Genomic DNA, 72,089 nt, shown 5'->3' with positions numbered 1-72,089 from the left:
CTGCCAGAGGAAGTGATAGAGGTGGGTCCAATGTTGAAATGTCATTTAACCAGGTACTGAGATATGAAAGACTTCAAGGGATATGGGGCCAAATGCATGTATATTGGAATAGTTCAGGTGGGAACTTGGTTGGCATGGACAAGATTGGCTAACACAATTAGTCAACTTTGTCAGCATGGACAAATTTAGTAAATTGATAATTAGTTTATTTTTGTCACCTTTACTGAAGAACTGTGTAACAGGGTGAAAATACACCTTTACCAAAAGAGGTATAAGGTGCTCTTCCCGTTGCTAGCTTACAGGTCACCCTTGGGTGAGGTATAGCTCCTGCTTAGCCCCCGCCCCCAGTCACGGTCACATGAATCCATGAGAGAAGTGGTAGATAGTCGTATGAGCAATTGGTGCATATTACAAGTCCTGGTTATGTGACCACTGCCACCAGACAATTTCTGAAGAGTATTGATAATGGCTGGGGTCACCATATCTTGTAAAGGTACTGCCCAGATGAAGACAATGGCAAACCACTTCTGTTGAAAAATTTGCCAAGAACAATCATGGTCGTGGAAAATCTATGACTGAGTACGTCATAGAACATGATACCTAAATAACAAACATACTGCGGATTGGTGAAAAACTTGTCTTACATACTGTTCACACAGATCAATTCATTACCTAGTGCTTTGAGGTAGTACAAGAGGAACTCATGCACCTGTTTCTCTGCTGAATAAATCTATAGCTCTAATCACTCTCCCCTCCTGCACCTTATGCTGTAATTTAAAATTGTTTCATTTCTAACTTTTTATTAAAAGCTTACAATTTGAAAAATAAGAGGGGAGGAGAAGATGGTGGCGCGATGCAGCGCACGCAGCCACTCCATTGATGAGTATCTGTTATTTGTCAAGTAGGGTGCCGTGCAAAATTCTGATTTGATGGAGGCAGATGTGAGAGCATGGAGGAGCATCTGGTGAAACTTCTGAAATGCCTGTTTCGCTGCCGCTGCTACTGTGTGATCCAAAATCTCCGGAGGGGAAGGCCCCGAATCGGCTTTGCTGGTTGCTCGGTGGCCGGGGCGGGGTCGAAGCGCTCGGCAGAGATGGTGCTCAGTGCTCAGTGTCGGAGGGCTGGTTGGAGGCTCGAAGTTTTCTGACAGACTCAGAGTCAGCTGTAGTCGGGTGTTTCTGGGATGCTGCATCAGCAAGTTTGCGGCGCTGGAAGCTCATGGCAGGGAGAGTTTCTCCTTCTACCATCTGCGTGAGATGTTGGGGCTATCAGGACTTTGAGACTTTTCTTTTACCATGCCCATGGTCTGCTCTTATTAAATTACGGTATTGCTTGCACAGTTGTAATTATATGTTATAATTATGTGTCTTTTGTCAGTTTACGTCTTGGTCTGTCCTGTGTTTCTGTGATATCATACTGGAGGAACATTGTATCATTTTTTAATGCATGCATTTCTAAATGACTATAAACGAGGACTGAACGTCCTCATAATCTAATCTAATAAATCATTCTGTTTGTCTCTCCACATGTGCTACCTGACCTGCTGAGTATTGTCAGAATCATCTATTTTTATTTCGAAAATTCCTGAATCTGCATGATTTTTACCTTTCAGTTGCCCACGCTAGTGTTGATATTGAAATCAAAGAGAAGATTGCCACGATCTCACTGAATGAAGGAGCAAACACAAGGAGAGGCATGAATAATTCCATAATATTCCAGATGCTGACGACGCTTCGTAGCCAATAATATCTTGCTATTTGTTTGTTGGATTGGAACGTCGCTGACAAGGCAAGTTTTATGCTCCATCTGTACTTACCATCTGAAAGTAGATGATGATTACTGGATTTTAGAGGTTAGTTCAAAGTAAATCACGTTGCCATTGTTAGGGATTATGTGGGCCTATCTTTCCTGTCTAAAGAAAGAATTAAACTTTAAAACCTGGGCCTCTCTACTTAACTGTGCAAGTGGATACTCTACTTTCTCATCAGCAAGCATTAGTGACAACATGTCCTCATTGCTGATCATCAACCTGGGTGAACCTCAAGGCAGCCAGCTTAGACTCTCCTCTAGTCTCTAAATAGACATGCCTGTGTGGCTAAGCACAACTCCAATGCTATGTTCAAACTCGCTAATGTCATTACTGGTCTTGGACAGACCACAGAAAGTGACGTCAGCTTACTGGTGTGAGATGGGATACTTGGTTATGTGGTGGGGCAATAACAATTTCTCACTCAGTGTCAGCAAAACTAAAGAGCTGATTGCTGACTTCAGGAATGGGAAAGAGGGCAAACATGTGCCAATCTACACTGGAGGATCAGTAGTGGTGAGACTGCTTTAACTTCCTGGGTACTCCTGTCCTGACTGGCACAGAGACGCAATCAAGGGTATATTTACTTTCTTAGGAGGATAAGGAGGTTCAGCTTATCATCAAGTGATCTAACAAACTCCTACAGTTGTACCGTTAAATGTATTCTGACTAGTTGCATCATGGTCTGGTATGACAATTTGAATGTACGAGAGTGTGAAAAGTCACAGAGAGTAGTAGATTCTGCCTAGTACATCACAGATGCAGTCCTTTCCACCATTGGCAGTGTCTATAGGGGGGACTGCCCTCATCATCAAAAATGACCATCATCCGGGCCATGTCATTGTGACCCGTCAGGTTCTGACGGCTGAGTAAGTCTTGGGAAGACAATCTCTGGCCCCACCAAGTGTGTGAGATTGAGGTGCAAAACCTTCTGTTTGTGTGGATGCTGTGTGATTTGTTACCAAGTGTCTGGCGGTATAACTAGATGGGTAGGCTGGGCTCGTTAGCTCGTTAGAAGGACAATTCTGAATCCAAACCTGGCCAGGTAGAGCTCGTTGGCCTTGTCAGGCCATCCACCTCAGAGAAGGACACTCTGACGTAAATCCTACGACCCAAGGACCTCACTGTCACCGTCCCAGCTAGCTAGGCTATGGCAGATGAACCCTGGGTATAAAGAGTGGGGCCAGTACCGCGCACACTGCACTCCACCTAAAAAACCATTGCGCAGGCTGAAGGACATGCCCACATCTACAACAATCCTCCTGCTGTGGCCGGGCCTGCCTGTCCTGTATTGGCCTTGTCAGCCACCAGTGAGCCTGCAGAAGACGTGGCAGCCCCTTCCTAAATCTTTGTTCACGAAGCAAAGCCATGACAAATCAGTACCACGAAATAACAGATAGTACACCATATGCAATCAAACTATTTAGCTTTATAATTCTTAATTTGACTAAAGGGTTAGTAAAGTAAAGCAAAAAGGAAAGGGCCCATTTTAATGAAACAGTCTAATGTGCACAAGTTGGAGCTCACGGTTTTCCTTTCTCCGATCCTCGTCGATTTCCTCAGGCTTCGTCCAAGACCACTCCTTTCTGGTGTCTACGACCTCCCCTTTCTGACATCTCTGTCCATTTTCCACCAAACAGAAGACGCAGATTACCTCGGTGTCAGGCACACAGCACAAAAACACACTCCCCTCATTGGACGGCTCACATTCCAATGCACCCATTATCTCTAACCACAACCCAAACACTGCTTCTACAGAGAAACCTTTCCCAGGGTGTTACACCACCAACGGGCAGAGGATACAAAAGCTTGAAGTCCGACACCACTAAGTTCAAGAACAGCCACATCCTTTCAACCATTAGGTTCTTGACCCAAACTGTACATCCTTAATCACGACCTCAGTATAGCAACAATTTGACCATTTTGCACTACAATGCACTTTATCTGTTTTATTCTGATCATTTTCCTTCTGATATAAATTTGCATAATGTATGTTTATGTTTTTCCAGCAAGTGCTGTGCTTCAGATGCCATGTGTCATCTACTGCTGCAAATAAGTTTTTAATCGCACCTGTGCATACATGTACTCGTGCATATGGCAGTAAATGACTAGAAGACTTATAGAGTGGGGAAGCAGCTAGTTAATTAGAACGAGAATCAGCCTTCAAAGCAACCTGTGCAAATGTAGATCACAAGCAGAAATCAGTTTGGAAATTAAATTAACAGCTTTAGATGTACACAGAAACGTCTACAAAGAACAGTCTATTGACTGACAGCAGGGGGCTACTCAGGAGATATTTTCTGCAAACGGACTTGACAGTAAGACATCCTGTTATATGTCAACTAAACATTAGATAACGGAGCATGTTAATTGGCCTGTATCAAACACATTCAGCTTCATTATTTTGTATTACTTTGATAGAGATCAAGGAAGATTCCAGATTTATTTTGTCACTTAGAACATAGAAACATAGAAAATAGGTGCAGGAGTAGGCCATTCGGCCCTTCGAGCCTGCACCGCCATTTATTATGATCATGGCTGATCATCCAACTCAGAACACCGCCCCAGCCTTCCCTCCATACCCCCTGACCCCCGTAGCCACAAGGGCCATATCTAACTCCCTCTTAAATATAGCCAATGAACTGGCCTCAACTGTTTCCTGTGGCAGAGAATTCCACAGATTCACCACTCTCTGTGTGAAGAAGTTTTTCCTCATCTCGGTCCTAAAAGGCTTCCCCTCTATCCTCAAACTGTGACCCCTCGTTCTGGACTTCCCCAACATCGGGAACAATCTTCCTGCATCTAGCCTGTCCAATCCCTTTAGGATCTTATACGTTTCAATCAGATCCCCCCTCGATCTTCTAAATTCCAACGAGTACAAGCCCAGTTCATCCAGTCTTTCTTCATATGAAAGTCCTGCCATCCCAGGAATCAATCTGGTGAACCTTCTCTGTACTCCCTCTATGGCAAGGATGTCTTTCCTCAGATTAGGGGACCAAAACTGCACACAATACTCCAGGTGTGGTCTCACCAAGGCCTTGTACAACTGCAGTAGTACCTCCCTGCTCCTGTACTCAAATCCTCACTATAAATGCCAGCATACCATTCGCCTTTTTCACCGCCTGCTGTACCTGCACGCCCACTTTCAATGACTGGTGTATAATGACACCCAGGTCTCGTTGCACCTCCCCTTTTCCTAATCGGCCACCATTCAGATAATAATCTGTTTTCCTATTTTTGCCACCAAAGTGGATAACTTCACATTTATCCACATTAAATTGCATCTGCCATGAATTTGCCCACTCACCCAACCTATCCAAGTCACCCTGCATCCTCTTAGCATCCTCCTCACAGCTAACACTGCCACCCAGCTTCGTGTCATCTGCAAACTTGGAGATGCTGCATTTAATTCCCTCATCCAAGTCATTAATATATATTGTAAACAACTGGGGTCCCAGCACTGAGCCTTGCGGTACCCCACTATTCACCGCCTGCCATTCTGAAAAGGTCCCGTTTATTCCCACTCTTTGCTTCCTATCTGCTAACCAATTCTCCACCCACACCAATACCTTACCCCCAATACCGTGTGCTTTAAGTTTGCACACTAATCTCCTGTGTGGGACCTTGTCAAAAGCCTTCTGAAAATCCAAATATACCACATCCACTGGTTCTCCCCTATCCACTCTGCTAGTTACATCCTCAAAAAATTCTATGAGATTCGTCAGACATGATTTTCCTTTCACAAATCCATGCTGACTTTGTCCGATCATTTCACCGCTTTCCAAATGTGCTGTTATCACATCCTTGATAACTGACTCCAGCAGTTTCCCCACCACCGACGTTAGGCTAACCGGTCTATAATTCCCTGGTTTCTCTCTCCCTCCTTTTTTAAAAAGTGGAGTTACATTAGCCACCCTCCAATCCTCAGGAACTAGTCCAGAATCTAACGAGTTTTGAAAAATTATCACTAATCATCAAATATTGTCAAAGGCATATTTGTTCTGTCTATAAATAATAGGGATATTTCTGTACACAGTGAGTCAGCCCTCACCACAACAATCTTGTGTGTCAACATTTTCTGCTGTCTAAACTTTTAGAGCAAAGGTGTTTGAAAATTTAGAGGTGCCTTGGCAGTTACAGTGTCCAGCCATTGTAAATACTATATGGAATTCATTGCAACAATTCGAATCACATGCTGTTATCTAAGTTCTAAAAATTGGATCTTTAGAACATAGAACACTACAGCACAGGTGCAAGCCCTTTGGCCCACAATATTGTGCTGAACCAATTAAATTAGTGATCAAGTGGCCAACTAAATTAATCCCCTCTGCCTACAAAATATCTATATCTTCACATTCATGTGCTGATCTAAACGTCTTTTGAAAGTCCCTAAAGAAATGTATTCTGCCTCTACCAGCATCATGGTCGGCAAGTTCCAGTCACTCACTACTCGTGTGTAAAAAACTTGCTCCTCATATCTGTCTTGAAATTACCTCTTCTCACCTTAAATTCATGCCCTCTGGTATTAGGTATTTCAACCCTGGGAAACAGATACTCCCTATCTACTTTACCTATGCCTCTAATGATGTTATAAACCTCTATCAGATCTCCCCTCAGCCTCCACTGCTCCAAAGAAAACAGCTCAACCTCTTGATAAATGGTGCCTATAAAAAGTAGTCACCCTCTTGGAAGTGGAGTGGATTTAATCTACTTTTTTTTGAACACTGATCAACAGAAGAAAAAACCTTTCATGTCAAAGTGAAAACAGATCTCTACAAAGTGAACTAAACTAATTACAAATAGAAAACACAAAATAATTTGCAAGTATTCACCTTCCTTTGATATGACACACCAAAGAATCACTGGTGCAGCAAATTGGATTTAGAAGTCATATAATTAGTTAAATGGAAATGTTGTTGGAGACCTGTGTAGTCAAGGTGTTTCAATTGATTTTAGTAAAAATACACCTGTATCTGGAAGGTCCAACTGCTGGTGAGTCAGTATCCTGATAAAAACTACACCGTCAAGGCAAAAGGACACTCTAAACAACTCTGCAAAAATATTATTGGAAAGCGCAAGTCAGGAGATAGATACAAGGAAATTTCCAAGTCACTGAATATCCCTTGGAGTACAGTTGAATCATTCATCAAGAAATGTAAAGAATAAGGTACAGCTGTAAATCTGCCTAGAGCTGGCCGTCCTCAGAAACTGTGAGACTGTGCAAGAAGGGGACTAGTGAGGGAGGCCACCAAGAGACCTATGACTATTCTAGAGGAGTTACAAGCTTCAGTGGCTGAGATTTGAGAGACTGCGCATACTACAACTGTTCCCTGGGTGCTTCACCAGTCACAGCTTTATGGGAGAGTGGCAAAGAGAAAGCCACTGTTGAAAAAACCTCACATGAAGTCTCAGCTAGAGTTTGCCAGAGGCACGTGGGAGACTACAAAGTCAGCTGAAAGAAAGCCCGATGGTCTGATGAAACCAAAATTGAGCTTTTTGGTCATCGACTAAACGCTATGCTTGGTGTAAGACAAATACCGCACATCATCAAAAAAACATCATCCCTACCGGGGGGCATGGAGGTAGCTGCATCATGCTGCGGGGATGCTTCACTGCAGCAGGCCCTGGAAGGCTTGTGAAGGTAGAGGGCAAAATGCTACTACTACTACATCGTCTCAGGCCTAAGGGGCCAGTATCGGGCATGATGACGGACTCTCCACTTCTCCTTCTTCCTTATCAGTGTGTTCAATTCATCTACATTAGCTGCACCACTATCTTCCAGGAGCATGTTGACCATAGTCTTGGGAGGGCACCCAGGGTTCATCCTCCCGTGCTTGGGCTCCCATATGATGACTAGGCTGGCAGGTAGCTCGGGGTGGCATAGACAGTGCTCCACTATTTGCAGTCTTCTCGCCTCGATTTTAGTGGTGAGCATCAGTAGGTTGTTATAGAGCTCAACGCTTGTCATGTGCTGTTGCCAACTCTCGTCAAGAGCCATCCAGAGCATTCGTGTATAGCAAACATCTAGAGACTTTTGCATAGTCTTGGAGAGTGTTCACATTTCGCATCTGTACGTGAAAATGGACTCTATGACTGCTATGAAAGTCCTCTTTTTAAGCCCACTGGTTAGGATCGACTTCCAGATTTCCTTCATGTCGTTCATAGCCCTCCACACCAGTGCCTTCCGTATCTTTATGTCCTTCTCCAAACTCATCATTCTCGACCCTAGGTTCTTGTAGTCAAAATCTTTCTTAATGGTATCATTCTTTATGGTCTTGAGAGTACCTTCGTCGCAGTTAAACACCATGTCTTTTTAGCGTTTAGGTAAAGTTCAACTTTATTGCACTCAATTTCCACTTTTGTCAGTAGCTACTGTGCTTCCTCCATCTGGTCAGAGAGCAGGACTATGTCACCTGCAAAATCGAGATCTGTGAGTGTAACTGGTCTGACCCTTTTGGTTCGCCCTGGTTTTATGGTAAAACCAAGCTTGTCATGATCTTTGGTAGCTTGACGCAGAGCGTAATCAAGGACGATTATAAAGATGTAGGGTGCCAGAGTGTCTCCTTGCCGCACACCAGCTAGGAGCTCGAACACTGCTGTTTCTCCGTCTGGTGATACAACTTTCGCCATGGTTTTGGTATAGCTGGACTCTACCACTCTCAGTAGATAGTCTGGCACTCCATAAGCTTTCAGGATCTTCAGCATTTTACCTTGGTGAATGGAGTCAAAAGCTTTGCAAAAATCGATGTAAGTAAGCACGACTGGTAGGTGGTTCTTCTTGACTCCCTCGATGATTCTACGGACAGCACGTATTTGCATTACTGTTGTGCGCTTCTGCCGAAAACCATTCTGATTGAATCTTAGCTTAGGGTCAATGGCGGTGCGAATCCTGTTCAAGATCATCCGATTGTACAGCTTTGCTAAGATGCAGGTCAAGCTGATACCGCGGTAGTTATCTGTCTTTGTGAGGGATCCAGACTTGGAGACTGGGATTGAGAGTGACCACCGTTCTGGTTTTTCGCCTTTCATCAGTTCCGTATTACGTATGTCCAGCAAGATGTTGTCCAGGTCGCAGTTCTTCAGGACATCTGGTGGTATCCTATCTGGTCCAGCGCTCCTGCCCTGTTTGAGTGCATATTTGGCCTTCTTCAGTTCCTCAATGGTGAATGGGCCATCATCCATGTCGACTTGCATTAGTATCGTGGGTATGTCCTCTTCTTCTTCTGTGATCATGGTAGGGCTTCTCAGCTGGTTCTTAAAATGGGTAAACCATGTCTGGACATGGTCCTCTGCTGTTTTACCACTTATTTGACCTGATGGGGACTTCTTCCTTCTACTGATCTCATTGACTAGGCGCCATGCTTCTCCATGCTGCTTGTCTTCATTAGTAGCCTCTACCTCTCTAATCCTCTCAGCTAGTTCATCTTCCTTCAGTGGGTCGTAGGTGGCAAAGAGATTCTTCTTTGTTGCCTTGAACTTGTCTCTTAGCTCATCTGTTTCACTCCTTCTAAGTTCAGCATGACAAGCATAACTGCAGCGAGGAGAAGGAGGTGGAGGGCTTCTACAGTAAACTTCACGAAGTTGTCATTTCAATACTGGCACCTAATTTCCTGGCTGTGCTCGGCGATTTTAATGCCCAGGTCATACTGGAAGATGTTCCATACTCATACCGAGACTTTACCAACATAAATGGACAATATCTAGCTGATTTCATCCAGGAACACAATCTCATTGTCGCCAACATACAATTCAAGAAGCGAGCTGGTAAACTGTGGACATACAAAAACAGAGCCTCCACCTACAGGAAACAGCTCGATTACATTCTCGCAAGAACAAAATGGCGTAAATCTGTGATCAACACAGAAGCCTACAGCACTTTCAACTCGGTCAGTTCTGATCACAGAGTAGTGTCAATGCAAGTGAGACTGAGCCTGCGGCAACCCAAAGCCACAGGTCCCAAGGAGAAGCTAGACTGGAAGGCATTCTCCTCACAACCTATTCTTCAAGCCCAGTACACAGTGGAGGTGTGATACCGCTTCGGGCCACTGGAAAGGGAGGAGGAAAAGACTGCCACCAACCACCATCAACGGCTTATAGACACACACACAGAAGCAGCAAAGAGTTTGCCGACTGTGAAGCGAATCAAGAAGAGCCGGATCTCAAAATATCCTGACGTTGTCACAGCAAGAAGTGTGGTCAGTGCTTGTCATGCCAAACTTAGAAGGAGTGAAACAGAGGGCAAAATGAATGCACAAAATACAGGGAAATCCCAGAGGAAAACCTGATGTAGTCTGCAAGAGAACTGAGACTAGCGAGAAGATTTGTTTTCCAGCAATACCATGACCACAAGCATAAAGCCAAAGCTACACAGGAATGGCATAAAAAGAACCAAGTTAATGTCCTGGAGTGACCAAGTAACAGCCCAGACCTCAATCCAATCGAAGATTTGTGATTGGACTTGGGAAGGACTGTTCTCTCATGATCCCCATGCAAGCTGACAGAGCTTGAGTAGTTTTGTAAAGAAGAATGGGGAAAAATTGGGGAGTCCAAATGTGTAAAACTGATAGAGACTTATCCCCACAGACTCAAAGGTGCATCTACTAAATACTGACTTGAAGGCGGTGAATACTTCTGCAATCAATTATTTTGTGTTTTATATTTGCAATTAATTTATTTCACTTTGCAGAGATCTGTTTTCATTTTGACACACGTGTCTTTTTCTGTTGATCGTTATCAAAAAGCCAAATTAAATCCATTGTGACTCAATGTTGTAAAACAATAAAAGATGAAAATTTTGAAGTGGGGGGATCCTTTTTGTCGGCACTATATGAGATGTGTTTGAGTAGGGGGAGGTCCTACTGAGAGTGACTCCAATAGAATCACTGAGTAAAGGCTCCTGCACCATCTACTAGTTTCTTTCTCCAGTGGCTTAACCAGAATCAATGCCATGAATTTGGAGTCACACACTGGTCAAAATGTTAAACAATGGTGGGTTTCCTTCACTGAAAGGAAATAGGAGAGCAGATTTTTTTTTTACAAAATGATCATTGCAGGTGTTAGGTTTTAATTCTAGATTTACTTTATAAATTGAATTTTAATGCCATATCAGGTCAGCTGAGATTTAAATGCATAGTCCAGTTATCTGTTCAATCATCTAGTAATGGGACTGCCACATTACACTGCTCACATTTCTGAGAATAATTAACATTTATTGAGCACTTTTAACAGTAAGGTTTCCAAAAGTGCTTCCAGGCAGCAATATAGAACAAAATTTGATAGATGAACAGTGATGTGGGTATTAGGAATTTTTTTTTTGGAAGAGGAAGTGTTGGACAATTCTACTGGCGAATTCCAGATCATGAGGTTGAATAGGTTAGGATTTTATTCGGTGCCATGCAGGAGAATGAGGGGATAGCTTATAGAGGTATGCAAAATGATGAGGGGTACAGATAGGGTGAATGCATGTAGGGTTTTTCCCCTTGGGCTAGCTGAGAGCAGAAGTCATAGGTTTGGTATGAAAAGGGAAATATTTAAACGCCACCATGAATGATCCCAAGCCCAGCTACGAAAGCACGAAGGTTGGGCATGGGGCTAGCCTGCCATCCTGTAAAAATCTCGAACTACAGACAAGGCATCAGAAGCTCCAAAGACATCATCCCTGGAAGAGGAAGGATACAACAAGAAGAAGTGCCAACTTAAAAGTCTGGCTCTGCACTGAGGAATCTTGTGAGCCGCTGTCAGCAGCTTATGCCCCAGTAGGGGTGATGGGCTTAAGAAGAAGAAGTGAAATATTTAAGAGGAATCAAAGGAAAAACTTTTTCACTCAAATGGTGATGTAAGTGTGGAATGAGTTCCCTGTGCAAGTGAGAACGCAAATTCAATTTATGAGAAGTTTGGATAGTAACATTGATTGGGGTAATTTGAAGGGGTGTGGTATGGGTTCAGGTACGTAGGACTAGGCAGAAGATCTGATCAGCTTGGACTAGATAGGCCAAAGAGCCTGTTTCTTTGTTGTAGTATTCTATGACTCTATATAAAGATATCAGCACATTCTGTTACAGTCTTGAACTGAGTGGTTTCAGAACTACATCTTGCACTGTACCAGCAGGCAAGGACATGAGTTATATGATAAGATGTGGTCAATATGCAAAGATATCCATGTGAACATTTGACCTGTGGAAATGATCTGAAAGGGAATCAGTGAGGTTGCACTTATCCAGAGAGGTCAAGGGCTGCTTGATGGTTAAAATTAAAGAGGCAGGGAAATGACAAGGGTAACCTTATCACCTTATCAAAATCAGTGCAGCTGTGCAGATAATGAGACGATGGCTGAAATTATTAAACCTACACTCAAAAGTCTTTTTCCTGAATTATTGAATATGATTCTTGAATTCTGTGTTTCAAGTACAGTCTTTAGGCCGTTGGCATTGCTATTAAGAAAACCTGTGATTTTCTAAACAAATCCATTATTAAAGAGTCAATTATAAATGAACAGTGGAGACTGCTTTGGCAGTGTATTGTGTCACGTGACCGGCAACAATGAATATAGAATCGAGTCAGGTTTTATAAAAACAAACAAACATTTATTAAACTCTGCTCAAAAATAGAGAAATGTATTTAAACGACTAAAGTAACTGGAAGTTAACTGTTATACGGCAACTCTGGAACAGTTCTTAAAAGGGTAAATGCGAAAACAGTTCTTAAAGTGGTAAATTCGAACACAGTTCTTAGAATGGTAAATTCGAAAGTCCAAAGGGTTTATACAGTCAATTAGAGGAGACTTTCCTGAAGTAAAGAATTCATTGAGAACATTACGTTACAGCTGACCCCAGCCGGAACCTGCCTTGTCCGCAGGATTCACAACAACGGAAATAAAACAGTTTAAAGGAACTGACCTTTTCCTCTGGAGAATAGACACTGCACTATCCTTCCTACTTTAGCAGGGGATATCTCAGTTGCAGGTCACTTCTTCTTGAATGAAGATTCAATAAAGGTCAATCCTCTCCAAAACCGCCAAACGATATCAGCTTTACTCAACTCGGCGAATTCCTGTACTTTGGTAAGGTCTTCACTCTCCAATACTACTTACAATAGAAAGTCGAACTCCACTTTAAAACAAAACTGGCCCATAAGCCGAATGCGCAGCAAAACACATTAACTGACTGACGATCTGAACTGAAACTAACTGCGTCACCAGGGGTCTCCCTTTTATACCCATGGTGAACATGCCATCACGTGATCTCACATTGGCAGGAAAATTACATCATGTGACCTCTGCAAGACCACTACATCATGCTTATAAGACACACAATTACATCATGGTCATAAGACAGTCACAAGACATCCATAAGGTATGTAACAATTGAAACCAATGCCACTTGTTATACAAATGCATAAACAGTACAGTATTAATCAAGCTTAAATCAGAATCAGTATTAACAAAGAGATGGTAGAAGCATTGTAAAAGTCCCTGGTTTTTCCTTTTTTAAAGTTCAAAGTAAATTTATTATCAAAGTATGTATATATCATCATATGCTACCCTGAGATTCATTTTCTTGCAGGTATTCACAGTAAGTACAAAGAAACACAATAAAATCAATGAAGAACTGTACACAAAAAAGATGTATGAATAACCAATGTGCAAAAGACAATAAATTGTGCAAGTATGTGCAAAAAAAAAGAAAAACAAAGGAAACAAAATAATAATAAACAAATCAGAAGTGACTAATGGGAATGAGTTGTAGAATCCTTGAAAGTGCGTCCATAGGTTATGGTATCATTGCAGTGTTGGGGTGCAATCACAAACAAGAGAAACTCTGCAGATGCTGGAAATCCAGGCAACACACACAAAATGCTGAAGGAACTCAGCACGCACGGCAGCATCTATGGAAAATAGTACAGTTGACGTTTTGGGCCGAGACCTTTCAGTAGGACTGCAATCGATGTTTCAGACCAAGACATTTCAGCAGGACCTGTTGAAGGGTCTCGGCCTGAAACATCAGCTGTACTATCTTCAATAGCTGCTGCCTGCCCTGCCAAGTTCCTTCACTATTTTGTGTGTGTTGCAGTGCCGGAGTGAGTGAAGTTAACCATTCTGGTTCAAGAGCCTGACAGTTGTGGGATAATAACTGTTCCTGAACCTGGTAGCATGGGAACTAAGGCTCCTGTACCTCTTTCCTGATGGTACAAGTGAGAAGAGAGCATGATCTAGATGGAGGGGGTTGTTGATGATGAATGCTGCTTTCCTATGATAGCACACCTCGTAGTTGTGCTCAGTGGTGGTGCGACGAGATCTGAAGGATTATTCATTATGGACTGTGCTTTTAAAAAGAGAGAGAGCTGTACAGCATAAACACCTTGTTATTAAGAGAGATGGAGGCGAAGACTGCTCACAGTTTGTTTAGAATTTCTGCAAGGACACTGCCAGCTTCTAAACCTGTTTGATTTATCTGATTTTTTATTACTGTATTGCGTAGTTATTAATAAATGAGCATTAGTTAACTGCAATACCAGACTCCAAGGCGTTTTCCATTTCTTTAACCCATCGCGGGGTACGTGACAAAATTGGGACCTGCGTCCAGGATTTGAACAAATTGTTTGGGGGCTCATTTGAAATGATTGGGGAAAATCCCTTCTGCTTTGCATGAGTGGAATATCAGCAGAAATGGAGTTTGAGGTTAATAGGTTTGTGGCAGAATCCACCCCTGAGGCATTAGATGATGGTAAAAGGGATGTGTTGGTGGGAATTACTCATAAGTTAAAAGTTAAGGTGACTACTAGAATGAAGAGGGCTCAGATGCAGACATTAATAGCACAGCATTATGTATCCAAAGGAACATTTGAGGAGGAAGCGTTGCAAGTCTTTGCTGAAGGTAAAGTACGTTCTGAGGCTGAGGTTCAGCTTCAGTTGGCAAAATTAATGATGGAGTATGAATTGCAATTAGAACAGCTCGAGGATGATGAAGCAGAAAAGCAGAGGGTCCATGAGGCTAGAGAGGCGGAAAAACAGAGACAGTTCAAGAGGGAGAGGTGGTAGCTGGATTGTCCAGTGTTGGACCCTGCTGATTTTTACAGCTCGAAAGAGCTTGTGTTGATTGAAGAATTTGGAAAGCGTGTTCCCAAAATACCTAGATGAAAAGCATGCTGCTACCTTGTGGGAGTCTGCTAAGATAGCAGACAAGGTTGTTTTAAACCATGAGGTTGAGTTTACTCTGGATTGAGAGTTTCCCAGAGAGTAGCTGGGAAGATCAGGGTAACCTCGAATTTGAAACTGGGACTAGTAATGAAAGCCTAGAAGAGGCAGCTGTCCTGATTGCCTGTGTTCAGGTTGTTGAAGTATCTGTGAATTCACAGGGTACTGAACCTTGTGTTGAAGCTCAGTTAAGGTCTGAGGTGTCTGACTCGGCTGAAAAGGAATGTAGTCCTTTTATGTCAGATGGTCTTGGTTCAGTGAATATGGGGTTAACCTTGGTGCCAGTGGAAATTGAGGATTCTCAGTCACTTGTATTAGGCAGTGTTCTAAAAGTTAGTGATGAGATAAAAATTGGTGAAGTGAATGTTACTAAAGATATTGAGAAGAGTGCTGTTTCAGGAATTTTGAATAAAGTACTTGTGAAGGTTGGATTGGTTTTGACCCTTTGACCCTGCTTTCAGGACAATGGCCTGCTAAAGAAGTATATACCACTCTGTTGAATTTTGTTTTAATATTTGGATGTAAACACCTTCAAGGTTATGGAGTTGCTTTTCACGATTGTGATGTGGAGAAAAAGGATTGTTTTGGTTTTGAGAGGCCATTTGCAGAGGTGACTATGGAGACAGATCAAGTTGAAGGTTGTAGGAATGGAATAAATGGATTGTTTGGGATTTTTTACAATGTACACATGGTTCTCGTAAGTCTGGTGAAAGTGCTGAGTTTAGTTAACATTAGTTGACGCCTATCCAAGGTGATGTTTATCCAGCAGTTCAGCTAACGAGCAAAGCTGCTGCTAATGACCCACACATGGAGACAGATGTTTACCCTGCCTGCGTAGTCACTCGAAGCATGTCTAAAAAGTCTGCTGATGCTCATGATGATTTATCAGAGACATCCTTGCCGTCCCTATTCCAGTAAGACTTAGAGGGTAGTAAAGCTGATGAGAGATAGGTGAATGAGAGAGGCTTGTCCTTATCTAAGAAAGAATTTATAGAGGAACAGAAGTGAGATACTGAAATTGTGGCCTTAAAGGAGACAGCTCTCACAGAAGTGGAGGTTCAGAGAGAGTCAGTAGGATATTATCTTATGGATGGGGTGTTAATGAGGAAGTGGAGACCATCCATTGTGCCTGCAAGTGAGGATTGGGCTATTGTGCACCAGGTAGTGGTTTCGAAAGTTTACAGGGCTGAGATTTTAAACATGGCTCATAGTATGCCTTTAGGTGGACATTTTGGAGGGAGAAAGACATCGAACAGGATTATGAAGGAATTCTACTGGCCTAGTTTAAGAAAGGATGTTGTGAATTTTTGCAAGATTTGCCATACCTGCCAGGTTGTGGGGAAACCTAATCAGGTTATTCAAGTAGCACCACTTAAACCGATACCTGCTTTTGGTGAACCTTTTTCTGGGGTCATAGTGGATTGTGTTGACCCATTGCCAAAGACTGCAGCGGGTCATCAGTACTTGTTAACAATTATGCGTGCTGCATCTAGGTTCCACGAAGCAGTGCCTTTCAGAAATATCCAGGCCAAGACTGTGGTAAAAGCACTCATCAAGTTTTTCACACAGGTAGGTCTTCCCAAAGAAATTAAATCTGACCAGGGTAGTAACTTTACTTCCAGAGCATTCCAGGGGATAGTTAGAGGACTGGGAGCTAAGCACATTGTGTCATCTGCATATCACCCAGAGTCCCAGGGAGCCTGTGAATGGTTCCACTCCACTTTTAAGACCATGATTAAAACATATTGTGTGGAAAATGGAAAAAACTTGGATGAGGGGGCTCCCCTACTCTTGTTTGCTGTTAAGGATTCGATTCAAGAATCATTGGGGTTAAGTCCGTTTGAACTGGTTTTCGGTCACAGGCCCAGAGGACCTTTTACCTTCCTCAGAGAACAGTGGTCTGATCCAAAGGTATGTATCAGTGTGGTGGATAATGTTTTGGAGTTTCGAGATAGGTTTAGCAAGGCTTGTGACATTGCAAAGCAGAATTTGCAGAACACTCAAATTAAAATGAAACACTGGTATGATAGGATAGCACCTGTGAGTACTGTTATGAAAAAAAGTGGAGTCATTGAGGCTTGTAGCGAGGATAGTCTCAACAAGGCTCGGGAATTCCATTGTTTTGAAAAACGTTAATAACAAAGTCCATCATTTGGAGCCTGCACAGCAAAAGCAATTGAAAGAATTAATTAGGAAGTACAGGTATAAAGATTTATTCCCTGACATTCCAATACAGTGCACGGCTGCAGTGCATGACGTCATTGTAGGCTCAGCTGAGCCGATCAAACAGCATCCCTACAGAATGAATTTAGAGAGAAGTAGAATGGTTGAACAAGAAATTGGAAGTAAGAAAGAACAAGAAAAGAGAGTGGATGACTGTATTGATAAAGTGTGAAAGGCTAAATGCCTCACAAAAAATGACTTGCTAAAAGGATACTGCTGTGGTCCTTTGACAAAAAGGGCTAAAGAAATATCTGTGTTTGTAACACCATCTGGACTGTATAAGTACAATGTTTCACCCTTTGGGATGAAAAATGCTCCAGGGTATTCCAAAGGATGATCAATTCTGTGATTCGAGGTTTAGGAAATACAGAGGCTTATATTGTTGATCTGGTTGTATGGAATGACACATGGGAAGAGCATATCTCAGCAGTAGAGAAACTGTTTGAAAGGCTGCCCAAGACGAATCTTACTGTAAACCTCGCTAAGAGTGAATTTGGCCATGCCACCGTCGCCTAGCTTGACTATGTAGTAGGCCAGGGCCAACTGGCTCCTGTGCAGGCCAGGGTTAAGGCTATTGCTGAGGTTCCCATTTCGATGGGCAAGAAAGTGTTAGGAAGGTTTTTAGGAATGGTTGGGTATTACTGTAAGTTTTGTAAGAACCTCACAGACATCGCTCTCCCCCTAACAAAACTCCTAGGGTAGAGTGAAAGATTTGTATGGAGAGACCTTTGCTAGGAGGTATTTGAATGACTAAAAACTATTCTGTGTTACCAACCTGTGCTCAAAGCACCTGATTTTTCAAAACCATTCTCTATAGTGACAGGTGCTAGTGATGAAGCTGCCGGAGCAGTATTGTTGCAAAAGGATGATGATGAAATTGAACATCCAGTAGCTTATTTCTCAAAGAAATTTAATGTACACTCCAAAAATTATTCCAAAGTGGAAAAGGAGTTGCTATCATTTATTCTGGCTTTACAACATTTTGAAGTCTCTGTTTGTTCTGCCCAGTAACCACTTGTGGTTTACATGGACCATAATCCGTTAGAATTTTTGGGGAAAATGATGGATAAGAATAGAAGGTTATTAAACTGGAGTCTTATTTTGCAAGAATATGACCTAAAAATAAAACACGTGAAGGGTACTGACAACATTATAGCAGACTGTTTGTCTGGATGTTAAGTTCAAGTTTGTATACACTTTACTATGTTACCTGATACTTACACATGTCTTGCTTCAAGCTGTATAATCGATAGTTAAGACAAAAACTTTGCTCCTTGATCAAAATTTTTCCTAAAAGGAGGGAGGTGTGATGAGATCTGAAGGATTATTCATTATGGACTGTGCTTTTAAAAAGAGAGAGAGCTGTACAGCACAAACACCTTGTAATTAAGGGAAAGAGAGGCAAAGACTGATCACAGTTTGTTTGGAAGTTCTGCAAGGACACTGCCAGCTTCTGAGTTCCTACAGAGAGAGAAGGGAGGAGCTACTTGATGGACAGCTGGTGTTCAGCACAACAGTATTTAAACCAGTGTAATTGCTTGTTTCACAAGACACGCAGACTCACTAAGGTGTGGTGAATTTACCACTATCCTGTTCAGGTGTCCAGGAGTGTGGGACTGAGGATCGATTGTGAGGGATCGATCTGTGATTATTAGTGTGTGAAAGAGTGACCCTGTGGATTCTACTAGTGTGTCTAATCTTCTTCTGGGTTGGTAGACTATCACTTGACGATGGTGCTCTTAAGTTGGTCAAGTTCGGCTAACTTGGAAGTTTTGGAGGACGATGGGAAGAATCGACGGCATCGGCTTACTTGGACAACCACAACACCTCTCTCTCTCCATTACTACTCAACTCAATACCATGAAATTAACTGATTCCCTTTACCCATCATCATAAGACTGTATCCATTTATCCCCTAGGCTTGAAGAAGCTTGGTTTTTATATTTCCACACATATATGCATGAACATTGCTAACCTGTTTGATTTATCTGATTTTATATTACTGTATTGTGTAGTTACTAATAAACGAGCGTAATTTAACCACAATACCAGACTCCAAGGTGTTTTCTATTTCTGCTGTTTCTTTAACCTGTCACGGCGTATGTGACAGTGGGGATGGTTTAACTTCACTTCTTATGAGTAAAGCTGCTATTATCTGAACAAATACGAACATAATAACATTTATGGAGCCATTAACACAGAAGAATTGTGTCTTTTCCTTTGCTTTAGATCTTGAACTATACAGGGGCTCAGCTTCCTCAGCACTTGACAGCAGAGGGCATGGTATCAGGTATTTTTAGTGATGGGCATCTTTGACAACAAAGATCAGTTCCTTGCAACACACACAAAATACTGGGGTGTTTCAGCAGGCCAGGCAGCAACTACAGAAAAGAGTACAGTTAACGTTTTGGGCCAAGACCCTTCGGCAGAACTGGAGAAAAAAAAAGATGAGGAGTAGATTTCGAAGGTGGTGGGGGGGAGGAAAGAGAGAAACACAAGGTGATAGGTAAAATCAGGAAGGGGAGGGATGAAGTAAGGAGCTGGGAAGTTGATTAGTGAAAGAGATACAGGGCTGGAGAAGGGGAGTCTGATAGAAGAAGAAAGAAAAGGGGGAGAATCACCAGATGGAGGTGATAGGCTGGCAAGAAGATAAGGTGAGGGACGGAAAAGGGGATGGGAAATGGTGAAGGGGGGGCTTTACTGGAAATCAATGTTCATGCCATCAGGTTGGAGGCTTCCCAGATGGAATTTAAGGTGTTATTCCTCCAACCTGAGTGTGGCCTTATCACGACAGTGGAGGAGGACATGGATACATATATCGGAATGGGAAGTGGAATTGAAATGGGTGGCCACTAGGAGATCCTGCTTTTGTGTGGATTCCACTTCACTGTTGATTGTACTCTTTTCCATAGATGCTGCCTGGCCTGCTGAGTTCCTCCAGCATTTTGTGTGTGTTGCTCGGATTTCCAGCTCAGAAGATTTTCCCTTGTTGGTGAGGCATCAGTTCCTTAGTGGTGAATCTATGGAATTTGTTGCCAAGGGCGGCAGTGGAGGCCAAGTTATTGGGTGTATTTAAGGCAGAGATTGATACGTACCTGAGTAGCCAGAGCATCAAAGGTTATGGTGAGAAGGCGGGTGAATGGGACTAAATGGGAGAATGGTTCAGCTCATGATAAAATGGCGGAGCAGACTCAATGGGCTGAATGGCCGACTTCTGCTCCTTTGTCTTATGGTCTTACGGTCTTATTGTGCAACACACATAAAACACTGGAGGAACTCAGCAGGTCAGGCAACATCTATGGAGAGTAAAAACAGCACATATTTTCGGCTGAGCTCTTTTATGAAGAATCTTGGCCCAAAACGTTAACTGTATATTCTCCTCCATAGGTGCTGCCTGATCTGCTGAGTTTTTCCAACACTTTGTGTTTCTCTTAAATGTTGAATAACAACATCATCAATGCTTGAAGCTAATATTATTTTTTAATGCAATAAGGGGCATGCATTTAAGGTGAAATGGGAAAGTTCAAGGCAGATATTCAGGCCACCCAGCACACTTGTACACGTTCTCTGAATGTCCCCTGCCCCTCTCCTCCTTCCTCCCCAACTCACAGACATATCCTCATCTTGCACTTGTCACTTTTCAACTTTTATTGCTGCTGTTCCACATACTTATATGACTGTTTTAATATGATAGTGCCAGTAACATCATACTGTCTTACGTAAACGTGCTTCTCGCACTTTATGTCAACCTGTCAATCTTCAGGCCATGTCAATCAGAGGCTTGTGCTAATATTATTTTGTGACGTTATGTGCCGTGTGTGTGTGTGTGTGTGTGTATGTGTGTGTATGTGTGACCATATGTACGGTGTTTTTCACCTTGGCTCTGGAGGAACAATGTTTCATTGGCTGTAGCCAGATGTATGGTTGAATGGCAATAAACTTTAACTTGAAGTGGTTTATGCAGAGAATGTGTTAACCTGGACTATAAAGACCCAGATAGGCACTGTCAGAATCCCTGAAATTTGCCATAGAGCATTGAACTTCTCAGGTTTTGGACCACTTGTATTTACTAATCGTTATCTGAATTAGAGTTGTGAAGCACTTCGTCAGTCCTGATGAAGGGTCTCAGCCTGAAATGTCGACTGTGCTTCTTCCTATGGATGCTGTCTGGCCTGCTGCGTTCCACCAGCATTTTGTGTGTGTTGCAAGCACTTGTGTTTTCAGTTTAATCTTGTCAAGTTAATTGTGGCTGGCACATGTTTCCTGTATCCTATGATTATTTAAAGAGAGCTCCCATGCAGTGCCTTATTGGGAACACATTTGTTTACAATGGGAAGCAGGGTGGGAGAGCACAAGTCCGGGTACTTTTAGCGTTTTTAAGGGGTACAGGAGTTTTTTATAGAATATGACGAATAAACAGGAATAGGATACTAGGATGGTCAAAGATGGGAGGGTGAAGTGTAGGTTTGTGTGTGTGTGTACGCGCGATTGGTTGAACGGATTTAGAATGTATGTCTAGTGCACATTCTGAAGCAGAGGATGGCGGTAATGCACCATTAAGCTGGATGCCAACCGCTGTAATTCATTTAGAAACTTTACTAAGTTATGGAAGTGACTTTAACTTAATTCACAATATTGTCTTTCATTATTTAAAATCTGTAGGATATTTGGGGATAATTTAGTTTTCATTTGATAAAGAACTAGCAGGGGTTTTATTTTGCAACTCTCTACACCACACTCCAGTCCACTTGGTGATTGTAATGCACCTTTACTTTGGACTGCCAATCACCATTAAAAATAAGAAGTAGTACCTTAGTGAGGTAATTGTGGTAGGGAGAATGAAATGTCTTGTGGTTTTGCTCAGTTGCTCTGAGACTCTGTTGCTATTCCAATGACTACCTTCTCGTTTCTGACTCTTTCTGGGGCTCCTGCTGATCCTCTGCTCCTAGTTTGTCATGAGCCTGCTGTCCGCCGCTCCTGGGATGCGTAAGTTTGTGTCAGTGAGGATGAGTTACCTCGTGCTGTTGCTTAGTCTCTCCTCCAAGGCTTTGACTCTGACATTTAAACACTTAATTCTGTCTCCTCCTGGGGATCCTGCTGTTCCTTTCCACATGGGGTCCAGTCCTTCATGAGTGCACGTGGATATGAAGTGACCATGTGCAGACAGAAGGGATGAGTGACATTAGTTTAAATAGTTTCCACTGCATCATGGGTTGAGGGGCCTGTCCCTCTGCTGTACTGTTCTCGGTTCTTTGTTCATTTAATGGCATCATTTCAATCAAAAGGTTAAAATTTGCAATCTTGCATAAGAACTCAATAAAGCAAGGAGTACATCATGTTCAAAGTAATAAACTCTAAGCTAATTAAAGTGACCCCCAAGGTATATGGAACATTGTGTACTACCTCACCTTTCTACCTAAGCAAAGCTATTGTTGCAAATGAGGAAGTGAAGTTAAGATTTATTGCTGGGAAGCTAAGTTTGTTGTATGACGAAAGCTTAAAAAGAATGGGTTTAGAGAACACTTCAGCATAGAAAAAGGCCCTTTGCCCATTATAGTCTTTACAGAACTATAATGCTGCCTAGTCCCATTGACCCTGCTCTGGACCATAGCCCTTCATATCCTTCCCATCATCGTACCTCTCCAGATTTCACTTAACTGTTGAAATCGAGTCTGAATTCATCACTTCCGCTGGCAGTACATTCCACACTTCACTCCCTCAGAGTGCAATAGTTCACCCTCACGTTTTCCTTAAACATCTCACCTTTCACACTTAACCCAAGACCTCTAGTTCTAGTCTCACCCAACCTCAGTGGAAAAAGTCTGCTTGTATTTATCCTATCTATACCGCTCATAATTGTGATTACCTCTATCAAATCTCCCCTCATTCTTCAATGCTCCACGGATTAAAGACCTAACCTATTCAATCTTTCCCTATAACTCATCTCCTGAAGTTCTTGCAACATCCTTGTGAATGCTTGCTGCACTCTATCAATCTTATTGACATCTTTCCTGCACACAGTTTGGAAGAGAGGCGATTGCAGGTAAATGCACAGAATTATTACAGGGCTTGATAGGTTTGATATCCCTGGATGGCTGTTTGAACTAAGATCTGAGTCTCAAAATGAGAGGTGCTCCATTCAGGACACAAATACAGAGATGAGAAGAAAGGGCTTCATCCAGAGGGTATAAAGTTCTCTGTTGTGTAAAATACAGATGAAGGTATGCAGTTGTATAATTTAAAAACTTGGAGTGCTACTGATGCTCAGTTCTTTAATTTGTTCCCGAAAAGGTTATGAAAGGAATCAAAGGTTAGTAAAGAAAGTCGTGCATTGGTAGAAGATCAGCCTTTTTACTGAATGCTAGAGCAGGCACAAGGGACTGAATGGCTCAGTACTGCATTATTTCTTCAGGTTGCATATATGATGAAAAAACAGTAATTTTTATTCTAACATAGCAACCCTCTTTGAAGATCCAGTGAGGGGCTTTGAGTCAGTTACTGCAGCTCACACCTGCTCTGCAAATGGAAAAGATTATGACTGATCTTTTACCTCAGTGCCACTGTCTTGCACTAATCCAAATCCTTTGATCTGTTCATCTGTGGCTCAGTAAGTTGCTGATCAAGGAAGCTCAGGTCCACGAGACACCTGCTCAACAGTTAAAAGTTGGGGATACCTGTGTGCAGCTAACTCCTCCCATCCCTTCCCCATTTCCCTCCCCTCTCCCAACCCCTTCACAAGGGGACCTTCCTATCTCCTTTCCTTCTCACTGTCACCATAAAAGTGTTGACCCACTGTCTGTAAGTGGATTAACTTACAAGCGGAGGAGAGCACACGCTGGTTGCATCACTGTCTACTATGGAGGGGCCACTGCATAGGGATCAGAAAAAGCTGCAGACCGTTGTAAACTCAGCCAGCTCCATCATGGACCTTTAGCTTCCCACCATCAACCAGGTCATGCTGTCTTCTCATTGCTACCATTAAGGAGGAGGTACAGGAGCTTGAAGACACACATCCAACATTTTAGGAACAACTTCTTCCCCAACTCCATCGGATTCCTGAATGGACAATGAACCCACGTACACTACCTTAGTATTTTTCCCTCTCTTTTTGCACTACATATTTAGTTTAACTAATTGTTTCTATATATACTTTTGTAATTTATGGTTTTTTTATTACTATGTATTGCAATGTACTGCTGCCGCAAGTCAAGAAGTTTCCCGACAAGTGCCAGTGACGCTGAGCTTGATCCTGAATTCCGTGGCAGCAAATAGCAGTGTCTCTGAAAAAGGTTTAATACTCTAAATGAGCAACATACCTCCATAAAGATCAGACTTTCTTAATAGAATTAGCACATGCACTGCATGCTTCAGCCTATTAAAATGGCTGAAGTCTGACTTCCAGTCATTAATATTAAACCACAATCTAACAGTACCTTGATAGTGAGAAACACTGAAAGGGAATTCAGTTTTAGAGCAGACCTCTGTGATGATCTGTGCGGATGCTTCACCTTTCATCCCAGCTATTTTGTATTTACCCTGCAATAACTACTTTCTTGTTTAAAATAGACATCGTCCACTTGTTGTTTGTTCACTTACAGTGCTTTAATTCCTCTAAGGCAAAATAGTAATTACAGTCAAAAGCTTTATCTTAAAACCTCATTCCTCTATCAGCTTGTTAAATTCCCTCAGCCCAGCGCTGAGGGAGAAAAGTGCTACCTGTTCACTTTGTCTTCATTCTTATCCTTCTTCACTGAGCCCACTACATCATTTACTTTGTTCACCAAATTGTTCAAACATACTTCCAAGTAATACATCCTGGTATAGAAAAGCTTTCAGTGGCCTCTTCATTCAGTACCTCCTGTACCTAATGAAGTGGCCACTGTATGCATGTTCATGGTCTTTTGTTTTGTAGCCCATCCAATTTATCATATTGGTCATTCAAGAAAGCTCTTCTGCACACAATTAAGTTAATATCGTCTTTCTGTCAGCTTGAGCCAGTTTCCCCTGAACTCTTTCATTTACATGGCATTTTTGCCAAAGAACTGCCACTCACTGGATGTTTTTTGTTTTTCATGCCATTCTCTGTACAATCTAGAGACAGTGTGTGCATGAAGATCCCAGGAGATCAGGAGATTCTGAGATACTTCAACCATCCATCTGGCACCAAAAGTCAAACTCACTTAGATCACATTTCCTCTCCATTCTGATGTTTGGTCTGAACAACAACTGACCCTCCTGACCATGTCTGTATGCTTTAATGCATAGAATCACTGCCATATGACTGGCTGATTATATTTACTTTAACAAACAGGTATACACATTCACCCAATAAAGTTATCACTAAGTATAGATATAATTTGCGATCACGAACCTCATGATTTTTCTAGTGCTCCATTTTAAACATAGAAATCTTGTGGATAATCTCCGTGGTATTTTTCTCTTGATATTTAATTGTCTTGATTACTTTTGCATGTCCCTCTTAATGTAATCCCTCTAACAAGTATTGATTTGTTTAATTCAAACCGAATCGACTCAAAGTCAATCTCACTATGGGCTATGTGCTGTGCATTTCTGTTTTACAATGTTTTCTCACCTTCCTGAGGCACCTCAACGATTTCCAAATCATGTTGATGACTATACTTGTCTGAAGATTTTCTCTTTAACGCAATTCGCCTGGCAATCAGGATTTTCCATATTGCATTTGAATCTCAAATATATATATTTGTGTATATCTACATATATATTACTGTAATTTATAGTTGTTAATATTACCTATTGTAACTACTGCTGCCAGAAATCAACAAATCTCCTAACATATGCCAGTGGTATAAAACCTGAATCTGATACTGATTATGAAATTGCATTGTACAACTACAGGCAGATGTACGCACACACACACACACACACACACACACACACACACACGCACACACACACAGACCCTCTCTCTCTCTCTCTCTCTCTCTCTCACACACACACACACACACACACACACACATACATTGCTATCTTGCTCATGCTATTAAGCTGTGTATCAGTTTTCAATAGATCAGACATGCCTGCTTTGCTCCCATTCAATCCCAATGATATCAATGTCTTGACGATCATGCCATTGAAGTCACTTTTCTTATTGCTCAATTTAGACGAGGCAAGGACATTGACATCTCCAGAGAAAGCAATCAAGTAACTATCTGTATCTACTTCTTGTGGATTTCTACTAGCATAAATACTAAACCTAGATAAATATCTTTTGATGAGTTGCACCCAGGCGATTTATTCCAATTCAGCTTCAAAAATGTTTTTAGAAAAAAAATCCCTTTTGGTGGTATAATTTTCCATCTTATCTTACATCCTCAATTGCTTCCCCTCATTCAGTTTCATGCAGTAATCACTATTTTATCTTATTCAGAAATCCAAACAGATTTCATTGTCCAATATACTATTCTCATGATATCTTAAAATAAAAATCAAATGTTTGCACTAAGTCCCTGCTATTGATGTATTTTATTTGTTTATGTTGTAGTTGAAAGAATAGTTGCTTTTCTCCATATTCATGCAGTAATCACTATTTTATCTTATTCAGAAATCCAAACAGATTTCATTGTCCAATATACTATTCTCATGATATCTTAAAATAAAAATCAAATGTTTGCACTAAGTCCCTGCTATTGATGTATTTTATTTGTTTATGTTGTAGTTGAAAGAATAGTTGCTTTTCTCCTATCGTGTCTGAATCCACTTTAGCATTTCCAAATGATTTCAAATTGAATCATTAGCATTATTTTGTTTGAGGCTCTGCAATGAAAATTATTTTAAAATTCATTTTGTGTTCTTTTCTGATTCAGCTCAGAGTACTCGCATATGCATTTGCATACAAGCACTTGTTCAAGGCCACGGGAAAACACTTTATTAGAACTAGCACAAATGTAATACAGAAAGAAAAACAAGAAAGTTTACAGTAGTAAGAAACATAGAAACATAGAAAATAGGTTCAGGAGTAGGCCATTCGGCCCTTTGAGCCTGCACCGCCATTCAGTACGATCATGGCTGATCATCCAACTCAGGACCCTGTACCTGCCTTCTCTCCATGCCCCCTGATCCCTTTAGCCACAAGGGCCATATCTAACTCCCTCTTAAATATAGCCAATGAACTGGCCTCAACTGTTTCCTGTGGCAGAGAATTCCATAGATTCACCACTCTCTGTGTGAAGAAGTTTTTCCTAATCTCGGTCCTAAAAGGCTTCCCCTTTATCCTCAAACTGTGACCCCTCATTTTTTTCTTCCCCAACATCGAGAATGATCTTCCTGCATCTAGCCTGTCCAATCCCTTTAGAATTTTATATGTTTCAATCAGATCCCCCCCTCAATCTTCTAAATTCCAGAGAGTATAAGCCTAGTCAATCCAGTCTTTCATCATATGAAAGTCCTGCCCTCCCAGGAATCAATCCAGTGAACCTTCTTTGTACCCCCTCTATGGCAAGAATGTCTTTCCTCAGATTAGGGTACCAAAACTGCACACAATACTCCAGGTGTGGTCTCACCAAGGCCTTGTACAACTGTAGTAGTACCTCCCTGCTCCTGTACTCGAATCCTCTTGCTATGAATGCTATAGTAGCGATATAGAAATCAAAATAATACCTATCATCATCTAAACAGCTGATCTCTGTAATGTTGGAGGTGAGCCACACATCTGACAAACTTCATGCAGCCTTTTCTCTCTTGTTGAGAGAGGGACAGAAATGGTTGTTCAATGTTCCAGGGTTTCTAGAAAAGATAGGGAAATAGCTAAAAGAGGGGATGGAGTTGCGCTATTACTCAGAGATGATATCACAACTGCATTCAGTGGGATAAAGTGAAGGGCTCATCCTCTGAATCTGTATGGGTAAACTCAAAAATTTTAAAAAAGCATGAGATGATACTACAGATCTCACCCCCCATAGCCTCTGGACATTGAGGAACAGATAAGAAGGCAGACTAAGGAAAGGTGTATAAACATCAGCGTTGCTGTAGTAGGTAACTTCAACTTCCGTAGTATAGAGTGGCATCACTTCGGTGCAATAAGTTTAGGCAGGGCAGAATTTGTTCAATGCATACAAGAGGGTTTCTTAAATCATTATGTTGATACTTCAGTGAATGTAGGTGTTAGATAAGTTGAGGCCAGTTCATTGGCTATATTTAAGAGGGAGTTAGATATGGCTCTTGTGGCTACGGGGGTCGGGGGTATGGAGGGAAGGCTGGGGCCGGGTTCTGAGTTGGATGATCAGCCATGATCATTATAAATGGCGGTGCAGGCTCGAAGGGCCGAATGGCCTACTCCTGCACCTATTTTCTATGTTTCTATATAACGAGCCAGGCCAGGCGTCTGACTTTTCAGTGGGAGAACAGTTCGGAGCAGAGATCACAACTCCTTAAGTTTGAAGAAAGCAACAGGTAAGGATAAGTATGGACCTTGTGGAAGAGTACTACATTAGAGCAGGACAAATTATAAGTGTATTTAGGCAGGAACCCACCATCAAGGACATCTTTAAAAAGTGATGCCTCAGAAAAGTAGCTTAAACTCGCTCCATCTGGACCATGCATTCTTCTCATTACTATAATGGGGGAGGACATTCAATCCCCTGAAGACCCATGTTCAGTGATTTGGGAGCAGCTATTTCCGCTCCACCAACAGATTTCTGAATGATCCATGAACCTGTGAACGCTATCTTGTAATTCCTTTTTTGCTCTAGTTATTTATTGTAGTAATTTTTATGTGTTGTGCTCTACAGCTGCCACAAAACAACACATTTCATGACATATGTCAGTGATGATAAACATGATTCTGGTTCTGATTTGGAGCCAATGTTTTTGGACAAGTCCACATCTAACATGTGGAAAGTATTTAAAGACAAGGAAGTATATTGAAGCTTTGGAGGAGGTGCAGAAGTGGTTTACCAGGATGCTGCCTGAATATGAAGAGTTTGTACAGACCCATGGGTTGCTTTCTCTGGAGTGGTGGAGGCTGAGGAGAGATATGATAGCTGAGCGGCCTGGATAGACTAAATAATTGATATCTTTTTCCTAGGGTTGAAATGTCTAACTACCAGAAGGCATGATTTTAAGGCGAGTGGAGCTAACTAAATTCAAAGGGAATCTGCGGAGCAAGTTTTTTTCACAGAGAGTGGTGGGTGCCTGCAATTTGCTGCCAGGGATGGTGATGGAAGTAAATATGAAAACGGCTTCTCAAGGGGCTCATGAATAGATATCTGAATATTCAGGAAATGGATGAATATGGACCTCGGGTAGGCAGAAGCAATTAGTTTAGTTAAGCAATTGGCAACTGATTTAATTAGTTCAGCACAATATTGTGGACTGAAAGGCCTTTTTTTGTTGTACTATTCTATATTATACTTTTTAAATTATTTACATGTATTTTAACTACTTCCTTCAAATTTCTGATTACCATTGAAAAACAGATAAAAAGGTTTGTCAAACAGCCAAAGGGCAAAGTGAGGGAGTCTGCATGGATCTGCCTCCTGAGCAATATAGCTGCCAGTTATATTGTTGCTCAATTTTGTGGATGCCATGGCAACACAATTCAGGGGTTGATTTGTTCTGCAAGGGACCTTTTGAAGTGAAGGATACAGGGATAACAAGATTTTGTTGTGTTTGTTTGGTATTCAGCACAGACTGCAGGGGGTGAATGACCTGCTGTTGTGCCTTTCTGTACCTATGTTTAAGGAAGAAAATGGTTGGGGGTAGACATGTGGCACAAGCCAATGAAGAATGGTCTGTTTCATTGTTGTCCGAAATCCATTCAACATAAAGCGGCCAAATCTCTTCCCATTCCATCAAGAACCACGACAAACACTTGATTGAGAAGGATGGGAGCAATGAAGTACAGAAATCCCATGGTCACGTATTTAGAAGAAAAGATAAACAGGATAAACAGAAAAACACTTTTACCTGCTTTACAGGCTAAATGGTCACTTTTAATTTCATTGTTTCCTTCTATCACTTGTGCATGGGTTTGGAATTGGAAAAAAGGTTGTTGTGAGAGGAGACTGGAAAAATATGCTCGTATGAATTTTAATAATTTCAAATACTCATATATAAATATAAAATACTCATATATAAATATATAAATGCAGACTTTTGACCTGAATCATCAACAATTCCTTTCTCCACACAAATACTGTTCGATGCACTGACTTCCTCCAGCAGACTTTTTGTTGCGATAGATTCCACCATTTGCTGACTTCTGTGTTTCTCTGAGATAGATTTTGTACAGGATTAGTAATATCAAATAGGATGCACATCTTCTTTGCTGATTTATATGAAAAAAGTGCTAATTTTTCTCGATACCATTACATTCTTTAGCATAAATGTATACCAATCAACAAGCAAATAATTGTCATCTTAGAGCATTGAATAGTGGTTCCCAAACTCTTTTTTGTGTTACCACCCCGTTAGCTCGCAGACCACAACCCCAGCACCCACCCCCCACCCTTTGCAGCCATTACATAAAAAAGATAGAGAATTTTGATTTATGATGCACAGTGAAAGAAAACAGGAACTGCAAGTTGAAAGCAGTGTCAAATAATTTAAAAATTGAGACAATTTAAAGCTGCAAATAAAATTATTTTGTTATTTAATTTCAGCAAAACAATTTTCAACAACAAATTTTAGAGCATACTTTAGTATAGCAAATATTCACTATTTGCTTTTACACCTTTCAAGGAGATGGATGGGCTTGGTGCAGGGATAACAACTTCTCGACAGTAAACTGAATGTCAATCAGAAGGAGTTTCAGATGCCCACATTCAGCATTTTGCAGTTTGTTTCAGTGCTTTGAAAGATGTCGGGTACTGCACTGAAACTACACTCCATTTAACATGATGCTGCCAAGCAAGGAAGAACATCTTGACTACTTTCCACAGCGCAGGAAGGATAGCATTCAGAGATTTCTTTTTGCAGCCAAAATTCTTGATATATTATTATCAAGCTATGTATACTATATATAACCTTGAGATTTGTCTCCTTACAGACAGCCACAAAACAAAGAAGCCCAATAGAAACCATTAAAAAAGACTGTCAAACACCCAAAAAGAGAAATAAGTCATCTAATAATAAAGATAAGCAAATAACATTCAGAACTGAATTTCACAAAAGTGAATCCACAGCCATAAAGCCAGTCATCGCTGTAGCTCGTTAGTTGCAGGTCACAGCCCCAGTTCAGTGCAGGGACGAGTGAACCTCACACTGCAGTGAACTGAACAGTGGATCATCCCTCAGCACCAACCCCAACACCCTGACTTTTCAATCTGGCCCGGTGTTTAGATTGGCCAAACAGTGGATGGTTCCTCACTTTTGTACCTGGACTTGCCCCTTCAATACACTCTTGGGCCCTGAATCCACCGCCTTAGTTCAGCCCATAGCCGACCTTTGCAGTTCTGCCTGGCCCTTCGACTTTGCCTCGTCTTGGTTCCACCTTCAAGTTTAGTCCAGCAGTCAAACATTGGCTCATTCCTGCTGCCTTCATTCAGCATGTACATGCAACCATCCTGCACCTTCATTACCCAATTTGCAATCTGGATCGAGAGGAAGTCTTGAAATCTTTCTGACATGTCTTTATACAGCTCAACCAGGTGGGCACAGTATATCTGAAGATCAACATCTGGTATTTTCCTTCCACTTCCAACTCAGAAAGATTCGGAAATTGGAAAAGTTCGCAATGGCTAAAGTTGCACTTAAATAGGGTTAATTTACACAGAAATGTGTAGACAACTGATTTGATTTTGAGAAGATTTATATCATTTCCTTGTAACTGATGATTGATTTCATTAAACTTTACAAATAATTGTGAGAAATAAGCAAAAACATACCTAATATTCTTGAGATGATTATTGAATAAAACATTCGAGTCTTCAAAAATGTTTTTATAGTTTCAAAAAAAGGCATAAAAGGCTGTCATGCAGTTTCCTTTTGAGAACCATATGATTTCTGAGTGCAACAGCAAGCATTCAAACTGTTCATCATTCTCAACAGAAAGCTTGAAAAATATTTGAGAATTGAGAGTGTGGACTGACTTTATTTACCACTGTAATAACAGTATTTTGTGGCGGCCTGCACACGCGGGACTCGAACCTCCATCGGGAGCCACGGGCAGACACGCGGTGGCATGTTTGGAACTACCCGCTCGGGGCGGACCTTCTGGGGACAGTCTGACGTCACGTCTGCCCCGTGGGTCACAGGGGCCCATGGGAGGGGAGATTTAATAGTCATAGTCATACTTTGTTGATCCCGAGGGAAATTGGTTTTCATTACAGTTTCACCATAAATAATTAAATAGTAATAAAACCATAAATAATTGAATATTAATATGTAAATTATGCTAGGAAATAAGTCCAGGACCAGCCTATTGGCTCAGGGTGTCAGACCTTCCAAGGGAGGAGTTGTAAAGTTTGATGGCCACAGGCAGGAATGACTTCCTATGATGCTCAGTGTTGCATCTCAGTGGAATGAGTCTCTGACTGAATGTACTCCTGTGCCCAACCAGTCCATTTTGTAATGGATGAGAGACATTGTCCAAGATGACATGCAACTTGGACAGCATCCTCTTTTCAGACATCACCGTCAGCGAGTCCAGTTCCATCCCCATAACATCACTGGCCTTACAAATGAGTTTGTTGATTCTATTGGTGTCTGCTACCCTCAGCCTGCTGCCCCAGCACACAACAGCAAACATGATAGCACTGGCCACCACAGACTCGTAGAACATTCTCAGCATGCGATTTTGAATCAGTAAAGGCATTTTGGGTTCAGCTCTCTCTGCCTCGGTGCATTTCTTTAGTAGCGTGTTTGCACACGACTATATTGGTGACCCCAACTTTCCAGATGGCATCTGGAGCCGGCTACTCAGCGACCAGCCATGAGCTCGAGCAACTTGCACAGCGCCGTCTCTCTGAAGCTCCCGACTTTCTGGGCCACTCAGCCCCACGTTTGGTTCGAGCAGGCTGCGGCGCAGTTTAATATCAGAGTCATTACAGCTGACGCCACGCGGTACTACTACGGGATCAGCATGCTCGACCAGGAGGTGGCAGGCCAGATCATTGTCTTCCTACGCCAGCCACCAGCGGAGGACAGGTACACTACGCTTAAGGCGCTCCTGATCCCTACCTTGGGACTCTCCTGCCACGAACGGGCCACGCGGCTCCCACACATGGACGGCCTGGGCGACCGCACACCGTCCGAGCTCATGAGTAATATGCTGGCGCTCATGGATGGCCGTAAGCTGTGCCTTTTATTTCAACAGTTTTTCCTCGAGCAAATGCCAGAGGACATTCACCTCCTCCTTGCGAGTGAGGATTTCAGCGACCCACGCAGGGTCACGGCTAAAGCAGACGTCCTTTGGCAGAGCAAGCAACGTGGAGCAGCCTCCATTGGCCTAGCCATGATCGTGCGCCCTAAAGCCCAGGCCTCGCAACTGAAGCCCTCGAGACCCACGGGGGAAAAAGACGAAAGTTCGGAACAATGGTGTTTCACCAAAGATGGGGCTCAGGCGCTTGCTGCTGCTGTCCACTATGTGCTTTTCTGGGAAAAACCGTGGCCAGCCGTTGCTAATGGCTATGACGGCTGGCAACTGAGACAGCCTCCTGTACCTCTAAGACCGACACACCGGGCGGCGCTTCCTGGTAGACACCGGGGCCAAAATCTGTGTACTCCGCCCCCCCCGGAACATAGACACTCGTAACCAGAACGAGGGGTCACAGTTTGAGGATAGAGGGGAAGCCTTTTCGGACCCAGATTAGGAAAAACTTCTTCACACAGAGAGTGGTGAATCTGTGGAATTCTCTGCCACAGGAAACAGTTGAGGCCAGTTCATTGGCTATACTTAAGAGGGAGTTAGATAAGGCCCTTGTGGCTAAAGGGATCAGGGGGTATGGAGGGAAGGCTGGTACAGGATTCTGAGTTGGATGATCAGTCATGATCATACTGAATGGCGGTGCAGGCTCGAAGGGCAGAATGGCCTACTCCTGCACCTATTTTCTATGTTTCTATGTAACGGGGTCCCAGGCCCTGAACTCACCGCTGCAAATGACACCAGTATTCCGACGTACGGCCAGCGAACTATCTCAATGCGTTTCGGGTCCAGTTGTTTCACTTGGACCTTCACGTTGGCAGTGGTGTCACAGCCACTGCTAGGGGCAGATTTCCTACAAGCCAATTGCCTCCTAAAAGGCCGGCGTTTGGCGAACGCCGAGACGTTCCAGACTTTCCAGCTCGGAGAAGCCAAGCTACCAGCCCTCCACCTGGATTCAGTGACCCTGTCGGGTAACAAATTCGCCGAGGTGTTGGTGGAATCCCCTTCCGTAGGCATCCCTCAGTTCTCCACGGCCGATCCCAAGCACAGCGTGCAGCACCACATCCCCACGCAAGGACCACCGCTGCACGCCCGAGCTCGCAGGCTCCCACCCGACAAGCTCCACCTCGCCAAGGAGGAGTTCCGTAAGATGGAAGAGATGGGAATTGTACACTGCTCAGATAGCCCAGGGGCATCCCCGCTGCACATGGTGCCCAAGTCCGCAGGAGGATGGAAGCCCTGAGGAGACTACAGAAGGCTCAATGACACCACAACCGCTGACAGATACCTGGTACTCAACATCCAGGACTTCACAGCGAACCTACACGGAGCGACCATCTTCTCGTAAATCGACCTGGTCAGGGAATACCATCAGATCCCAGTGCACCCCGACGACGTGCACAAGACAGCACTCATCACCCAGGTTGGCTTGTTCGAATTCCTGAGGATACCTTTCGGTCTCAAGAATGCAGTCCAAGCTTTCCAAAAGCTCATGGACTTGGTGGGACGTGGCCTGGATTTCGTTTTCATTTACTTGGACGATATCCTGGTGGCCAGCAGTTCGCACCAAGAGCACATGGCACATTTGTGCCAGCTCTGCCAATGCCTGAGCGACCACAGACTGGCAATCAATCAGGCGAAGTGCCAGTTCAGGCTGACGGAGATCAACTCCTTGGGCCACAGAGTCAATCGACATGGCGCAGTTCCCCTACCAGACAAGGTCCAGGCCATCCGCCAGTTCCCCAAGCCCAGCATTTGTGTAGACTGGCAGACCGCCAAAGTACAGCGGCACATGAAGGCTCCCCTCCAGCAGTTCCAGCCGACGCACAGGAGGTTCCAACACATCCACGTGGACATCGTCGGCCCCCTGCCAGTCTCCCAGGGCACCAAGTATATCTTTACCATGGCAGACAGGTTCACCAGATGGCCGGAAGCCGTTCCGCTTGCAGACATGTCCACTGAGTCCTGCGCCAGGAGGCTCATTGCAAACTGGATCGCCAGGTTCGGCCTCCCAACGAACATCACCTCCGACAGAGGGGCACAGTTCACGTCTGGTTTGTGGACAGCACTGGCGCAGCTCCTGGGCACCCAGCTACATCACACCACAGCGTACCATCCCCAGTCCAACAGTTTGGTAGAGCGATTCCACCGGCATCTCAAGTCGGCCCTGATGGCGTGCCTCAGGGGCCCCAGCTGGACAGATGAGCTTCCCTGGGTCCTACTGGGCATCCGTACAGCCCCCAAGGAGGACTTGGACACCTCCTTGTCGGAACTGGTCTACGGCGCCCCCCTGACGGTCCCAGGCGAGTTCGTACCAAAGGCCCGAGGTTTGGAAGACACTCCAGCAGCGGTGCTAATGAGACTGCGGGACAAGGAAGGGACCCTGGCACCGATCCCGACCTCCAGGCATGGTCCCAAGCCATCCTTCACCCCTGAAGACCTCTGAGACTGTGAGTGTGTTTCTATTTGCAGGGGCATGCACAGGTCACCTCTACAGCGGCCGTTCAAGGGACCCTTCAAGGTGATCTGGCACAATGGAACCACGTGTGTCGTGGGGGTGGGTGGCTGGGAAGAGACTTTTACAGTGGACCGCCTCAAACCAGCACACTTGGACACTGAGCAACCAGTGAGGGTACCCGCACCGCGCCGTGAGGCCGGCCACCCAGGCAAGCCACACAAACCAAGGGCTCCACTCTCCCGATCGATGTTTCTAGCGGGGGGTTGGTGGCAGCCCACACATGCTGGACTCGAACTGACATCGGGAGCTGGGAGCAGACATGCGGTAGCACGTTTGGAACTACCCGCTCGGGGTGGACCTTCCGGGGACAGTCTGATGTCACGTTCGCCCCGCGGGTCACAGGGGCCCATGGGAGGGGAGATTTAAGAGTGCGATTTTGAATCAGTAAAGGCATTCAGAGTTCAGCTCTCTCTGCCTCTTTCTTTAGTAGTGTGTTTGCGCGCAACTACAATTTAATGATTTGTTAAGCCAATCGCTTAGATTTTTTGTGATAGGATGTTGTCTGTAAATTACACAATGAATGATAAATCTGTTAGATACAGCATTTTTCAAAAAACTAATATCTCCATGGTAGATTCCTGACATTGATGGTGCCCCATCTGTTGCACAAGCAAATATGTTGGTGAGTCAAACGTCCTTCTCTTTGAAAAATTGGTCAAGAACTTGAAATATTGACTCCCCTTTTGTATCTGTTTCTAGTTCCCTTGCAAATAACAACTCTTAAGTCATGATTTTGTCTTTTATGAAGGGAAAATAATCAAGAAGCAAAGACTTGCTGCCCGGCAAAGTTGACTCATCCAACTACAGAGCAAATTCTTTTGTCCTAAGTATGTTGCACAATGTGTCTTCGACATTCTCATATATTTCATCTATACATCTTTGAACAGAGCTGTCACTGAGTGGAATTGCTTTAATTATTTGTTCTGGTGACTTATACAAAACTGTAGTCAGACCCTCCATTACTGCTGGCAGAATCAGTTCTTCTCTATTGTATGGGGCCTTTCAGATTTAGCAATGAACAATGAAACGTCTTATGAAACTTACAAAGCATTACTGTTTTGTTGTCAAGTGCTGGCAAACGTGTTTTAAAGTGTTTTCCATTTCTGAAAGTTTTCGCAAATTGACTGAAAATAAGCTAAGCTTCATTAAATAGTTTCATTACCTTATTTGAAAAAAAACGTTTTCAAATAATAGACACATTGGCTTCTGTTGTTTACGTGTTGCTATTATATTATAAATCAATATTTCACATACTCCACACTGCACTGTTTCTCTTCTTTTTTTGTTGGTCTGCTTCTGCCATTTCTGTTCTGGAAAAACATCCATAGTCAATCAGCTATTGTTTAAGTCCAACTTCAGATGCTGCGATCAATAAAAGGGGAAAATTATGAAGTCATCATAACTCTGACAAAAACTGACTCACAGCCTAAAAGTACATAAAGTGAGGCAGCGATATCTCAGTTAGGCTGTGGGTGAGGGAAAAGGAGTGCAAGAGCATTCCAAAGGGCAGCTTCTGAAAATTACCCCATTGAACACCATAATCTAATTCACAGTAATTGCATCACTGTATGATTCGAGTATGGAAATCATAATAGTTAGCACTGTACTACTGTAGAGAATGGCCAAAATGCGGGGATCGGACAGAGAAATAACATGATTTCTTCAGTACAGATTTCTCATGATATGCCAAGTACAAAGATTCAATGATTCAGAGTACATTTATTATCAAAGTAAGACAGCCACAAAACAAAGAAAACAAAGAAGGCGTAGAATCTTTGTGGATAGTGCTAAGGAACTGCAAGGGTAAAAAAAATACTGAAGGGGGTTATATACAGACCCCAAACGGTAGTAAAGACGTGGTCTGCAAATTACAATGGGAGATAGAAAACGCATGTCAAAAGGATAATATTATGATAGTCATGAGTGATTTTAAGCAGGTAGATTGGGAAAATCAGGTTGGTGCTAGATCCCAAGAGGGGGAGTTTCTAGAATGCCTACAAGATAGCTCTTTAGAGCAACTCATGGTTAAGCCCACTAGGAGAGCAACTATTCTGGTTTGAGTGTTGTGCAATGAAATATAATTGATTAGAGAGCTTAAGGTAAAGGAACTCTTAGGGGTATTATGATTGTAATATAATAGAATTCACCCTACAATTTGAGAAGGAGAAATTAAAGTCAGATGTATCAGTATTATAGTGGAGTAAAGGGAATTACTGAAGCATGAGAGAAGAGCTGGTCAAATTTTATTGGAAAGGAACATCGGTAGGGGTGACGGCAGTGTGGCAATGGCTGGAATTTCTGGGAGTAATTTAGAAGCTGTAGGTAATATACATCCCAAAGAAGAGGTATTCTAAAAGCAGGATGACACAACCATGGCTGACAAGGGAAGTCAAAGCCAACATAAAAGCCAAAGAGAGGGCATAGAAGAGCTTTGACCAGCAACCAATTCAGACATCACAAGTTTTGAAAAGAGAGAATTTCACACAGGTCCACTGCCCAAGTACAAAAAATGCAGTGCATGTCTACAGCGATATAGAACTTTAACCAGTGACCAATCGGCATTTGGGATTGATTAGCAAGAGCAAATTAGAGGGAGACAGGGTCAAGCTCAATGGCCATCATCTGAGTGGACAGAGTCAGAGTGGTGATCTTGAGGCTTTAGCTCTTTGAAGCTTCAATGAAGGGAGGCTTCAGTCAGAGGAAGCAAAAGAAAAGAAAAGAAAAGGTCTCAGTTAAGTTTTTTTTCCCTTCACTTCATTATATCTGCGCAATTAGGACAATAGGGATGCCAGGCAGGATAGTGAAATGCACCTCTTGCAGGATGTGGGAAGGCAGGGAGACCTGCAGTGTTACTAATGACTATAACTGCAAGAAGTTCATCCAGTTACAGCTTCTAGTTATCCACATTAAGGAGTCGGAGTCGGAGCTGGAACTGGAAGAAGAGGTGATAGATAGGACATATAGAGAGGTAGTTACACCCAAGCTACAGAACACAGGAAACTGTGTGACAGTCAGGAAGGAGAAAAGGATTAAGAAGACAGTGCGGAGTCCCCCTGTGGCCATCCCCTCAACAACAAGAATATAACTTTGGATACTGTCAGGAGGTTGACCTTACAAACAGAAGTCAAAGTGGTCAGATCTCTGGCACTGAGTCTACCTCTGTGACTCTGAAGGGAGGGGGGAAGAAGAGGCACACTGGGGTGATAGGGGATTTGTTAATTAGGAGAACAGACAGGAGGTTCAGTGGTTGTGAACACGATTCTAGGATAGTATGCTTCCTCCCAGGTGCCAGGGTCTGGGATATCTCGGATTGAGCTGTCATTATTCTAAAGTGGGAGGGTGAAAAACCAGAGGTCATGGTCCATGTAGTTACCAATGACATGAGTAGGACAAGTGATGAGGTTCTGCGTAGGGAGTGCAGGAAGTCAGGTGCTAAACTAAAGGGCAGGGCCTCCAGGGCTACCCACGTCATGTGCTAGTGAGGCCAGAACTAAGAAGATTATACAGTTTAATACATGGCTTCAGAGTTGGAGTAGGAGGGAATGCATACAATTTTTCGATCATTGGGCTCTCTTCCAGGGAAGGTGTGACAGCTGAACAGGAGAAGGACTAATATCCTGGTGGGAAGGTTTGTTAATGCTGTATGGTGAGGGTTAAAATAGAGTTGTGGGGGGGGGGGCGCGGGGTGAGAACCAGACTGCCTGAACAGTTGGTGGAGAGTTTGTGGAGGCAGATGTTGGTGAAACCTCAGACAAAGTTAGGAATCAAAAGGTTGACCATGGTGCGACTAGTGTCCTGCGCTGTCTATATTTCAATGCAAGAAATATCGTAGAAAAAGCTGATAATAATGCTGAAGATGAGGTAGCTGGTTTACAAACAGAGGCAATGTGTAGTGAGGGGAGGCTGTTGCTGGGGCAAAATTGCAGTCAATGGGATGTGTTTCAACATTAAAGGCAAACTAAATTGAAAAGGGTGAATACAGGACTGAAGGTATTATATTTGCATGTGCGCAGTAAATGGGATAAGGTAGGTGAACTTGTAGAACTGATGCAGATTGGCATGCATGATGTAGGTGTGGCTGAATCATGGCTGAAAGAAGATCATAGCTGGGAGTTAAATGTCTGAAGATACACATTGTATCAAAAGGATAAGCAAGAAGGCAGAGAGGTCAGCATTACTGTGTTGGTAAGAAATAAAATCAAATCATTAGAAAGAGGTGACATAGGGTCAGAAGGTGTTGAATAATTGTGGTTAGAGCTAAGGATTTGCAAGGGTGAAAATGCCCTGATGAGAGATGTACACAGACCCCCAAACACTAGTAAGGATGTGGTCTATAAATTACAATAGGAGATAGAAAGTACCAAGAGGGCAATGCTACCACAGTTACGGGGGATTTCAGTATGTAGGTCGATTGGGAAAATCTGGTTGGTATTGGATTCTAAGAGTGGGAGTTCCCAGAGACAATAGAATTTTATTTATTACATCAAGCACACAACAAGAGGAAGTGAAAATCTTTATGTTGTGTCTCCATTGTTCTGCTGAGGCACTAAGGAAGGGAAATGTGGGAGGATATTGCCCAAGCAGTAGGACTGTATACATAATTCGTCAGACAGGATTTGTAAAAGGAGAATCATGTCTGACGAATCTCATAGAAATTTTTGAGGATGTAACTAGTAGAGTGGATAGGGGAGAACCAGTGGATGTGGTATATTTGGATTTTCTAAAGGCTTTTGACAAGGTGCCACACAGGAGATTAGTGTGCAAACTTAAAGCACATGGTATTGGGGGTAAGGTATTGATGTAGATAGAGAATTGGTTAGCAGACAGGAAGCAAAGAGTGGGAATAAACGGGACATTTTCAGAATGGCAGGCAGTCACTAGTGGGGTACCGCAAGGCTCAGTGCTGGGACCCCAGTTGTTTACAATATATATTAATGATTTGGATGAGGGAATTAAATGTAGCATCTCCAAGTTTGCGGATGACACGAAGCTGGGTGGCAGTGTTAGCTGTGAGGAGGATGCTAAGAGGATGCAGGGTGACTTGGATAGGTTGGGTGAGTGGGCAAATTCATGGCAGATGCAATTTAATGTGGATAAATGTGAAGTTATCCACTTTGGTGGCAAAAGTAGGAAAACAGATTATTATCTGAATGGTGGCCGATTAGGAAAAGGGGAGGTGCAATGAGACTGGGTGTCATTATACACCAGTCATTGAAAGTGGGCATGCAGGTACAGCAGGCTGTGAAAAAGGCGAATGGTATGCTGGCATTTATAGCAAGAGGATTCGAGTACAGGTGCAGGGAGGTACTACTGCAGTTGTACAAGGCCTTGGTGAGACCACACCTGGAGTATCGTGTGCAGTTTTGGTCCCCTAATCTGAGGAAAGACATCCTTGCCATAGTGGGAGTACAAAGAAGGTTCACCAGATTGAGTTCTGGGATGGCAGGACTTTCATATGAAGAAAGACTGGATGAACTAGACTTGTATTCGTTGGAATTTAGAAGATTGAGGGGGGGGATCTGATTGAAACGTATAAAATCCTAAAGGGATTGGACAGGCTAGATGCAGGAAGATTGTTCCCGATGTTGGGGAAGTCCAGAACGAGGGGTCACGGTTTGAGGATAAAGGCAAAGCCTTTTAGGACTGAGGTTAGGAAAAACTTCTTCACACAGAGAGTGGTGAATCTGTGGAATTCTCTGCCACAGGAAACAGTTGAGGCCAGTTCATTGGCTACATTTAAGAGGGAGTTAGATATGGCCCTTGTGGCTAGGGGGATCAGAGGGTATGGAGGGAAGGCTGGTGCAGGGTTCTGAGTTGAATGATCAGCCATGATCATAATAAATGGTGGTGCAGGCTCGAAGGGCCGAATGGCCTACTCCTGCACCTATTTTCTATGAAAATAATTGTTTTGTATGCATGTACATACAACCAGATATGAAGTCAGATAAATGTACAGTCAGATACACAATCAGAACAATGTACAGTCATATACACAATCAGATTAACGTACAGTCAGATTCAGAATCAGATCAATGTCCAGTCAGATACACAGTCAGATCAATGTACTGTCAGATACACAGTCAGATCAATGTACAGTCAGATACAGAATTAGATCAATGTCCAGTCAGATACACAGTCAGATCAATATACAGTCTGATACACAGTCAGATTAATGTACAGTCAGATACACCATCAGATCAATGTCCAGTCACATATACAGTCAGATACCCAATCAGGTCAATATACAGTCAGATACACAGTCAGATTGATGTCCAGTCAGATATGTAATCAGATCAATGTATAGTCAGATATGAAATCAGATTAATGTGTACTGATCAATCTGATGGCCTGGTTAAAGAAGCTGTCCCATAGCTTGTTGATCCTGCCCTTAAAGCTACGGTACCATTTGCCCAACAGAAAAAGTTGAAACAGTTTGTGGTTGGAGTGGTTGGAATCCCTGATGATCCTCTGGGTCCTTTTTACACACCTGCTGCTGTAGATATCCTGAATAGAGGAAAGTTCACACCCACAGATGCGCTGGGCTGTCCACAGCACTCTCTGCAGAGCCCTGCAATTGATCTCAGTACAATTCCCATACCAGGTGGTGACACAGCCAGTCAGGATGCTCTCAATGGTTCCCTGTAGAAAGTCCTGAAGATTTGGGGACTCATGCTAAACTTCTTCTGTCACCTGAGGTGAAAGAGGCGCTGTTGTGTTTTTCTCTCCACATAGCTGGTATATACAGTCCCGGTGAGATATTTGGTGTTGTGTATACTGAGGAAGTTGAAACTGCTCACTGGAGATGGCTGTTTAGAGCAGCTCATGGTTGAGCCTACTAGGGGATTAGCTAATCTGTATTGGGTGTTGTACAGTGAACCAGAATTGATTAGAGAATTTAAGGTAAAAGAACTGTTAGAGTTAAGTAATCATAATATAATTGAATTCACCCTGAAATTTGAAATGGAGAAAATAAATTCAGATGTATCAGTGTAACAGTGAGTAAAGGGAATTACAGAGGCATGAGAGAGGAGTTGATTGGAAAAGAACACTGGTTGGGATGATGGCAGAGCAGCAACGGCTGGAATTGCTGGAAACAATTGGGGAGGAATAGGATATATACATTCCAAAGAGGAAGAAGTATTCTAAAGGAAAGATGACACAACTGTGGATAACAAGAAAATTCAAAGCCATCATAAAAGCCAAAGAGTGGGCATAAAATAGAGAAAAAAATAGTGGGAAGTTAGAGGACTGGGAAGTTTTTAAAAACCAACAGAAGGGAACTGAAAAAGTCAATTGGAAAGAAAAGATGGAATATGAAAGTAAGCTAACCAATAATATTAAAGAGGATACCAAAAGTTTCTCCAGATCCATAAAATGTAAAAGAGAGGTGAGGGTGGATAATGGACTGCTGGAGAGGTAGTAATGGGGGACAGGAAAATGGCAGATGAACTGAATAAATATTTCGCATCAGTCTTTATTGTGGAAGACACTAACAGTATGATGAAGTTCCAGGTGTCAGGGGTCATGAAATGTGTGAAGTTACCATTACGAATGAGAAGGTTCTTGGGAAACTGAGAGGTCTGAAGATAGATGAGTCACCTGGATAAGATGGTGTACACCCCTGGGTTCTGAAAGAGGTGGCTGAAGAGATTGTGGAGGCATTAGTCATGATCTTCCAAGAATCACTAATTCTCGGATGATTCCAGAAGACTGGAGACTTACAAATGTCATTTCACTCTTCAAGACTGGAGAGAAACAGGAGAAAGGAAATGATAGGCTAGTTATTCTGACCTCAGTGGTTGGAAAGGTGTTGGAGTTGATAGTTAAGGATGTGTATTTGGGATACTTGGAGGCACATGATAAAATAAGCCAGAGTTAGCATGGTTTCCTTAAGGGAAAATCTTGCCTGCAAATCTGTTGGAATTCTTTTGAAGAAATAACAATCAAAATAAACAAAGGAGAATCAGTGGATGTTACGTTACTTGGATTTTCAGGAGGCTTTTGACAAGTTCCCACATACGGGGCTGCTTAACAGGCTACAAGCCCATGATGTTACAGGAAAGATACTAGCATGGATAGAAAATTGGCTGATTGGCAGGAAGTAGAGTGGAAATAAAGGTTTGGAACAGATGACAGATGGTGTTGCACAAGGATCTGTGTTGGGACAACTTCTTTTACTGTTATATATCAATGATTTGGATAACAGAATTGATGGCTTTGTGACCAAGTTTGCGAATGATATGAAGATAGGTCGAAGGCAGGTAGTTTTGAAGAAGTAGAGAGACTACAGAAGGACTAAGACATATTAGGAGTATAGCCTATGAAGAGGCAGATGGAATACAGTGTTGGTTAAAGTGAATGGTCATGCAATTCAGTAGATGAAATAAAAGCATAGACAATTTTCTAAATGGGGAGAAAATTCAAAAATATGAAATGCAAAGGGATTTGGGAGTTCTTGTGCAGGATTCCCTAATGGTTAATTTGCAGATTGAGTCTGTGGTGAGGAAGGCAAATATGACTTTAACATTCATTTCGAAGAACTGGAATATAAAAGCAAGAATGTAAATGTTGAGGCTTTATAAAACAACTGTTGAGGCCTCACTTGGAGTAATGTGAGCAGTTTGTTACCTTGTTCTAAGACAGGATGTGCTGATATTAGAGAAGATTCAAAGGAGAGTCAAGAAAATTATTCATGGATTGAAAGGCTTATCACATAAACATATAACAATTACAGCACAGAAACAGGGCATCTCGGCCCTTCTAGTCCATGTCGAACTCTTACTCTCACCTAGTCCCACCGACCTGCACTCAGCCCATAACCCTCCGTTCCTTTCCTGTCCATATATCTGTCCAATTTAACTTTAAACGACAACATCAAACCTGCCTCAACCACTTCTGCTGGAAGCTCATTCCACACAGCTACCACTCACTGAGTAAAGAAGTTCTCCCTCAAGTTACCCCTGAACTTTTGCCCTTTAGCTCTTAATTAATGTGGTCTTGTTTGAATCTCCCCCACTCTCAATGGTAAAAGCCTATCCACGTCAAGTCTATCTATCCCCCTCATTATTTTAAATACCTCTATTAAGTCCCCCCTCAACCTTCCACGTTCCAAAGAATAAAGACCCAACTTGTTCAACCTCTGTCTGTAAATTATGTGATGAAACCCAGGTAACATTCTAGTAAATCTTCTCTAAGCTCTCTCTATTTTGTTGACATCTTTCCTATAATTCAGTGACCAAAACTGTACACAATACTCCAAATTTGGCCTCACCAATGCCTTGCACAATTTCAACATTACATCCCAACTCCTATACTCAATGCTCTGATTAATAAAGGCCAGCATACCAAAAGCTTTCTTCACCACCCTATCCACATGAGATTCCACCTTCAGGGAACTATGCACCATTATTCCTAGATCCCTCTGTTCCACTGCATTCTTCAATGCCCTATCATTTAGCATATATGTCCTATTTTGATTAGTCCTACCAAAATGTAGCACCTCACATTTATCAGCATTGAACTCCATCTGCCATCTTTCAGCCCACTCTTCTAACTGGCCTAAATCTCTCTGCAAGCTTTGAAAATCTACTTCATTATCCACAACTCCACCTATCTTAGTATTATCTGCATACTTACTCATCTAATTTACCACTCCATCATCCAGATCATTAATGTATATGACAAATAACATTGGACCCAGTACAGATCCCTGAGGCACAACACTAGTCACCGGCCTCCAATCTGACAAACAGTTATCCACCACTACTCCCTGGGGTCGCCCATCCAGCCACTAGACGGTACATGAGGTGTTGCTCCTCCAACCTGAGTTTAGCCTCATCATGGCAGTAGAGGAGGCCATGTGTGGACATATCTGAATGGGAGTGGGAAGCAGAGTTGAAGTGAGTGGCTACTGGGAGATCTCGTCTGTTTTGGCAGACGGAGCGGAGGTGCTCGACGAAGCGGTCCCCCAATCTGTGTCAGGTTTCACCGATGTAGAGGAGGCCGCACCGGGAGCACCGGATGCAATAGATGACCCCAACAGACTCACAAGTGAAGTTTTGCCTCACTTGGAAGTACTGTTTGGGGCCCTGATTGGTGGCAAGAGAGGAGATGTAGGGACAGGTGTAGCACTTGCGCTTACAGGGGTAAGTGCCAGGTGGGAGGTCCATGGGGAGGGACGTGTGGACCAGAGAGTCGTGGAGAGACCGATCCCTGCGGAAGGCGGAGATCCCTGTTGTGGTGGCGGGCGGATGGGGGTGAGAGCCGAAGTGCGGGAAATGGAGGAGATGCAGGTGAGGGCATCATTGATGACAGCAGAAGGGAAACCACGATCCTTAAAGAAAGAGGACATTTGAGATGTCCTGGAACGGAAAACCTCATCCTCGGAGCAGATGCGGCGGAGACGGAGGAGCTGGGAATAAGGAATGGCATTTTTGCATGTGGCGGGGTGGGAAGAGGTATAGTTGAGGTAGCTATGAGAGTCAGTGGGTTTGTAGAAGATGTCAGTGCCATGGCCTCCTCTACTGCCATGATGAGGTTAAACTCAGGTTGGAGAAAGCAACACCTCATATACTGTCTAGGTAGTCTGCAGCCCCTTGGTATGAACATAGAATTCTCCAACTTCCGGTAATTCCTTCCCCCTCCTCCCTTCCCCTATCCCTATGTCACTCTGCCCCCTCCCCCAGCTGCCTACCTCGTCCCTCTTGGTTCCGCCTCCTCCTACTACCCATTGTGTTTTCCCCTATTCTTTCTTCACCTTTCCTGCCTATCACCTCCCTGCCTCCCTTCCCCTACCCCTTTATCTTTCCCCTTACTGGTTTTTCTCCTGGGACTTATCAGCCTTCTCCTTCCCACCGTCCCCCCACCTTCTTTATAGGGCCTCTGCCCCTTCCCCCTACAGTCCTGACGAAGGGTTCCGGCCCGAAACGTCGACCGATCTTTTTCACGGATGCTGCCCGACCTGCTGAATTCCTCAAAGTGAGTGTTGCTTTGACCCCAGCATCTGCAGATTATTTTGCACTTGAACACAGGGACCTTCCTCCAGGAGCAGCGGACAAAAGTTAAAAAGAGACTAGTCACATGCAGGAATATTGCGCAGAACACCTGCCCGCTTTCAGCTCTCGTCCTCAATGATTTTCAATCTTCCTTGACGCTTTAATCAGTGTGACTGTTAAGAAGTAGAAGCAATCATAAACTCGCTACTAGCCTCAAGCTTCTTGGCCTCAAGGCCCCACACTTTACTTGAAACCTCACTGAACCCCCTCGAAGACAACTATAAAGTGTTTTGAGCAAAGTCTGAAAGAATGGGTCTTGATGCAGAGTCTTGGCCTGAAATGTCAACTGTTCTCTTTTCCATAGATGCTGCCTGGCCTGCTGAATTCCTCCAGCATTTTGTATATATCTAAGAGAATGGAGGGTTAGCAAGAGATGAGGTGATTATGTGATCTTTGTAATCAAAAATGAGGCACTGATCAAATACTTATAATAAGTAATTCATCCCTTATGTTGTCTGCAAGGCCTTAGCTGCCCTTCTTGCTCCTAAGTGCCCCACCACCCCCTTTGTATTTATCACCCCTTTAGAAACTCCCACCAGCCCCAGGAGTGGGATATTGCCCACTGAGCATAGACAAATACAACACAGAACAGGCTCTATGGCCCATGATATTGTGTTGCCCTTTTAACCTTTGCTAAAATCAATCTAATTCTTCATATATAGCTCTCTATTTTAAACATATTTTCTCTAATTCTTTTTACCAATTTTGTACAGACTGGGTTGGGTGCTTCCAATGGTGCTGCACCTGCAGGTTTGCGGCACTTGGAGGTTCATGGCAGGGAGAGATAATGAGGCTATCGGGACTTTGAGACTTTTTTTTTACTGCGCCCATAGTCTGCTCTTTATCAAGTTACAGTATTGCTTTGCACTGTTGTAACTATATGTTATAGTTATGTGGTTTGGTCAGTTTTAGTCTTGGTTTGTCCTGTGTTTCTTGTGATATTGTTCTGGAGGAACATTGTATCAATTTTTAATGCATGCATTTCTAAATGACAATAAATAAGGACTGAGTGTCCTCATAATCTAAACTTCCCTATTCCAATTAAATTTAGAAAAAAAAAACAACTTTCCCTCAATCTACAGTTTCTAAACTATCTGACCTCCTGCTTTGGCATTCTTCTGGTCACCAGAAAGGCTGAAGAAAAATCATAAATTTACAAAAGATTGGACAGCATTTGAAAAGAGCAAAGAATGTCTGAATGCCTAAGCTCTAACAAGCTTCTATATGTGCACTCTACACTCTATTGATGAGTTGCATGACGGCCTGATACAGCACTTCCAACACACAATGTCTGAAAAGAGTAATGGACACAGCCCAATTTATCTCAGGCATAGTATTCCACACTATTGACAGCATCTCCATTAAGTCCTTCCTCAAGAAGGTAACATCTTTTACCAAGGATTCCCATGATCCTCTTCTCTCTACCACCATCAAGCAGGAAGTACAGAAGCCTGAAGTCCCATATCACAAGGTTTATGAAGAACTACTTTCTACCAACTGCCCTGCACACCCTAATCTTAGCTCAGCCACAGAACATTACACACTACCTTTGGCACTGCTATGGACCTGTTTTTTGACCTCTAATTTCAATTGTCCATTTCCCTCTTTAGGTGCTGATCAACCAGCTAAGTTCCTCTAGCATCTTGTGTATTGCTCCAGATTTCAGCGTCTGCAGTCTCTTTTCTCTCCTTGCTTCCACTTGTGTTTTTTACACTGATTTCTTGTTTTGTAGTCTTTCTTGTATAATATCTTGTCTACACTGTCTTGTATAATATATGTAAAACCCATGTATAATTTATGTCCTCTGTGTTGACTGAATCTATGTGTCTATGATTTTCATTGTAAAAGCAAGATTTTCAGTGCACCTGCACCGCATATTACTTGTGCATATGAAAATAAACTCAATTTTCAGCTTACTTATTATATTATATAAGGAAAAATTAGAATATGAAACAAAGCTAGTCAGAAATGCAATAAAAAGATAGTTGGAAGTTCTATAGATATTTTAAAAAAGAAAAGAGTTAAAGTAAGCATTTGGTTCTCACTTTCTAGTGAGTCTGGGGAATTAAAATTGGTGGTGAAGTAGATGACAAATGAATTAAACTGGTATTTTACATCAGTCTTCACTGTAGAGGAGGAGACAAGTAACACTCCAGTCACATTGTAATTCAGAATTGCCAAAATGCTGAATCATGAACCACCTACTGTAGACATCTGAAAACCCTGAAACAGGAGTTCCGAGCTTCTTTTTTATGCCATGCATGACTACCATTAACCGAGGGGTCCGTGGACCCTAGGTTGGGAACTCCTGCCCTGGAACAATACCAGCAAAGGCGCATACAAATGATCTCGAAATCAGCTGGAAGGACAGATGCACTAACACCAGTGTACTGGATGCGGCCGACATGAACAGCATCTCCACCTTGATATAGCAACAGCAATTCCGATGGATAGGTCATGTCTTCTGTATGCCGAACTCACGTCTCTCCAAATAGATCCTTTCCTCCCAGTTGAAGGAAGGTTAGCTCACGCCTGTTGGGCAAAGGAACGTTTCAAAGATAACATCAAAATCACCCTGAAGAAATTCAACATTACATCTAAAAACTGGGAAAACGTTGCCCTCAATACATGGACCTGGTTGACATATGCTGAATGAGAAAAACTTCAGTTGTTTTGCAGAGAACAATTGGCATCAGTGAAAGGAGAGACTGAAGAAACAAAAGACCAGCTATGAACCACTGCCACCATGTACTCTTGCCCACACTGCTCCAGAATATGTAGATCCCTGGTCAGTCTCTACAGCCACCCATGGGTCCACCTTAGGACAGCATCATACTTGGCTTGAACAATTGCACAACTACTGGAAATGCAAAGAAGAAAGGGAAGGTCAAATCGTAAGACCATAAGACATAGGAGCAGAATTAAGTCTTTTTCCCTCTGAGCCTCAATCTCTAGCCTTCTCCCCCTCCAACCTCCATAAGGAATTTGAGCTGACGATAATGTGGGAATTACTCACCAACAAGTTTTGGGTTCTGATGGACTTCACCCTAAGATTTCTAATTATTTATTGATGCTGTGGTTTTTATTTTTGTATATTTACTTAACCTGGAGTAGGTCTATTAAATTGGAAGATGATAAATGTAATCTGTTTGTTCAAAAAGGAAGGAATGTAGGAAACTGCCAGCTAATTTAACATCAATCACAGGAGAAATATTATAAGCTATTATTAAAGATGTCATTACTGACTGGAGGAAAAGTCAAAATTTTCTTGTGAAAGGATTGTATCCACAGCAACTTCAGACCCATGCCTGGTTTGCAGACACCTTTAATAAAGTTCTTGTTGCCCAGCATCCAGTTAAAAGTGGTTTAGCACATATTAAAATTCTGCTAAGGGAGCATAAAATTTCCAACGTCTAATGATCTACAATTTGCTTCAAGGTCCTGAGAGCTTGTGAAATCTTAAGATGATTCTACCTTTGATGCCAAATGTTAGCAGGTTTGCTTTCCTGTTAGTTCTGTGCTTAGATCTATAACTGTAAATGGATCTTATTCACTTGTATAAAGCTTGAATGAAATTATCTCTGTGTCACTGATGCTGACATAGAGGTGGCTGAGATATTCAAGTCCCTAGGTTTAAAGCTCAAAAGCAGATGGAGGGAGCGCTGCGTGACTTTGGTCGAAAAGAGGACTGGCCATCAAGCTGTAGTGTCGCCTGTTTACAGTAGCCCAGGAGAGCCAAAGGCATCAGAGTCGGATGCTCCACCAGGGTGTTGGAGGTGGTGTAGCACAACATCCATACTGGAGCCAGTGCTGCCCCCCCCAGTGTTCGCTGGGCAGAAGACAAACCATATTGTGTTCGACTGTAGACTGCTGCAACATTCATGGACTCAGGGACTTGGACTATATTTTTTGGGTGACTATATTTTACTGCTATCTTACATGTGCTATTTGTGCCTTGTGCTGTGTATGACTGTTGGTACTGTGTTTTGTACCTTGGCTCTGGAGTAACACTGTTTCTTTCAGCTGTATTCAAGGGTGCTCAAGTATGGTTGAGTGTCAATTTGGACTTGAATTATTTATAATCTTCATACCTTGACAACAATTGCTTGAGAAGTGGAGGATTATTTTATGGAGCAATTTCTTGTAGTCAACATAAGACCAGAAGACATAGGAACAGTATTAGGCCATTCAGCCCATTGAACCTGCTCTCCATTCCATTATGGTCGATCCCATATTCCACTCAACCCCATGCACTTGCCTTCTCACCATATCCTTTGATACCCTGACCAATCAGGAAATGTCAAATATGCGCATGGACTTGGCCTCCACCGCAGTCTGTGGCAGAGCATTCCACAGATTTACTAATCTCTGGTTAAAAAAATTCCTCCTTACTTCTGCTTTAAAGGGTTTCCCCTCAATTTAGAGGCTCAGCCCTTTGTTCTGCATACCCCCACCATAGGAAACATCCTCTCCACATCCACGTTATTTAGTTCTTTCAACATTCAGTAGGTTTCAATGACATTGCCCCATTTTCTTCTAAATTCCAGTGAGTACAGGCCCAAAGCTGTTAAATACTCTAATATGTTAACCCCTTCATTCTCAGAATCATCCTCATGAACCTCCGTTGGACTCCCCCCATGACAACACATCCTTTCTGAGGTATGGGGCCCAACACTGTTGGAAATACTCCAAGTGTGGCATGACCACTGTCATATAAAGGCTCAGCATTATCTCCTTGCTTTTATATTCTATTCCCCTTGAAATAAAAGCCAACATTGCATTTACCTTCTTTACCACAGACTCAACCTGTAAATTAATCTTCTGGGAGTTTTGCACGAGGACTCCTAAATCCCCATGAACCACTGATGTTTGAACCTTCGCCCCTTTAGCTAATGGTCCGCACTATTGTTCCTTTTACCAAAAGGCATTATCATACATTTCCCAACACTGTATTCCATCTGCCACTTTTTTGCCCATTCTTCCAATTTGTCTAAGTCCTGCTGCAATTACATTGCTTCTTCAGCACCACCTATCTTCATATCATCCGCAAACTTTGACACAAATCCATCAATTCTATTATCTAAATCATTGAACAATAATGTGGAAATCAGCGGTCCCAATACTGACCCCTGAAGAACACCACTAGTCACCGGCAGCCAACCAGAAAAGGCCTCTTTTATTCCACTCGCTGCCCCCTGGCTGTCAGCCATTCCTCTATCCATGCCAGTATCTTTCCTGTATTTTAAGCAGCCTCATGTGTGGCACCTTATCAAACACCTTCTGTAAATCCAAGTAAATGACATCCACTGCCTCTCCTTTGTCGACCCTGCTTGTTACTTCCTCAAAGAACTCTAAGGGATTTGTCTGGCAAGATTTCCCTTGACAGAAGCCATGCTGACTTTGATATATTTTATAATTAGCCTTCAAGTACCTGAAACCTCATCCTTAATAATAGACTCCAACAGTTTCCCAACCATTGATTTCCTTTCTTTTCTCTTCCTCCTTTCTTTTGTCTTCCTCCTTTCTTAAAGAGTGGAGAGACATTTGCAACCTTCCAGTCTTCTAGGACCATCAGAATGAAGTGATTCATGAAAGATCATGACCAATGCATCTATTATCTTTTCAGCAACCTCTCTCAGGACTCTAGGGTGTGGTCCATCTGGCCCAGGTGACTTAACTAAGAACTGCATAAAAGCTAAGGAAAGGGCATATGAGGTAGCAAAAGTGAGTGGGAAGTTGAATGACTGGGAAGCTTTCAAAATCCATCAAAAGAAGATGGATCTTTCAGTTTGCCTAGCATTTTTTCCTTTGTAATAGCAATGCAACTCACTCCTGCTCCTAACACTCTTGGACCTCTGGCACACTGCTTAGTGTCCTCCACAGTGAAGACAGATGCAAAGTACCCATTTAGTTCATCTGCCATTTTTGTCCACCATTATATCCTCACCAGCATCATGTTCCAGTGGTCCAATATTAATTCTCACTTCTCTTTCTACTCTTTAAATAACTGAAAAAACTTTGATATTATTGGCTAGTCTGCCCTCATATTTCATCTTTTCCCTTCTTATAGCTTTTTCAGTTGTCTTTTGCTGGATTTTGAAAGCTTCCCAGTCATTCAACTTCCCACTCACTTTTGCTACCTCATATGCCCTTTCCTTAGCTTTTATGCAGTTCTTAGCTTCCTTTGTCAGCCACGGTTGCCCACCCCTGCCATTTGAGAACTTCTTCCTCTGCGGGACATATCTGTCCTGCGCCTTGTGAACCATTCCCAGAAACTTCAACAACCTTTGATCTGCCGTCATGCTGCCAGTCTCCTCCTCCAAACCAGCTGGGCAAGTTCCTTGCTCATGCTTCTGTCGTTCCCTTTATTCCCTTGCAATACTGATATCTGTGACTTATGCTTCTCGCTCTCAAATTGCAGCATGAGTCCAATCATATTATGATTAATATCTCCTAAGGGTTCGTTTACATTAAGTTCCCTAATAAGGACTGGGTTATTACACAACAACCAATCTAATCTTTTTCCATAGTTGCTGCCTGGCCTGCTGAGTACCTCCAGCATTTTGTGTGTGTTGCTTGGATTTCCAGCCACTGCAGATTTTCTCTTGTTTGGGAGAAGTAATCAATTGATTGTGAGACCCTCATCAGAGGGTCGAAATCGAGAAACTTGAAAACGAATCTGGAAACCATATGGTACAAGCTAGCAGTGAAAGTATGCTCCTAGAAAGGATACATGGCTGTAGTAGCAGGTCTGGGTAAGGACATGGTTAAGCGTTGGAGAACAGCAGGGATCACAGAGGTGGAGCAGTGAGAGAGGGTTTCAGTGAACTCTCCTTGAAGGGAAAATTTAAACTTCTTCAGGGTAGACATCCCTGGAAGAGACTTTGCAGTGTAGTAATCAAGTCACAAACAGAAGAAAATCTGCAGATGCTGGAAATCCAAGCAGCACGCACAAAATACTGGAGGAACTCAGCAGGCCAGGCAGCATCTAGGAAAAGAGCACGGTCAACATTTTGGGCCGAAACCCTTCAGTAGGGCTTGCTTTCCTTACATTCATCTTACACCCATCATCTACTTGTAAACTTGATAGCTCATCTCAGCTCGATCATCCTGGTTCCCATCCCCCTGCCATATTAGTTTAAACCACTTCCAACCTGGATTCAAGTGCAGCCTGTCCCTTTTGTAGAGGTCCCACCGGCCCCAGAAGAGGTCCCAATTATCCAGAAAGAGTTGAAAAGATGATGGTTATTTCTTCAGCGGTTTGAACGGGGCACGACTGCGCAAGCGCATGGAGGTCGGCCAGTGAGAACAGCGGGAAGATTTTAAAAGCGAACAGAGTTGACGAGGTGATGGTTATTTCTTCAGCCGTTTGAATGGGGCACGACTGCACAAGTACATGGAGGTCAGCCAGTGAGAACAGCGGAAAGAGTTTAAAAGGAAGACAGATTTTCAGAGTGGGTGTTGGAGGAGCGGGCAATGGAGTAGTGGGAGACAGGCTTTGGCTCAACAGGGCTTCAGTGATAAAGGGTTGAGGCCAGGCAGGTTATCTGTTTAAAATAAAGACTGAAAGTATGTATATGAGGCCGGTTTTCTGTGCTCGGTGTCAGATATGGGAGGTCCTAGAGACATCAGGTGCGTCGAGCTGCAGCTCATTAGGGACTGCGTTAGGGAACTGGAGATGCAGCTCAATGACCTTCATCTGGTCAGGGAAAGTGAGGAGGTGACAGAGGGGAGCTATAGGCAAGTAGTCATCCCGGGACCACAGGAGACAGAGAAGTGGGTAACAGTCAGGAGAGGGAAGGGCAAGAAGCAGGTACTAGAGAGTACCCCAGTGGCTATCCCCCTTAACAATAAGTATTCCTGCTTGAGTACTGTTGGGGGGGCGGGGGGGGGTGCGGCCTACCTGGGTGAAGCAACACTGGTCATGCCTCTGGCACAGAGTCTGACCCTGTGGCTCAGAAAGGTAGGGAAAGGAAGAGGATGGCAGCAGTGATAGGGGACTCTATAGTTAGAGGTTCAGTTAAGGGTTCTGAGGATGCAGGAAAGAAACACGGATCATAGTTTGCCTCCCAGGTGCCAGGGTCCGGGATGTTTCTGATCACGTCCATGATATCTTGAGGTGGGAAGGAGAACAGCCAGAGGCTGTGGTACATATTGGTATCAACAACATAGGTAGGAAAAGGGAGGAGGTTCTGAATACAGACTACAGGGAGTTAGGAAAGAAGTTGAGAAGCAGGACCTCAAAGGTAGTAATCTCGGGAATACTGCCTGTGCCACGAGACAGTGAGTATAGGAATAGAATGAGGTGGAGGATAAATGCATGGCTGAGGGCTTGGAGCAGGGGGCAGGGATTCAGTTTTCTGGGTCATTGGAACCTCTTCCTGAGCAGGTAGATATTAAGAAAGGGGATGTGCTGGAGCTTTTGGAAAGCATCAAGCTGAATAAGTCGCCGGGACCAGATGAGATGTACGCCAGTCTACTGTGGGAGACAAGGGAGAAGACTGCTGAGCCTCTGGCAATGATCTTTGCATCATTGGACGAGAGAGGTTCCGGAGTGGAGGGTTGCGGATGTTGTTCCCTTATTCAAGAAAAGGAGTAGAGATAGCCCAGGAAATTATAGAACAGTAAATTCATTGGGTGGTAAGTTGATGGAGAAGATCCTGAAAGGCAGGATTTATGAACATTTGGAGAGATTTATGATTAGGAATAGTCAGCATGGCTTTGTCAAGGACAGGTCGTGCATTACAAGCCTGATTGAATTTTTGTGAGGATGTGGCTAAACATATTGATGAAGGAAGAACAGTAGATGTAGTGAAAATGGATTTCAGCAAGGGCTTATTAAGAAAGTAAGGAGGCATGGGATCCAAGGGGACATTGCTTTGTGGATCCAGAACTGGCTTGCCCACAGAAGGCAGAGAGTGGTTGTAGACGGGTCATATTCCGCATGGAGGTCAGTCAGCAGTGGCGTGCCTCAGAGATCTGTTCTGGGACCCTTAGTCTTTGTGATTTTTATAAATGACCTGGATGAGGAAGTGGAGGGACGGGTTAGTAAATTTGCTGATGCCACAAAGGTTGAGGGTGTTACGGATAGTGTGGAGGACTGTCAGAAGTTACAACGGGACATTGATAGGATGTAAAACTGAGCTGAGAAGTGGCAGATGGAGTTCAACCCAGATAAGTGTGAGCTGGTTCATTTTGGTAGGTCAAACATGATAGCAGAATACAGCATTAATGGTAAGACTCTTGGCAGTGTGGAGGATCAGAGGGATCTTGGGGTCCGAGTCCATACGACATTCAAAGCTGCTGCACAGGTTGACTCTGTGGTTAAGAAGGCATACGGTGTATTGGCTTTCATCAATTGTGGAATTGAATTTAGGAGTCGAGAGGTAATGTTGCAGCTATATATGACCCTAGTCAGACCCCACATGGAACTGTGCTCAGTTCTGGTCGCCTCACTACAGGAAGGATGTGGAAACCATAGAAAGATTGCAGAGGAGATTTACAAGGATGTCGCCTGGGTTGGGGAGCATGCCTTGTGAAAACAGGTTGAGTGAACTTGGCCTTTTCTCCTTGGACCGACAGAAGATGAGAGGTGACCTGATGGAGGTGTATAAGATGATAAGAGTCATTGATTGTGTGGATAGTCAGAGGCTTTTTCCCAGGGCTGAAATGGCTGCCACAAGAGGGCACAGGTTTAAGGTGCTTGGGAGTAGGTACAGAGGAGATATCAGCAGTAAGTTTTTTTACGCAGAGAGTGGTGAGTGCGTGGAATGAGCTGCTGGCAACAGTGGTGGAGGCGGATATGATAGGGTCTTTTAAGAGGCTTTTGGATAGTTACATGAAGCTTAGATAAATGGGCTATGGGTAACCATAGTCATTTCTAAGGTAGGGACATGTTCGGCACAACTTTGTCGGCCAAAGGGCCTGTATTGTGCTGTAGGTTTTCTGTTTTCTATGTTTTTTTTCTGGGACAGATGTGACCTGTACAAAAAGGACGGGTTGCACTTGAATCCAAAGGGGACCAATATCCTGGCAGGAAGGTTGCTAATGCTGTTGGGGAGAGTTTAAATTAGAATTGCTGGGGGGTGGGAATCAAACTGAAGTGACGAAGGAAAGGGAGGTTGGCTCACAAATAGAGAAAGCTTGGAGACAGTGCGAAAGGGAGGATAGGCAGGTGATAGAAAAGGGACGCACTCAGTCTGATGGTTTGAGATGTGTCTATTTTAATGTGAGGAATATTATGAATAAAGCGGGTGAGTTTAGAGCATGGATCAGCACTTGGAGCTATGATGTTGCGGCCGTTACAGAGACTTGGGTGGTGCAGGGGCAGGAATGGCTACTTCAAGTGCCAGGCTCTAGATGTTTCAGAAAGAATAGGGAGGGAGGCAAAAGAGCTGGGGGCGTGGCACTGTTGATCAGAGGTAGTGTCATGGCTGCAGAAAAGGAGAAAGTCATGGAGGGGTTGTCTATGGAGTCACTGTGGGTGGAAGTTAGGAATAAGAAGGGGTCAATAACTCTACTAGATGTTTTTTATAGACCACTGAATAGTAACAGGGACATCAAGGAGCAAGTAGGGAGACAGATTCTGGAAAGGGCTAATAAGAACAGGGTTGTTGTGGTGGGAAATCTTAATTTTCCAAATATCGATTGGCATCTCCCTAGAGTGAGGGGTTTAGATAGGATAGAGTTTGTTAGGTATGTTCAGGAAGGTTTCTTGACACAATATGTAGATAAGCCAACAAGAGGGGAGGCTGTATTGGGAAATGAACCTGGTCAGGTGTCGGGTCTCAGCGGGAGAGCATTTTGGAGATAGTGATCATAATTCTATCTCCTTTACCATAGCATTGGAGAGGGATGGGAACAGACAAGTTAGGGAAATGTTTAATTGGAGTAAGGGGAATTATGAAGCTGTCAGGCAGGAATTTGGAAGCATAAATTAGGAACAGATATTCTCAGGGAAATGTATGGAAAAAATATGGCAAATGTTCAGGGGGTATTTGTGTGGGGTTCTGAGTAGGTTCGTTCCAATGAGATATGGAAAGGGTGGTAGAGTACAAGATCCATTGTGTACAAAGGCTTTTGTAAATTTAGTCAAGAAGAAAAGAAGCACTTACGAAAGGTTCAAAAGCTAGATAATGATAGGAATCTAGAAGATTATAAGGCTAGCAGGAAGGAGCTTAAGAATGAAATTAGGCGAGCCAGAAAGGGCCATGAGAAGGCATTGATGGACAGGATTAAAGAAAACTCCAATGCATTCTACAAGTATATGAAGAGCAAAAGGACAAGACGTGAGAGAATAGTACCAATTAAGTGTGACAGTGGAAAAGTGTGTATGGAACTGGAGGAGATAGCAGAGATACTTATTGAGTACTTTGCTTCAGTATTCACTACGGAAAAGGATCTTGGTGATTATAGGGATGACTTACAGTGGACTGAGAAGTGTGAAAATGTAGGTATTAAGAAAGAACTTGTGCTGGAGCATTTGGAAAGCATCAAGTTGGATAAGTTTAAAAATGCAAACACGAGGAGTTCTGCAGGTGCTAGAAATTCAAGCAAACACATCAAAGTTGCTGGTGAACACAGCAGGCCAGGCAGCATCTCTAGGAAGAGGTACAGTTGACGTTTCGGGCCGAGACCCTTTGTCAAGCTGGATAAGTTGCAGAGACTGGATGAGATGTACGCCAGGCTACTGTGGAAAGCAAGGGAGGAGATTGCTGAGCCTCTGGCAATGATCTTTGCATCAATGGACAGGAGAGGTTCCAGAGGATTGGAGGGTTGCGGATCTTGTTCCCTTTTTCAAAAAAGGGAGTAGAGATAGCCCAGGAAATTATAGACCAGTGAGTCTTACTTCAGTGGTTGGTAAGTTGATGGGGAAGATCCTGAGAGGCAGGATTTATGAACATTTGGAGAAGCATAATATGATTAGGAATAGTCAGCATGGCTTTGTCAAAGCAGATTGTGCCGTACGAGCCTGATTGAATTTTTTGAGGATGCGACTAAACACATTGATACCGGTGGAGCCTTAAATGTAGTGTATATGGATTTAGCAAGGCATTTGATAAGGTAACCCATGTAAGGGTTATGAGAAAGTAAGGAGGCATGGGATCCAAGGGGACATTGCTTTGTGGATCCAGAACTAGCTTGCCCACAGAAAGCAGAGAGTAGTTGTAGATGGGTCATATTCTGCATGGAGGCCAGTGACCAGAGGTGTGCCTCTGGGATCTGTTCTACTCTTTGTCATTTTTATAAATGACCTGGATGAGGAAGTGGAGGGAGGGTTAGCAAATTTGCTGATGATACAAAGGTTGGGGGTGTTACGGATAGTGTGGAGGGCTGTCAGAGGAACATTGATAGGATGTAAAACTGGGCTGAGAAGTGGCAGATGGAGTTCAACCCAGATAAGTGTGAGCTGGTTCATTTTGGTAGGTCAAATATGATGGTAGAATATAGCATTAATGGTAAGACTCTTGGCAGTGTGGAGGATCAGAGGGATCTTGGGGTCCGAGTCCACAGGACATTCAAAGCTGCTACGCAGGTTGCCTCTGTGGTTAAGAAGGCATACGGTCCATTGGCCTTCATCAGTTGTGGGATTGAGTTTAGGAGCTGAGAGGTAATGTTGCAGCTATATAGAATCCTGGTCAGACCTCACTTGGAGTACTGTGCTCAATTCCTGTCATTTCACTATAGGAAGGAAATGGAAACCATAGAAAGGGTGCAGAGGAGATTTACAAGGATGTTGCCTGGATTGAGGAGCATGCCTTATGAGAATAGGTTGAGTGATCTCAGCCTTTTCTCTTGGAGTGACAGAGGATGAGAGGTGACCTGATAGAGGTGATCAAGATATTGAGAGGCATTGGTTGTGTGGATAGTCAGAGGCTATTCCTCAAGGCTGAAATGGCTGGCATGAGAAGGCATAGTTTTAAGGTGCTTGGAGGTAAGTACAAAGGAGATGTCAGGGGTAATTTTTTTTTTTAAGTAGAGAGTGGTGTGTGCGTGGAATGTGCTGCCGGTGGCGGTGGTGGAGGCAGAAATAATAGGGTCTTTTAAGAGACTCCTGGATGGCTACGTGGAGCTTAGAAAAATAGAGGGCTATGGGTGAAGCCTAGGTAGTTCTAAGGTAGGGACATGTTTGGCACAGCTTTTTGGGCCAAAAGGCCTATATTGTGCTGTATGTTTTCTATATTTCTATGTTTCTAAATCTGTATCCCCAAACATATAGATAAGGTTCTTATGATGTGCTCAATGAATCATAGCACCAACACTTCATGTTTGGGATGGAAAAAAGAATTCTTCGCTTGCAACATAACGGCAATTGTTCACAGATCAACACACACAACCTACAGGCACCATCAATATATAGACCATGACACTCAGCTACTTGGGCTATGTTCCTTGTGACTGTGTGTTTCTTGTGCAATCATAATTACATGTGCTAAGTGTGCCTTGTGCTGTGTGTGGCTGTTGGTACTGTGGCCCCAGAGGAATACTGTTTTGTTTGGCTGCATTCAATAATCATTAAACTTTAACTTGAACAAAACGCTGGATGCTGCCTGAATTGCTGAGTTCCTCCAACATTTTGTGTGTGTTGCTTTAAATACTCTACATTAGGTTGACGGGCAAATGGATGGATGTGGACCATTATTAACAATGATGTACTTCATCAATTTTATTAGATGTGGAGTCAGGTGAGTGCATACTGTAAGGAATTTTTAACAACAGTAGAGATAATGAGAATCAAAATATGATGGTTCAGGTGTTGCCATGGTTAGGATTAAAAGCAGAAATAATTTTACTGCTTTTACAGATTTAGAAAATCCTTTATCTTAATGAACACATCATAATGGAGAGGCAAGATGCTGACATCCTCTACAGTCTGTCCTTTTCATAATGCAGGAACTCTTACAGGATTAGGAAATTGTTAGAACCAGAGAAAAAATTGTGCCTTATTGACCATGCAAAAAATAGCTCACTTAGCGGAGGCTTAAATGTTATCAGTCAATCTATAATCATGGATCATTATCTCATTTTGTTCACTACTAATCAGCTAACAATGTAGCACTACTTAATGTAGGCTCAACTGTATACAAATGAATGGCTAGGATAAAGTTGTCTTGGTACCTGAGAGTGCGCTCATCAGCAGTTTGCTTAAAAATCCCTCTGTGCGACCCTTAATTTCATAGTGTGCAGAAAAGTGGAAGACTGAACAGTTGGATATTACATTTTTTAGCTTGGTTTGGTAATTGCTTTAACTTCCTACTGAAATGCTGCAGTTTCCAGAACAGCTTTCAAGGAAGAAACTGGAACATAATGGTTATGTTAATAATTTTTGGCTCTGCACATGGCTGACAAAATAGATGCAAGTTTTTATTAAGATGGTGACTTAACTTGGAAAGAGAGGTGGGAAATGTAGTCTAGCAGGTCACCTTGTGGTCCCAGCGTGCCAACACATTGTGATGCAACAAGATAAAATGGGGAATGTTGACATAATGATTTACAATGCAGCTGGGGACATCTTTAATTATTATGGGAAACATTGTCAGTAAAAGCATCAAAACCAGTTCTAGCATCAGGAAGTAGGATTAAGGAAATGAATGGCATGGCCTACACAAGATTTTTTGTTCATATATTGATTATTCCCACAATTTTCAATGGCTTTAAAAAATCCAGTATACAATGTTCTAACTTCAAGAAAGAAGACTGTCAGTTTGTTTTTTGGTACATTACAATAGGATTACTAATAGGCTTGAATCTTTCCTTCAGCCAGTCAACTTGAGTGTATCTATATGTAACGCTCAGTTACATTGGCTCATATATGTCTAGGGGAAATCCCGCCCAGCACCTGCCTCAACGTTTCCCACGGAGTCAGTTGCCGCCCGAATCAATCCCAAACACCAATCATCAGCCAGCACACCCAGTACGTTTTACCAAGTACACTTTATAGATATTACTAATTCTATGACATTAATATAAATTCGATACAGAAAAGGAAGTAATGAAAAAAGGCACCAAGACTTATCAAAGTCCAAGTTCTTCACGCGCAACCGTTGGAGCTCAATCGATTCCTGACGACCACCCGAATCCTGTCGACTCACGGCTCGGGACCACCCGAAGTGATCGACCGGAGCCTCTCTGCATGTCCGCCATCCTCCCCATCTCTCCTCCGACTCCCCGCCAAAACCCCGTCCCCAGTCATATGATACAGTATTATCATCCGAAAACAAAACAATATATGAGCACCCATTGGCTAATAGCACCCTGCTATCTGTATTAACCCAAGCAAATGTCTAGCGAGAGACTTTCTTGGCATTTAACATAACAAAGAAGCATTCCCCAATATAATATAACAAAGAAGCCATTTTAAATTTAACATACAAAAAAAAAAGAAAGACCCCGTACGTATACAGAAGGCATCTACTATGTTTTAATGCCCATCTTATGCTTCTGGAAACAGGAGCCCATTCACCAACTTCTAGTTCATTCCATTTATTTCAGGAACATTTTCTAGTGAAATTAAAGTGCTCAATTTCAGAGTACCAAATAAATTCTAGGACCGATGCTATTCATTGACTATTATCTGAGAAGGTTCTGGAAACCATTCCCACAAGAGTCAGCATTTGTCCAAAAGGTTCTGGAGTATAGGAATAATTAAATTACCGTCTTACTCCAGATGAGTTCAATGTAATGAAAAATGTCAATTAACATCGTCTCAATGATCATAATAGTGATAGTGGAATGAGTTTCAGTAGAGAAAATGGAACATTGATTGGATGAAGGTAATGAAATCAATTACATTTTCTGTCTTACAATGGGGACATTTTCTCATTCACCTCACTGACATTTTTTTTAATATAAATAGAATTCTAAATTTGAGGAGAAAGTCAATTAGCTTCCGATTTTTTATCAAAATAAATTTTATTCATAATAAAAAATTACAGGAATAAACTGCGCAATGACTCTTTCATTCTTGCTTTCATAGTCAACACACAGCCACAAGGCTGCAGGATCGGACGGCATCCCAGGGCGGGCAATCAGGATGTGCGTGGCACAACAGGCAGGTGTGTTTACAGACATTTTTAATCTCTCCCTCTCCCAGTGTAGAGTGCCCTCCTGCTTCAAAACATCCACCATTTTCCATGTACCTAAAAAGACCACGGTAACATGTCTGAATGACTGGCATCCTCTCACACTCACCTCAATAATAAGCAAATGCTTTGAGAGGCTGGTCAAGGATCACATCTACAGCATGCTACCACCCAAACTGGAACCCCTACAATTTGCCTACCGACACAACCAATCGACAGATGATGCAATAGCCACAGCTCTACACACCATACTTACATATCTGGAGAAGAAGGATGTTTATATGAGAATGCTGTTCTTTGACTACAGTTCCGCATTCAACACCATACATAATTCCCTCCGGGCTCAACAAGAAGCTCAGAGACCTTGGCCTTCACCCTGCCCTGTGCAGCTGGATCCTGGACTTCCTGTCAGATGGCCAGCAGGTGGTAAGAATGAGCTCCCTCACCTCTGCCCCTCTGACCCTCAACATAGGAGCCCCCCAGTGCTGTGTTCTAAGCCCCTTCTTTACTCTCTGTATCCCCATGACTGTGTTGCCACCCACAGCTCTAATCTGCTAATTAAATTTGCAGATGATACTACATTGATTGGCCATATCTCAAATAATTACAAGGCAGCCTACAGAGGGGAAGTCATCACCCTGATACAATAGTATCAAGAGAACAACGCCTCCCTCAGTGTTGCCAAAACAAAGGAGCCGGTTGTAGACTACAGGAGGAATGGAGACAGGTTCACTCCTATTGACATCAATGGATCTGGAGTTGAGAGGGTGAACTGCTTTAAGTTCCTCAGCATATCTCACTTGGTCTGTACATACAGGCTGTATGGTGGAAAAAAGCACAACGCCTCTTTCACCTCAGACGGTCAAGGAAGTTCAGCATGTGTCCCCAAATCCTAAGGACTTCTACAGGGACACAACTGAGGGCATTCTGACTGGATGCATCACTGCCTGGTATGGGAACTGTACTTCCCTCAATTGCAGGACTCTGCAGAGAGTGGTGCGGACAGCCCAACGCATCTGTAGATGTGAACTTCCCACTGTTCAGGACACTTACAAAGACAGGTGTGTAAAAATAGCCCGAAGGATCATTGGTGACCCGAGCCATCCCATACACAAACTGTTCCAGCTACTACCATCCGGGAAACGGTACCACAGCATAAAAGCCAGGACCAACAGGCTCCAAGACAGCTTCTTCCACCAGGCCATCAGACTGATTAATTCACACTGATGCAATTGTATTTCTATGTTATATTGACTGTCCTGTTGTACACACTATTTATTAAAAATAACTATAATTTGCACATTGTACATTTAGACGGAGATGTAACGTATGTGAAGGATGTAAGAAGTAACGTAAATTCAATTAAATTACATAGTATTCTATTACATTCCTTAAATAAAAGCTGTTGCCACTCATGTGCTGCCAACCAGTCCCCCATTCCCCCCCCCGCCACTCCCAGGGTGGTACCGAGGTAACTGCGGAAAGGAATTGGCTTTTAAAATACTTCCATAAAACTCTTAATCAGGTTTTTCTTTCTCAGTGTAGTTCCTCACAACTCTCTCCCCAGCTTGCCTGCCCCAGGTAGGTTTGTGGAAAGTATGTGTTGTCAGCACATGAACATGAATCGATCTTCACTGGTGGCTGGGAAACTCCAGCTCATGCTCACTCATGGTGGAAAGCATTATTCAAGGTGGTAAAGAAAGGCACCCCTCACAAATTACACAGTAAGCCTGCCTATTTGCACACAATCTGCCCTGTTTATTGGTGAAAATAGGAATGTGGTTGGCAAACAGAAATAAGTGTAGACCAATCACAAACGAGAGAAAATCTGCAAATGCTGGAAATCCAGGCAATGCACACAAAATGCTGGAGGAACTCAGCAGGCCAGGCAACATCTACGGAAAAAGTACAGTTGACGTTTTGGGCCGAAACCCTTCGGCAGGACTGGAAACCAGGAGGGAGGGAGGGAGGGAGGAGTGAAATAAAGAACCGGGAAGTTAATTGGTGAAAGAGGTACAGGGCTGGAGAAGGGGAAATCTGATAGGAGAGAACAGAAGGCCACAGAAGAAAGAAAAGGGTGAGGAGCACCTGAAGGAGGCGATAGGCAGGCAAGGAGACAAGGTTAGAGAGGGAAAAGGGAATGAGGACGGAGAATTTCGAGAAATCAATGTTCACACCATCAGGTTGGAAGCTAAAAAGATGGAATATAAGACGTTGCTCCTCCAACCTGAGAGTGGTCTCAATAGGACAGTAGAGGGGAATATGGACTGACATATCAGAATGGGAATGGGAAGTGGAATTAAAACGAGTGGCCACTGGGAGATCCTGCCTTTTCTGGCGGATGGAGCGTAGGTGCTCAGTGAAGCAGTTTCACCGATATACAGGAGGCATACCAGGAGAACTGAATACAGTATCGCAAGTCAGCCCTCTAGGATCTTGTGGAACTGCCTAAGAAGAAATGTTTCAATGCAAAGGTTAAACAAAAGCGGGAGTATATCTCCAAGAAAGATAGCTGAAGGCAGCACAATGAACACATAACCACATGTTAAAGGCAGAGTTATTTGTCACTAAGGATGCAATCAAATAAGTAGAAAATGCTCTTCTGTAAGTGTCAGAGTATTTGTTTGAGTTTAGCCTTAGCAGTTTACTTCACCTCCAAACACTCAAATCTCCCTAATCTAAAAATATACTCTTTATTATGTACACCTGCTTGTTAATAACATATCTAATCAACCAATCATATGGCAGAAACTCAATGCATAAAAGCATGCAGATGTGGCTAATAAGTTCAGTTGCTGTTCAGACCAAACATCAGATGTGGAAGAAATGTGATCTAAGTGATTTTGGCTGTGGAACAATTGTTGGTGCCAGACAGGATGGTTTGTGTATCTCAGAAACTGCTGATCCCCAGGGATTTTAGAGCACAATAGTCTCTAGATTCTACACAGAATGATGCAAAAAAACAAACAAACAAAAATCATCCAACAAGCAGCAGTTCCATGGGCAAAAATGCCTTGTTAATGAGAAATGTCAAGGAGAATGGCCAGAGTGGTTCAAGCTTACAGGAAGGTAACAGTAACTCAGATAACCACACATTACAATAATGGTGAGCAGAGAGCATCTCTGAACACATAATGTGTCAAACCTTGATGTAAATGTGCTACAGCGGCAAAAGACCACAAGCATAAATACACTCAGTGGCCACGTTATTAGGTACAGGAAGAACTTATAAAGTGGCTACTGAGTGTAGCATTTACATTCTTCTCTGCCAATTTTGTACAAGTTCTCTCAACAGTATTGTCTATTCAGTTCCAAAATTACAAATTAATATAGACTTTTAGAACTCAACCCTAACCTTCTTAATGGGAGAGAGGTGAACGATCCACCTTTTCAGTCTGCTTTCTGGATTCCAGTGGTGAATGCAGAGCATCCTAATTCATTGTGTGAAACAGTAAGCTGAAAACCATATTTTAAATGAAGACAGGACTCTTTATTTCCCATTCACAAGTCTCACATGGTCAATATCCATGTGTCCTGTTTCTAAAAGTGGATGGATGATAGAAAGATTGCATTTGCAAGTGATTTGTCTGAAACCTTGTGACACAGCAAATGCCAGTTTTAAATAAGGTTTTCTTGTACAAGCAACCTCTGAGTCTGAGGAGGACCAGTGTTATGCTCATGTAGTGTAAGAACATCAAATTTAGTCCACTATGTTAACACAAATTAAAAGATTGAGACTCGGAGTTCACTGTGTAGGGAGCAATGGCACCTATAAGGTCCAAGCAACAGCAGGTACTGTATTGTGCACAAGTCGTGGGCACATATACATAGCTAGGGTACATAAGACTTTTGCACAGTATTATGTTCATCAATGTGGAATGGAAAGCAAGTTTATAAATCTGGCAGGAGCAAAGGATGTTGGGAATAGTAAGAGTGGAGCACCATGGGAACTTGTACAAAATTGGCAGAGAAGAATGTAAATGCTACACTCAGTAGCCACTTTATAAGTTCTTCCTGTACCTAATAACGTGGCCACTGAGTGTATTTATGCTTGTGGTCTTTTGCCGCTGTAGCACATTTACATCAATGTTTGCCACATTATGTGTTCAGAGATGCTCTCTGCTCACCACTATTGTATACATAGCTAAGGTGCCTAAGACTGTGACACAGTACTGTATATTGTGTCTTTCCAGTTACCAAATATCACTAAATACTACAAAGCTAAGTGCTCTTATTTCTACTTCTCAACCACCTTCCTATTTTAATCAATACCAGCTATAACTCAAATACCATCTATGAATTTGCTGATGATACAAACATACAACCATTGTTGGTAGAATCTCAGATGGAGTTGAGAGGGTGTACAGGAGTGAGATATACCAGCTAGTTGAGTGGTGTTGCAGCAATAATCTTGCACTCAATGTCAGGAAGACAATAGAGCTGATAGTAGACTTTAGGATGGATAAGACGAGAGAACACATACCAGAGGGATCAAGTGGAGAGAGTGAGCAATTTCAAATTCTTGAGTGTCAAGATCTCTGAAGATCTTACCTGGTTCCAACATATTGATGCAGTTATAAAGAAGGCAAGACTGCAGATATATTTCATTAGGAATTTGAAGAGATTTGGTTTGTCACCTAAAACACGTGAAAACTTCTGTTCTGCCAAAGGTTTTTGGCCTGAAATGTCAACAGTACTCTTTTCCTAGATGCTGCCTTGCCTGCTGAGTTCATCCAGCATTTGTGTGTGTTTCTTGAAAACTTCTATAGCTCATTCTGACAGGTTGCATCAATGTCTGGTGGGGGGGGGTGCTACTGCACAAGACTGAAAGAAGCTACACAAAGTTGTAAAATTCATCAGCTCAAAGTTGTAAAATTCATCAGCTCCATCTTGGGTACTAGCCTCCGTAGTATTCAAGGCATCTTCAATAGTGCTGCTACAGAAAGGTGATGTCCATTATTCAGCACCTCTGTCACCCAGGGCATGCCCTCTTCTCATTGTTACCATCAGGAAGGAGGTACAAAAGCCTGCTTTTATTTGATTTATATGTGGTTGTGCACAGACACAACAAATACCCTTTATTCAAAATTTCAAAATCTGAAAACTTCCAAAATATGATTTTTTTTTTGAGTGCTGACATGACATCAAGAACGTAAAGTTCCACAAAGCACTGGGAAAGATCCCAGGCAACGCTCAGGTCTCTTGTGCATTACAGAGAGTTCTGAGAAGTGACCTTGCATATGTAATGAACAGAAGTTAATGAAAAATAGAAGAATACTGCCTAAAGTTAAAAATGAAAATCTCAATCATGGATTGAAAGAACGTTTTTTTCAGCATTAGAGTGAAAATGTACGACTTAATATTACAGTACGCTGATCGTAAAACAAGCAGATATCTATCATGAATAACTGAAAATTGAAGATAATTGTGAATATTCAGCAAGCAGTTTGCAGAAATTTAAGAAAAGGCACGGCATTAATTTTTTAAATTTAAGAAAATTTAAAAGGAAGTGTCTGCTGATCACCAAGCAGCAGAGAAATTTGTTGATGAGTTAGTGAAGGTCGTCACTGATGAAAGTCTGACACCAGAACAAGTCTGCAATGTTGATTGTTTTCATACCTTACTTAAAACTTTAAAACAAAGTAAAATACAAATTCAGTGCACTGTAACATGTTAATCAAAACATGTCATCGTAGATGGAGAAGAAAAGCCTACCGTTGTTTGCTGTTCAACAGCTGTTTCAAGTATTCTCCCGAAACTACTCTTGTTACCCTGCATGCATTAGATTTTTATGATATTCATGGTACATCATAATTTTTACTGCAAGTATATACATGTGATGAACAAGTGTAAGACAAAAATAGCTTACCGGTAGCACATTAATGCAGAATCGGAAATGATGGCGATCCCAAGCTATCTCAATATATATTCAAAAATCCAAAGAAAAATCCAAAAGCCAAAACATTTCCAGCCTCAAGCATTTCAGATAAGAGGTGTTGAATCTGCACTATAATACTTACCTTCAGCTATCTATCAGTTCAGCACACATTGCAGAAAGATATCTGTGGGCATACCCTCTTCTCATTGCTACCATCAGAGAGGAGGTACAGGAGCCAGAAGGCACACACTCAATGCTTTAGGAACAACTTCTTCCCCTCCACCGTCAGATACCTGAATGGACAATGAACCCATGAACACTTCCTCGGTGTTTTTGCTTTCTTTCTGTACAACTTGCTTAATTTTAAATATTATATTTCTTAGTGTAATTTATAGTTTTTGCATTATGTATTGCACTGCACTGCACTGCTACCAGAAAACAACAAATTTCATGACATACAATATGTCAGTGATACCAAACCTGATTCTCATTCTGAGGTGCGGTAATCTCTGCACTACGCTATGACCCATCACAAATTTGCATCCTGAGAATTACTTATTTATTCTGCCTCTCTTTTTCTCCATCCAGTCCTCAGTCCCAGCCAGCACACCGCCTCCTAAAGCATGTACACTTCATTAATCATAGCATCATGTGGAAGAAAACTAGGGCCTTCCAACAATCAATGCCTCATCAACCACCCAACACTAATACCATACACATATCCCATACTAACCCATACAACTGTCAACTCCCCTATATTCTACCACTTACTTATACCCTTGGGACAATTTACAGTGGCCAATTATCCACAAGTCTTTGATATGTGGGAGGAAACCAGAGCACCCAGAGGAAATCCCTGCAGTAATAGGAAAAATGCACTCTGTGGCTACTTTATTAGGTGCAGTAGGTGCCTAATAAAGTGACTACCAGGTGTACATTTATGGTCTTCTGCTGCTGTAACCATGCACTTAAAAGTTCAACGTGTTGTGCATTTGGAGATGCTGTTCTGCACACCACTGTTGCAATGCATGGTATTTGGGTTACTGTTGCCTTTCAATCAGCTTGCACCAGTCTGGCCACTCTCCTCTGAATTCTCTCATTAACAATAGGTTTTCCCTAGGAGATCAGAATTTTCTCAGACCACTCCAAACCAATTGCTCAAATACCAATACACAAGCCACCTCATCTGGCACCCACAATCATTCTGTAATGCTCTGGGAAAGGGTTCACTGCTAATGTAATGGTTGTTCTGTAGCAGCAGTGTTTGGGTTATGGCTAGAGATAATGGGGTTTGGAACATGTGCTGTCCAATGAAGGAAGTGTTTTTTTCTTGTGAGCCTGAGGGCAAGATGTTCTAGGTCACTTGTTTGACGGAAGATGGAGAGAGAAGATGCCAGAACAGAGAAGTTGTAGACTGCAGGATGGAGTGGACTTGGAATGAGGGGCAGGGAGTCGACAACGCCTGGGGAAGTCGATGGAGGACTAAGGGACAGGAGACCATGAGCTCCAACATGCACATTGGACTGTTTCATTAAAATGGGCCTTTTTCCTTTTGTTTTTCTTTACTAACCCTCTAGTCAAATTAAGTTATAAGGTTAAACTGTTTAATTGCATACGATGTACTGTCTGTTATTGCATGTTACTGATTTGTAACACATCACGCATCATCCACACAAACAAGAGGTTTTGCACCTCAGATTTCACACGTTTGGCAGGGCCAGAGACTGTCTTCCCCAGATTAACGCGACCGGCTGAACCTGAGGATTACACTTCCAATATCGATCATTTAGATCACGTTTTTTCCCCAGTCTGATGTTTGATCAACAACTACCAGACCTGCATGCTTTTATGCATTGGGCTGCTGTCACATGATTCAATTAAATTCAAGTTTAATTGTCATTCAACCATACATGAATACACATAAATATAGGCAAATGAAACAGCATTACTCCAGGGCCAAGGTGCAACACACAGTACCAGCAGTTACACACACACAAGGCAAATATAGCAGCTATAAGATATCAATGAATACAGTCACACAAAAGCAATATAGCCCAAGACCCTGAGTCCATGAATGTTACAGCAGTTAGCAGTCAAACTCTACGGAGTGAACACCAGAGGACAGCAGTAACTCCAGTCTGAACACCACATCACACCAGCCGCTTGCTGGAGCGCAGCAACTTCAATGTCTCTCTCTTGGGAGGCTGCAAACAGGCGACACCACGGCCCAAGGCCCAGTTCTGTCCATGACTGAGGCCACATATCCCCTCCGTTGTCTGCCCCTGCCATCCACCAATAAATTAGTGAATCGGGCTTGCAGCATTCTATGTCAGCAATGTCCAATATGGTCTCGCAATCACAAAAAAAGTGACGAGATGATCACCTGTTGTTAAACATCACAAGACCTTCATGCACTGACTCCTCCAGTGCCTCTCTGATTCAGGCAGCACCATGATCCACACTAACCCCAGCTCCACAAGCTTCTCTGCCAACGAGCAACCCACTGACGTGGTAGCTCTGCAGCACTCCAAGTTCTCAATGTCCAGCAGGGCCTTGTGATTGTAGAAAAATAAGTTTACAAAAGAAAGCAACACCTCTGGTTGGCCCCATACAAGCTGCTCCACCTGAGCATGCCGCCATCTTACCAGATTGGCTGATTGGATGCTTATATTAATGAGTAGGTGTACAGATGCATCTAATAAAGAGGCCACTGAGTGTATGTAAACTCCACACAGCCAGCAGGGGAAGTTAGAACTCAACTCAGATCATTGGAACTGTGAGATAGCAGCTCCATTGGTTGAACTACTATGAAACCACACTCATTTAATAATCTTGTGTTCACTGCCTTAGTAAAGACCTTCTAAAAGCCTAAGTACAACACATTATCTGGTTCCATTTTAGACCATATGACAAGACACAAACAATTTGGCCCATCGAGTCTGCTCCAGCATTTGATCATGGCTCATCCATTTCCTTCTCAACCCAATATTCCT

This window comes from Mobula birostris, chromosome 5, assembly GCF_030028105.1.
Source record: "Mobula birostris isolate sMobBir1 chromosome 5, sMobBir1.hap1, whole genome shotgun sequence".
NCBI lineage: Eukaryota > Metazoa > Chordata > Chondrichthyes > Myliobatiformes > Myliobatidae > Mobula > Mobula birostris.
Note: the sequence above shows the minus strand (reverse complement) of the source record.